The sequence below is a fragment of the Stegostoma tigrinum genome, unplaced genomic scaffold (assembly GCF_030684315.1).
Source record: "Stegostoma tigrinum isolate sSteTig4 unplaced genomic scaffold, sSteTig4.hap1 scaffold_53, whole genome shotgun sequence".
Classification (NCBI taxonomy): Eukaryota; Metazoa; Chordata; class Chondrichthyes; order Orectolobiformes; family Stegostomatidae; genus Stegostoma; species Stegostoma tigrinum.
Window position 1 is genome coordinate 2797434 of NW_026728461.1, and position 72089 is coordinate 2869522.

General features: G+C 42.0%; 1 protein-coding gene across 2 annotated transcripts; it reads left to right on the plus strand.

Annotated features, from left to right (window-relative positions):
• Positions 1-395: 395 nt before the first annotated feature.
• LOC132208752 (ral guanine nucleotide dissociation stimulator-like 1) lies at positions 396-27817 on the plus strand. Of its 2 annotated transcripts, XM_059644123.1 has the most exons (14): positions 396-1831; positions 4113-4190; positions 5023-5103; positions 6143-6235; positions 6893-6970; positions 12087-12280; positions 12907-13034; positions 15178-15393; positions 17390-17493; positions 18281-18359; positions 20814-20900; positions 21462-21494; positions 25222-25281; positions 27764-27817. In XM_059644123.1, exons 1-13 carry the CDS (start codon positions 1734-1736, stop codon positions 25228-25230), a joined length of 1278 nt encoding a protein of 425 aa, XP_059500106.1. In that variant the 5' UTR covers positions 396-1733; the 3' UTR covers positions 25231-25281; positions 27764-27817. The 2 variants fall into 2 exon arrangements, with proteins under 2 accessions (XP_059500106.1, XP_059500107.1); XM_059644124.1 differs by lacking the exon at positions 5023-5103 and having other exon boundaries at positions 397-1831.
• The last annotated feature ends 44272 nt before the right edge of the window (positions 27818-72089 follow it).

Genomic DNA, 72089 nt, shown 5'->3' on the forward strand with positions numbered 1-72089 from the left:
GCCTTTCTGTATTTGGGCCTGGAGCTCTTTGTTTGAGATATTTTTAGACTTTGCAACAAATATAAAATGTTGAAGAAATGGATTTGTTGCATCCTTCTCCCTCTCTCTCTCTCTCTCTTTACTTCCACACTCCAGTCTCATGGTCTTATCTTGCAAACTACCGTTGGGGGTTTCGGGGAGACCAATGACCATATTCTGTAGTTGCGTCTTGACCCGTTGGTAGAAAATAAGCTGTCAATGGCACAAAATGCCGACTCAATGTCTTTCAGGTGTATGGAGATAATTTTCTTGTGGATGTGGATGTTTCCTCAAATTTACTTGATAACACTTTTAGGACCATTTGCAGATCACCTGAAAGTGCAAACTACAAGGTAGATGGGAAACCTTGCACTCTAAAATCTGTCATGAAAGAGTAAGTTTGAATACAATAAGTGGTTAAGGTTTTGCTTTATTCAGAGTACAAGGAATACAAAGGAAACTGCCGATGAGCTAAGAATTACTGGGTGCAAGTATTTGTTTAAAATGACATTCTTCACAACTAATTTCAGCATCGGGAACAATGATAACATTCTGAGTTGTGAGGAGCTTGAAAATCCAATTCCTCCAAAGACAGTTGCTGAGATCAGAAAGTAAGTATTGATCCAATATGTGAGGAAATGATGCTTTAATCGGAATACAAAAATATGAAGGGCAGCTGCTGGAGGTCTGGCATTTTCAGGAGCATTACATAGAGGCTATCTCCCGAAACTTAGCAGCATCTGTGGAGAGAAAGCAGAGTGGGCGCTTTGAGTTAAGGTTCCCCTGTTTAGAACTTCACACCTCTGAAGAAATGTCACCTGGCTTCACTTGAACTCTGTTTTCTGTCTGTAGATGCTGCAAAACCTGTAGAGTTTCTCCAGAAACATCTGCCTTTCTTTCAGATTGCCGGTGTCCATAGTTTGTTTGTTTTTACATTAAAGAAACAGTTGGCTGTTGTTCTAATATTTGCTCTGTTCTTAGTGTTGTAAAAAGAAATTTTAGATGGAAGCTTGTGGTTCATGCTGCAGGCCTTCTGCTGGATCTGAAACCTGGAGGCCTTGGCCGATTCCAGCGGTGACCAATACAGAGATTGCTGCCGGCGTTACTCACCAGTTGACGGTTTGGATCAGTTTTGACAGCTGCTGGTCCAGTGAAAGGGATGGCAGATCAGCATCCTTCTCAGCCCAACTGTTAATGCTGATTGTCACTGAGGTTGTGTATGCACTGTCCCTGGAACGGGTTCAGAGGAGGTTCATGAGAATGGTCCAGGGAATGGAAAGCTTAAAATATGAGGAACGTTTGAGGACTCTGAGACTATACTCATTGGAGATTAGATGGATGAGGGGTGATCTAATTGAAACTTTTAGAATACTGAATGGCCTGGACAGAGTGGATGTTGGGAAGATGCTTTCATTGATAGGAGAGACTAGGACCCGAGGGCCCACTTTTAGAATAAAGAGGAGATCTTTTCAATTGGAGATTTGGAGAAACCTCTTCAGCCAGAGAGTGTTGAATCTGTGAAATTCACTGCCACAGAAGGCTGTAGGGGCCAGGTCATTGAGTACATTTAAAACTGAGACAGATTATCAAGGGGATTAAGGGTTATGGGGAGAAAGCAGGAGAATGGTGTTGAGGAACTTATCATCCTGACTGAATGGCAGAACTGACTCAATGGGCCGAATGGCCTAATTTCTGCTCCTCTGTCTTATGGTCTTATGGTCTTAATGAATTGCAGGTCTAAAACCTTTGACAGCCCAAACTCTGAGAAAGATGAAGAACCAAGTTCACCAAAAGCGACTGCAGACATTTCAAAGTAAGTTTCATCCTTCTGTGCTTCATTCATAATACATACCATGAAAAGAAATTGCTGTGAATATAGTAGCTCTTGAAAGATTATGTCACCATTCGAGACGATAAAAATCACATTAAAGAAACAGCTTTATTCCCTCCGAGGCCATTGCCAGTAATTAAATCAATGACACATTTCAGCCTTTGATCCATAGAAAACATTTTAAAATGTTCAGTGAAAATTTGATTGGCCCTCAACATCCAGACCTTGGTGGTCTAACTTGCAACAATGCTAAACTGCGAAACCTCCCACCTCCCCTCAAATGCACCAGCCGATGTAACTGGAGTGTCCTACATATTTTCTCTGAAAATTTGGAAAGCAAGCCATCTAGTGTAGTCATTCATGTGGACTTTGACCTAATGGGGACTTGAAATACAGAGCATTTTGGGATTCAGTATTTATTTTCAATGTTTACAAGTCAGTTGTAGATGCAAATCCTTTTCTTAATTTGTGCTTCATGTGCACTTAACAGCTGCAGATATTTTGGCTGTATAGATTGTCGGGTGGGTAGGAATCAAAGTTTGCCAGGCATCTGTGTAACCATGAGGAAGCAAGGTTGATCGGAAATAATTTTGATATGTTTTAATTCTGCTTCATTTGGAATGCAGCAGTGTGAAAAGGGAATGATGGGGAACCATTGATTTCTTCAAAATTTTTGTTGCAATGTAATGAGTGCCACTCCAGACTATAGCAGTCACATTAAAGTGTCTGCTGGGCTGCCTCCCTCAAAAATTTATAACAGAGACAGTTGTCTGAAATAATAGCATCACCATTGAAGCATCCAAAACACTTAGATGGGAAATTGTTCTCAGATCAATATTGAGGTTATATTTCTGGACAATGTGGCTCTGGTAAAATTGCTAAAGAAATGAGTTAATCTCCTCTACCCCACCTCAGCACTTCTCTGTGTTCCTCCTTCCTGCTCAGCTGCACCCTCCCTACAAACTTCCTCCAAGTTCATTGAAGTGTCCTCCAAATGTCCGTAACATTTGAAGAAATATGTTATCAATTAAGAATGTGACCTGCTCCCCATGTCCGAGCCTTGGTATTTCTCCTATACAATATTGCCATTGAATAATTTGCATTTTGAATTATCTAATTTGGTCATTTGCCATGTGTATTCATGGAGTCAGGCACTTTCACAAGTCAGAGACCTTGAATTAATCCTGAGCTTATTCTGTCCAGATCTTTAACGAAACTCAGAACTGTTAAAGGAGCAGGATAGAAAAATGATTTTTTTTTCAGCAAAACAGCCAATGGTGACTAATCTGACCTTAAGCTTCAGTGAATTTGAGCAAAGACAAATTCCTACATCAGTGCTCTGAATCAAACTTTGAGTTACAAGCTGTGCTTGTGAGGGTTGAATTGTCAATAGTCTGTAAAGAGCTTGAGTTTCTTTTTCAGATATGAGGAAGTTAAACTTAAATCCTCTCTTTTGGGATGTTTGTTGTCTGTCCCAGTGCAGAGGTTCTTTATTTGACATCTTTACACCTCATCTACCCACTGGCTCCCCCTCACAGCCACAAATCCCAATGTTGATAACAGTGCCAGAAATTAAAAATGTGATCATATGCACAAGTAAAATGATTTATTTGGTGTTTTGTGACCAGTTGCAGCTGTGAAAATATTGACATGTCACACTGTGTGGTGGGTGGAAACCTAAGTTTGTCAGAAACTGAAGGAGTAATTGACAAGTAAATTTGATGTGACGACAGATTAAACCTGTTGTATGGTATTTGGGATCTAATACTGTGAAAGGAAACTGTTGGGATTTGCTGTAGGATTATGTCAGGGTTGCCTCAGGAAGATACCCCAAATGGCAGTGCAGTGAGCACCAATCCAGACAATAGCAATCACATGAAGCAACTGCTTCACTGCTTCTGCAATGTTTGGCTTATTTTGAGAGATGGGATAATGTTGAATTAGCATAAAGCTTTCAAAGCTTTTCAGTGGTAGATTAAATTTTGCTTGTCTTTCAGTATCAAGTTATTGCATAGCCCAGAAACGGCTTTCAACAAGGGTGAAATACTGAAGAAATGGTTTTCTCTCCTTATTGCCCTGCTCTGTCTCTTCCAACCCACACCCCAGCACTGCCTCAATATGAAGGCCTGTGGGCATCCTGTGGAAGTCAAAACAATCCATCTCTCAAGGCTGTGATTTTTTGTTGTTGAATTGGGTTGGATTTAATTCTGGACGAGTTTGCCTGTTCTAAATGACTTAATTTGTCCTCTTTGATCAATTGCAGTTCTGGAAATGTTGACAGTGCAAATGGTGAGGAAAATGGAAGTTGTGTTTCTTCAGGATCCAGCGAAATAATTGCTGAGTAAGTTTAATTGCATGCATGACAAAATGAATCATTATTCAGAATATGACAAAGCGGTAGGATATAGCTGGGGAGCTAGCAGTTTGTGCAATGTTGTATAGCCATCGAATGGTAATAGCCCAGAGACAATGATTTAATAATGTTTGTACCAGCTCTCAAAGAGGGACTTGCCTACGTTCACTCCTAAGTCCTTTTACTGTGTAATACTGCGAAACCTCTCCTTTCGAAAATTGTAGTTCACTTTTGAAGACCGCAATTGAAGCTGCATCCACCACACTATTCGGCAGAGCTTTCCAGTTCCTGAATAGGCTATTGAAAAAAAAAATTCCTTGTCACCATTGGTTCTTTTTGCTGATCATCTTAAATCAGTGTCCTTTTCTCCTTAAGCCTTCTGTCACAAGGCACCGATTGTTCTTATCCATTCTAACCAAATCCCTTATGATTTTGAACACTTTTGAAATCACTTCTTAGTTTTCTCCAAGAGCAGCCTGAGCTTCTTCAGGCTCTCCGCAGGGCTGTCTAGTTTGTCATCTCTGGTAATATTTTTTGTGAATGTTTTGTGCACCCTGTCAAATCCCTTCCTGAAGTGTGGTTGGTAAATACCAGAGTTGAGGGCATATCAGGAGTTTTTTTTTATAATGATTTGTCAGAACATATTTGTTTTTCATACAATGCTCCAATTTTTAAAGTTCAGAATCCTGATGATATCTTCAACCTGCACTACCACTTCTATAATTATTGTGCACACACATACACACACACTATCGATCAAATATCAGGCATGGATCATTTCAGGAAGCACCATATCATAAGATATTTATTTTGGCTCCAGAAGAGAAGAAGGAACAATCCAGAATAATTTTGATTTGGAGGAGGTCCAACTTCAAAAGGAGCAAGAAGGCGTTTGCAGCAAGTAAGTTTGAACACAAGTTTAGGCAAAACTGCAATTAGTCTGTCTTACAGCAGGAGGTTGTTTAGTGACAGTGTCAGAATGTTCCCACAAGCGGGAGAGTGTGGCAAATGGTACAAATGATGAGGATTATTGATGACCCCAGTGTGTACCGAGTTAATTATAAGTAGTTCAGAAGGGAAGTGTTGAACTAAATGATGCTGGCAGCTAATGTTAAAAGGGAATCCGAATGTCATCCTCCATTGTGAGCAGTGAAAGGGTCGCAAAAGTGGGGCTAATGGTCATAAATCACTGTTTAATCTTCACAGAGGTAAGGGCCTGGCTGCGATACTATTCAGAAGAAGTTGATGTCCAATTCACGATGAAAAGTAAATAGTTGAGACAAGGATGAGCTGAGGTTGGGCAGCATTTTAGAAATGTGAACATTAAACAACTGCAGATGCTGGAAAACTGAAACGAAAATGGAAATTGCTGGAAAAGCTAAGCAGGTCTGGCAGCATCTGTGGCGAGAAAGCAGAGTTAATATTTTTGAGTAATTTGAGCCACTGAGCTTTTACAGCAATTTCTGCTTTGATTAGAACGGCTGGTTGTCCCTGGTGTTGGTAACTCAGAAGGAAGTGAATTGTAGACAACTGAGGATACTGAGATAGAGAAAAATAGCTTGAGGCTGCAGTGGCACTTTGCACAACAACCTAATGCTGTTTGAATGCAGGGGTGGTATCAGAGGAGTGGAGGATTACAACATGTACTATGTTTATATTCAAAAGTGTGTGGATAAATCCAGCAACTAGATTCATCTTATTGGTGGGACAGCATCACAGGAACTGTAATCCCAGTCTCAAGCAAGAATACTTGGGGAGCATATGGGCTAACATTTTATGCTGACTCAGAAATCTTCACCATCTGGTGTGTAACCTGTTTAATAAAACCATCTGATGGAGGCTTCTAATTCTGAATCTTTAATTTTCATGGGTATTTTAATGGATTTAACTGAAGATAAAAGGGTTTGCTTGAGGTGTTTTAAATTGTTCTTCATGTTCAGTTGCAGCTGTGAAAGCGTCGAGTCTGAACACGGTCCGAATTCTGATGAAATTCAGAATTTAAGTTCACCAGAAAAGGGAGCGACAGTCAAGAAGTGAGTTTGATCCAAAATGTGACCATGTTATGCTTCATTTGCAATACAGTAGTGTATAAAGGGAATGGCTGGAGAGCTGGTGGCCATAGGCTGGATAATCAGAAATCTCTTCATGAAGGCAGCGATGTTTCCATGCTGTATGACTCTGTAACACATACCACAGAAACAAATACACAGATATCATTCCAGATCATGGCACATTGATGAAGAAACAGCTTCTGAGTTTTTTTCCTATTCTCTCCCTAATTCTGAGGAACAAGCAATACAAAGTACAAGCAGCAGTTGCGTGTGAAGGTGTTGAGTTTATCTCAGACTGAAATTTCTGGACTAGTAGCAAATGTAAGCTATTGAAGAAGTGGCTTCACTCCTTGCACCTGCTCCTTTCCCCTGTTACCACCAGCCGCCACCACTGCTGGCGAGCTGCTTTGGCCCTCAAGGGCATTTCTGGTAAACTTCCTGAGGAAATTTAAAGAACGTATTCACTATTTTATGCAGTTTTACATTTAGAGTGTGACCTTGTTTCATAAAGTTAGCTGATCACAGCTTGGGATGCTGAATTTTGAGACTTCATTTTTTTATTTTACGGCTGGCAACCAATTGTAGACCTAAACACCATCTCAATTTGCTTTTTCTTTTGTGGTTTATGATAAATCGCAGAAGCATAGACTTCAACAGATCAAGCTTTCTAGAAGAATATAATTTCAGTCCTGCAGAAAAGGAAACACTAATGAAAATGTAAGTTTGATTTGACATGCAGTGAAATTGTATTTTCAATGTGAAATTTAAGAATGTGAGAAGAATTGCTGGAGAGCCAGAAAGACCTGTAAAATAATGTAGAGCCTTTGTCATGAATATATAAGGCACCCAAAACAGGATGGCAAACGGCACTCCAACCCATAACAATCACATTCAAGAAGCTAAATAATAACTGAAAGAATCACGGACACTGCAACTCAGGGACAAAAACAAAGTTGTTGGAAAAGCTCAGCATTTCTGGCAACATCTGTGACGGTAAGAACAGAGTTAATGTTTCAGGTCTGGGTGACCCTTCCAGTTCTGAGGGAGGGTCGCTGGACCCAAAATGTTAACTCTGTTTTTGCATTAAAGAAGCTGCTTGCCTTGCATGTCCAATGATTGCATTATTCCTAGAGATTGGCTTGTTAATATTTTTCAGTGTAAATCATCCAAAATTCTTTGTCTTTTGGAATTGTTTGTCCTACATGATCACGCTTTTGGGGTTGTTTATCTCAGATTGTCATTAATCTAGTTTGTGATAATGATGCATTATTGCAGGAATGGTTTTCCTCTTCACACCACTTTATTAGAAGTTATCCTGCAAACTTCCTGTGAATAGTTGAAACCGAATTATACCGCTATCTAGAGCAGTCAGATACTTGGCAAGTGGTTTGTTTGTGGTGTCCTGACTTTGGTAGCCCTCCGACTCCATGCTGCTGTTGTACGTTTTGCACATAATCGATCTTGAATTAATACTTCCTGAATCTATGAAATCCAAATAATCTCATGAAATCATTTTTCATGTTTGAAGTTTGCCAACGAAGTGCTTTCAAAGATATTTGACTGTAGAAAGCATCGCACAAATGCATCTCCAGCTGGAATTCTAGTTATTTTTGAGCTATACCAGATAGCTGAGGTTGTTTTACTGCTCTGAATAAGATTAGATTACCTACAGTGTGTAAACAGGCCCTTCGGCCCAACAGGTCCACACTGTTCCTTGAAGCATCCCACTCAGACCCATTCCCCGAACACGAAGGGCAATTTAGCACACGGCTGATCCACCCAGCCTGCACATCTTTGGACTGTGGGAGGAAACTGGATCACTTGGAGGAAACTCACTCAGACATGGGGAGAATGTGCAAACTCCTCACAGACAGTCGCCCAAGGCTGGAATCAAACCCGGGACCCTGGAGCTGTGAGGTGGCAGTGCTAACCACTGAGCCACCATGCTGCCCTGCATGTCACTTTGGCAGCATGGGGTTAAAGATGGGATTATTCTGGTTTGTCTGGCCGTTCGATTAAACTCTGTGTTTTTTGATTAAGACAAAAGAACACTTATCCAATAGATTTGAGTGCTGGACTGGACTTGGGGACTTTAAAGTTTGAAATTCTTATCTTTATATATACAGTGATTTATTTTCTTTTGTACATGGTTTGTTTATTCATTTATTTTGTTTTCTTGAGTTGATATTGTTTGTCATTTTTATAATCAAGAAAGCCAATGCCTGAAGGGCCCAGCACAGATAAATTACTTGTGAGCAAATACAAAGGCAAATTTTTGCAGTATTGCATTGAGAAAAATGGTCAATTTGAGGGAGTGAGGATTTTCAGGGAATATTTTTACTTCAGATGCAATAGCAAGCGTTCACAACTGGGCTGCACTGAAGTTTGAAAGAAAGCTCAAACAATTTATGAAAAATGCAGCAAAGGAAAAATCCCTCTTGTTAATCAAACAAATAGGACACAGTTGGCCAGGCAGCATCAGAGGAGCAGGAAAACTGATGTTTCGGGTCTGGGCCCTCCACCAGAAATTTTCTGAAGAATGGTCCAGACCTGAAATGCCAGCTTTCCTGAGCCCCTAGCCTGCTGTGTTCATCCAGTTCCACACCTTGTTATCTCAGACTCCAGCATCAGCAGTACCTACTAACTCAGAACACAGTTGGGATGCCTTGTGCATTGCTATTCACTCTAACCCACCCAGTTGGCTTTTTGGGTAAATGAAACAAAGTTTTAGAAATCTAAGCCACAGGGCTTGGTGGTTATCTGGACATTTTTCTCCAACACCTAGCTATTCATGTCTGGATGAACACAGCTAATTGTGGATACCAAATTGGTCCTGATTAATTTCACAATATTCCTGTACTAATGTCTCAAGAGACATATAGGGATGAAGTGTATGAAGGAACCTAAATTATCCTGATCCCCGATTGAGGACAGTGTAATCCTCATGAAAGTAATGTGCTGGTTTGGCATGTTATTTGGTATGTTAATCTCCTTTTGAATTCAAGTTTTTTGGGTTGAGTAATGTAGAAAAATATCATTTTTGTTTTCTACAGAATAGTAGCTTACAACCTGTCAGTTTGACATTGAAGAAAACACAGATATTTTGGGGGTTGAGTAAAAGCATGGTCAAAACATGGTTTTAAAGGAACATCTTGAGTGAGAGCAGAAGTGGCAGGAACATATCCAGTGAAGTTGTCATCGATGAAACAATTAATCTCAGATGCGCAAGTGGCCAGAATTGAAAAGAAAGACAAAAGTGCACCTGTACATAATTATTTCAATTCTGGAAGACTCTAATACTTTAAGAATACACTTCTCTCCAGTGCCATTGCAATCTAAGTTTATGTTGTGCTCGCTTTAGGAAATGATCCTTTTAGATGGTGGAAGGATGATAATGAGTAATTAAATGAAATGATGTTGTACACTGCAGCTGATTAGAGGCTTCAGATTACTCGGTAGGGATGTAGTAACTTGTTAATGAATCTATTGGAAACAGAGACTTTAATTCTAGTGGGACGACAGAAAAGTGTTTTGGGTCAAATTTTGGACTCTGCACAGTACTAATTAAGTTCTACCATATTGTCAGCAGGGTAGAGGCTCTTTAGCTCAGCAACCTATTTCCCAGCCACGAAGGCTTTCAGTAGGATATGGAATTTTTTGGTTTTGTGATCTTTTGAATTGATTTTTCTTTCTATATATTTTTGGAGGGTTACTGTTCGAGTGTTTGTAATGTGATCGAAGCATTTCTGAAAGATTCAGGACCAAATGAGCCCAGGCAACTTCCTTAAGTCACATTTCCAGTGTGTTTCAGTTAGTCACTGTTTCCGAGAGGTAACATAACAAATAACATTTCCACAGCCTTGTCCCTCCATCTCTGCAATTTCCTTGTGTCCACTTCAGACGTTTCTCTTTTTTCCTGTCCAGTTTCACTTTTTTGCCTCTCCCAGATTATGTTTGTCCTGTTGTTACCAGCCATGGCTTCAGCTGTTTAGACTCTAAAATCTGAAATGCACAGTATGCTTTTCTCCATTTTTTAAAAAGCTGATTAAAAACTTCACCTTTTATCAAGCTTTTCATAATTCTTCTGACCTCACTGAAAAACAATCTCTTGACATTTCCAAAAATGAGTCACTTCATTTCATAATTTGCCATGTTCACTAGTTAATATCATTCAGCATCTTAGCAGTGTGGGCCAGCTGTGTTTTTGAATCATTGCAAAAGAGTACGACCTATGCCAACTGACCTGAAAGCAGATGAAGTCAAAATAGTCCCTCCAGTGTAAACTATTTCTAAGTCGTATATCTTTCTCAAACAACAAGAGGCTATTGCTGCATATGGCACTATGGCTGCCTAGCACTTCCTACACCAACCACTGTTTAACAGGAATGGAGCTGTTAAAGTCTGAGTGAAGCCCCAATGTCTGTGTGTAATGTCTCACATCATATAATTTCTGTGCTGTAATGATCTATTATGAACGGACTCAAATAAGTGATCATCTGTTTCAGTGTAGGGCTGCAGATAAGGAAATTCCAAATTAAAAACTAGAACAGCACTTTCAGTGTAAAATATTCCATGTAAATTGGGGATGCCAATCAAACAAATGTTTACTTTTTGGAGTCTTTGGAACATCAAAGGTTTCTTCTGCCTATTGCATCATAGACCATAGCTGCAACTCAGTCCATGCTGGCCCACGTTGTCTCTCGGTTGACCAATGTCTGAACTTTAGATTTTTTTTCGAAAAAAACTTTCAATTCTTGTGTTCACATCCTTTCACGTTCTTATTTTGCTTTTGTCTGGAATTATTTTAAGTCCCAAACTTTGCTTGGTACATTTCTGTTCTGCCACGTCCAGTGTGCTGTGTACTTCTTATTTTTTTCATCAGCCCACCACCGTTAGTGCTTCTTCCTGCAGATGTATAGTTTCTTCCTCTAGACATCACCATCTCTCGCCTTTAAGAAACTCATGAAGAGTCACTATGACCAAATGTTTGGACACCTGTTTGAATATCTCCTCCTTTGTCAGTTTTTGAATGGTTAATCTGCTGTGAAGTGCCCTGGGGAGTTTTTCTGTGCAAAGGGTTCGATTTCAGTGGTGTGATGACTTCTCTGTGCCGCTGACGTCTTGTTGCAAAAAAGTAACCATTGATTTACCTGTGAAATAATGCTACGCGGCCTCTCAGTATTAGCCAGGCAGGCAGTTAAAATAAGTGAATTGAAAGCTGACTATGTTGGAGTATTTCATTATTCATCCTCAGCTGGACCCAATTTATCCATGTTACCGAGGTATCCAACTGCTGGCAATGCAACTCCCAGAACAAAGCCAAACAAATCATCATTATCCTTGTGTTTTTCTTTGTTCATCTGATTTGTCCCATTTGACTTTTATAAAGAAGATTTTTTGTTAAAGCTCACTTTCTCTTTACTAGCAAACTCTAAACACCAAGAGGTCCTGCTGGTGTAATAAGTAACCTCAGACACATGTGAAATCACTTTATACGTGAGCCTTAAGCTTACTTGTGCAATCTACCTAGAAGAAAACTTGGAAACATGGCCAACTTGCAGTTTCCATCCATGGCCAGCGTAATTCGAACTTGGACAGTCATTTCTTCATCATTGGGTCAAAGTGCCACACAGCCCCCCTCTGATGGCACAGCAGGATCACCATTGCCATGTGCACTGCAGCAGCCCAAGATGGCAGCTCATCTCCTGTGTGAGCACGATGACCCCATATTCCAACTTTAATCTATTGCATTTACATTTGTAGAATTAGAAGCTTTTTTCCCACACGTTTTGCTTCCCCGATAAACAGATATAAACTCTGACTTTATTTCCAGTGCTATACCTGAAATTCTTGAAATCTGGCTGGAGGAGTCTGCCGAAGACTTTCGTCAAGTTCCAACTTACTCTTGTCTCCGGAAGGTACTTTGCTACTTGAACCAGACAGTGCCGGGGTCAGATGCTGAACATCGGGCCCAGAAACTCCTGAGTCGGTTTTTGGCGGAGGAAACAGCGGAGAAAGAGATGTTCAGTAAGATTTATAATTATGTTGCAAAAATGTGGTTTTAATTCAGGGTGCCTCCCTACAAGTTTGTGTGCGGCTTGCCCCTCTGTCTCAGGATTTAGTTCATTTTGGTTTCCTTTGACAAGCTTCAAAATTACTTCCAAATTTTTGGGTAAACGAAGTTAATTAAAATTATTGCTGAATGATTACCCCTGTACTACATGATGTACGAGACCAAATTCTGCATAGATTTGATACTCTAATATGGTCCGCTAAGACCCAGCAGCATGTAATACGACTTTCTGGACAATTTCCTTTTGAACTGTTGCCGTCAATGACATTTTATTTTATAATCTGATGTAATAAGTTTGCAAGTTATTGTGAAACAATAGATTGTGATTCGGAAGATTTCCTAAAGCTAGAAATTGGGATGGGAATCTGTCATTAAATACAATTTCTTTTGCAATTGAGATGCTCCCAACAAGAGGATTTCAGTGCAATATCATATTAATTTCACCAAATCTAGATTTCGAAGTATGAATATTAGATAACTATTGTAAACCAATGCATGACTTCTATTCACAAGTTTGTGAGATATTTTAGAGCAATGTGAACTTTGGGCACAAAATAAATGTCTATCTTCACTTGCACAGAAGGCTACCGTAGAAGAGTTAGATTCTATATTGGAGAAGAACACGACCAAACCATCGAACAAGTTGACGAAAAGCTCCTGTCCTACCCATCACGCTTCATTGCAGAGCAGCTGACTTTTATGGATGCTGTGAGTAAACAGGAATCTGGGGCCCAGTCATTCTGAATAAGATATTTCAGTCAGCAGTAGGCATCTGAATCTCTCTGTGTTGTTTAATGCTATTACTGCTCCACCAGTCGTTATAACTGAATTCCCTTCAAAATGCAGTCTTCCAAGATGTTAAAATGTGTTGTTTGACGTGTAACTTCAGTATCTCGCTTGAAATACCTGCCAACTAATACTTCAGCACTTGTCATTTGTTTTGAATGAACGTCATGTGAAATAAGTGACCTGAGAGAGCACTGAAAATCCTTTGTAACTTAGTGTTGAACCTTTACAAAATGAATAGTATTTCAGGGTAAAAGTTTAATTGTTTCATCATAACAGTCACTGTTTCTTCAAGAGTCCAGTGATTTTGTTTGAAGTATCCAGGATGGCAATTTTGTTGTTTTCCCAGAATCTTCTGGAGTGGAATCAGCCACAGGGTATTCCAGTCTCGTCTGCAAGGTGGCTTGATGTCTACCTCTAAAAAATGAGACTCGTAGTTGCTGAATCAAAATTTGAGTTATGTCAAAGTCTGGTCATAGGCTTAGGCTTGAAGTGGAAGTTCAGTGGTCTGTATGTCAGCATTGGGTGTGACTCTAGAATGTAAGTAGTCCTCTAGGTCTCAAAAATCCCAAGCATATGTTAGTGTTCAGAACAGGGGTGCAGCGATCTCATCTGGAAGTGACCACTTTGTCAAAAGTTGGTTTTGGTTATGGGATAAGAGATAATGGGAACTGCAGATGCTGAAGAACCCGAGATAACAAAGTGCAGAGCTGGGTGAGCACAGTTGCTCCTAAGATGCTGCTTGGCCTGCTGTGTTCCTCCAACTCCACACTTTGTTATCTCAGTTTGTTAAGGGGCAGCTGCTTTTCTGCACAGAGTTCCAAAGGTAACTGTCTGTTTTCACTGCAGTTTCTGTTGCATATGTGTATGTATATACCGACTGGCATTTAGAGTCTAATCATGTGACATAATGATGACAGCAGCCATTTTTGGTGGGCAACAACCTCGTTGGGTGTCTGTCGAGGAATGTAGCTGCTTTTCTTTTGTTGAATCATAGAGATCTGCAGTGAGGGCTGAGAGTCTTTTTTCAAATCAGTGGTTTGACCTGATGAATCTCAAAGCGGTTTTTTTTGATCCTCATTGCCAGTTCTTTTTTTTTTCCTTTACTGCACAGGTGCAGGGGGCTGAAGCATTAAACAGCAGGAGTTTTATTATGTAGTTTGCTGTCGAGACAGCAGGGTTACCCTAAGCTATTCCTTGCCAGAAATGATCGATGACATCATTGTGACGTGATCAGACTGTTAAAAGTGAGAGCCCACCATGCTTGCATAAACATGCAACAGTTTCCCACTCGATGGTTTCTGAGCATTCCATTCTATTCCAACCTGTCACAGCCAACTCTGGCTTTGAAAGTGACGAGACTGACAAATTTCTCCATTCTGAATGAGTTTACGGGGATCTGAAGGAACTATTTGCCAGCTGTGTTAACTTTCACTGTTGGGGCATAATTGTTGATGGGAGTTGCTCATCTTGAAGACGGAGACAGAAGGACACAATGTAATCTGAATGGCCAGTTGACAAGCTTGGACGTTTGGCAATATTCGTGTTCAGCATGAAACCAACAGTGGGGAAGTGTTGACATTGAGATCTGTTGAACCAACAGAGGGCCAGGCTGCCATTGTGTTCTGTCAACCTGCCTTGGTGCGAGAAGTAGACATGATGCAGGGCTGCTATACTGATGCCCAGCCTGTCTAGCCTGTGGGCCACCAGGGCTGAGCATCTGTAGCAGTGACTATTGCCAGCAGAGCCATGCATGATGGTGTGCGTGGAGCCCAGTCGGAGTTGGGTGGAGATAACCAGTGATTTTAAATCTAACCTACAAATAGGAAGCAGATGACTGAAAATTCGAGGGTTTTGATCTGTCTGAATAGCCAATGTGCGCTTGTGCATCAATGTGAGTATTATGTAGCCAGTCGTTGACAATATAGCACGCAGTTTTAATGTACAATTGCAAACTAGCAGGACGAATGTACCCATGGACGGACAAATCTTGTTTGTTGTTCATTGCTAAAAACATGGCACGACTGATACCTTTACCCTTTGTTTCCTTTTTATTTTTGATCAGGATCTTTTTCGGAAACTTGTGCCCAGCCAATGTTTAGGGTCCATCTGGTCTCAACGAGGGAAGGAAGAAAAACAGCATCTGGTATCAACCGTCCAGGCCACCATTACACAGTTCAATAATGTTACAAAATGTGTCACCAGCACCATATTAAGACCTCAACAGCTGAAACCACGGCAGAGGGCTAAAATCATTGAGAAATGGATTGATGTTGCCCAGGTACACTATTCTTTATTGGTTTTTAGCCTTTGTGACATGTTAAAGTCCACAGTGCATGAAACAACCATGGTGGAAGAGAGCAAGCCATTAACACTATGTGTTGATATGTCCAAGGTTTGAAAGCCTCTTGAACTGGCAAGCAGAATACTTTTCTGAATAAGAGTTGAATGCTTCATGGAAAATCCTAGCATTCATAATTTCTGTCGTGCTGGCTGCTCATAGTTCTTGCCTCAGTTTACAGTTGCATTGAAGTATTAATGTATTTTTTTCTCATCAAAAATATTTATGTGGATAAAAAAGGCAAACTGATTTCAGATTTTTACTGGCCCTTCAAAAATGAAGTTAGTTATTGGGCATTACATAGTGTTATTTGCCTCCCTTCCAAGCTGTAATCAGTCTACGAAATAGTGTACATTTTATTCCCAATGTTCTGCATTCTGTATGCCTACATGACGGCACTTCAGTAACTTGCCTGGTTGTCTGTTTCTTATGTGTTTGCCAAAGGAATTTGTCTCAGCATGTTAGTCAGCAATCGGTAAAAGAGTGAGGAAGGGCTGTCAGATCTGATACCAGGTTTGTACTTGTCGCCAACATGTGGCATTCCCACTCGTACATTTGGAAAGGATCAGGATAGGAACCGAGTAATTAACTAATTAAGTAAAGGAAGTAATTGATTCTTACTGATTTTGTAATCCTAAATTGCACTGGATTTTGCAACAAAACTGTACTTTCAATGTATTTTCCCGTATACACGTGACAACAAAATATTCATTGATTACTAAGGTTTGGAATGAAAGTTCACAATAATTCTGTTGCCAGCTAATTTAGAGAAGTCTGGTTTGGGTCTTGGCAACACTGCCTGCATCAGTTTTGACTCGTTAACAGTCTTGAGGCATTAATGGGACCTTGATGGGGATTTGAAAGTCTGTCTCCAGTTTTACAATATGGAGCAGTTCAACCGAATGTAGGCTGACACCCAGTTGTAGACATGGATGAAAGGCTATTCTGAAGAGGAATCACCACCTTACTTTGATCACTTGGCTGACTTTTCTAGTTCTGATTTTGAGTTTTTACAACAGTTGACAAGGAGTGGCTTCCATGTTGAAGTGCCCTCCATTACTTCCATTTTACTGCAGCAGCTTTATTTCCCTGAAGCCAGAAGACTCTGGGCTTGAGAACCTACCTGCTGGCCTTAATCAGATAAGGCTCTTATGATTATGCCAATTGACGCACCTTCAAAGAAATCCCAAATGGTGTGATTACCCTGCACCTCCCTGGCCTTCCTCCCCAAGCAGAAGTGGCTTTGAGACCTGATAACAAACACTCGCAGGCTTCCTCCTCATCTCCACCACACCCCAAAGTACACATTTGGGAGGTTTGATTTGATCCAGTTTTGTCCCTACCTCCAACAGGTTGGGGGGGGGGGGTTGGTGGTGGAAACAGATGAAGGACATTCAGCTGCTAATCTAGGTAAGATTAGTTAACTCAGTATCAATAACGTAGTGACTCATAAAAGTAGACCCAATTTCCTGATTCGTCTGTTTTCCCTCGAATGAGTATCTCACGTGACTGGTCCTGCCCTCCTATTCTGTCAGATAATACAACCTATCATTCATTTATGAGCTAAATGTGATGGATATAACAAAGATGATTACCCCGCCTCCACCCCCCTACCTTTGCCACTTCTACCACTCAGATGTCCCTGTCTCAATCCTACTCATTTTAAGCTCTCCTTTGGTGTCAGTAATCATATCTAATCAGTCACAGGCTGGCAGCAAGTGAACTGAAAAGGTTGTCTCAGAGGGATACAAAACTAATATCAAGGTTTGAGTTGCCAAGAATCATGGAATTCTTTCCCTCAAAAAGTTTGTTTGTTAATGCTGTTATTTTCTCAGCTAACATTTTTCTGATAGAACCTTTTTAAAAAGTCTGAGGTGTTGGGTAATGGGGAGTCACTGATTTTTCCACAGAACTCACGGCTTTTTTTCTCTGACAGGAATGTATGATTTTGCAGAATTTCTCGTCAGTGCATGCAATTTCTACGGCATTGCAATTGAATAGTGTGTTCAATTTGAAGAAGACTTGGGCAGCCGTGTCAAAGTAAGTCATTGTTCAGAAAGAGCCATGTAATTTTTATTTAATAAATATGAGGTAGGAAATTGCAGGTTTGACCTCCAGGTTTACTTGCCCAAGTGATCTTCACACGCTCGGTGCATTCACAGGATTACCAGAGGCGCTACAGTGCAATCGTAACAATTGGCTAATTGGCAGAATCTTTCATTCTTTCACGAAGGAGCGAAGAGTTAATTTGTTTAAGTGGAAAAAGAAAACTGTTTGGCAACTCGAAATATTTAACTATCGTGTTCAAAAACTGATCTGCTGTTGGATGGAACGTAACACAGTTTCCTGTGGATATGCTGTGATGGGGTGATATAAGCCAGAGGTTTGTGTGGGATACGAAAATACAAAGACAACAATTATTTTAATCTCCCAAGAAAGCACTCTATAACACTTTGAAGTGCACACCTGTAGTTTATGTTCGTGTGCCTCAGACCATTTGATCATGGTTGTTTTTTGTAGGCAGCTTGGGAATGAAATCTCTCTTGCTACAATGAGATTCACCAAAACGACTGCACTCAAGAGCTTTTGCGGCACAATGGCAGTATCCCCATCCCTGGGTTTCAACAATCAGGGTTCAAGTTCTACCTGCCCCAGAGATTGCCAAAACATTTCTGAACAATTTGGCTAAAATAACTGTACTTATTGTAAAAATGCTTCACTGCCATTCACTGTCTGTATTACTTGCTTATTTGTCAGGTTCCTTATCAGCTGTTTGTTATCTTGACTCTATTCTGTCAAGAGTAATGTGTCTCATTCTCTTGACTAGGAGCAGTAAGACAACATTTGAAGACCTTTCAAATAATGAAGAAGATAACTTTATAGCAAGTAGAGAGCTGCTAATGGAGGTAAGGTGTTGCACTTGGCGCAGTGTGACTATATTCAGGGCATGATCAATAGTTTCCAGTAAAATATCTGCAATGAACTCAGTTGGTGACTGAATGCTTACAGATTCTGTCAATCAGTACTGCAACAGGAATATATGTATTGCGGTCCAGGTGGTCTGGCTTGGCTCAAGTCATCCAAGATTGTTTTGCCATGATTCTTACAATTGCTGATGATATTGCAGTTAACGTTTTAATCAACATCTAATGTGGTTATGCTGCAGTGATGCAGCCTTCATAGATTATCTTTCTCTGTGTTCATTATCTTGGAAATTTGAACTGAAGCAATGTCTAAAGTGCGATATCTGCCAATTTCTTTTTCATTTGCTTTGTACACTTCAAGGGCCTTGTAATTAATAAAAGCCAAGGCAAAACATTAAGAGATTTAACTGGTTCTCATAAGTGTTTTTACTCAATTACCATGTCTTCCTTTTATTGTTCTCCGCAGTAAGAACTATTTGCTGCGTAGGAATGGAGAGATATTCATATCTCTTTGTTCGTTCAGTATTTCAGACATCAACTATCTAGTTTTACTAGCGTGGACGAAAACTGACAAGTTTCTAGCCATTCCTCCTCACTCCTTTTATCATGCTCTTTGTCCACTCATTTTGCTCCTGAATTTGATAAAAGAACAAAATAATTGGTCAGATATAAATATTTTGGTGCCACCATACCAAACTAGTTGTCCAGTTCAGAAAATATTCAAAGTTTTCTTATTCTCTAAATCATTCTTAGATGGAATTGAAGCATTTTTAAGCTGGTATTTGAAGAGGGAGAAATGCAGTAATCATGCTCGCATGTTGTCAGTTTGACAGACACTCCATGTTTCAAACTGCTCAATGTTCCAGTTGCAGTGAACTATCTTTTTACATTGCTTTCCAGATTTTTGCCCCAGAATTTCTACTGCCCTGCTGTCACACTTTGTTTATTGTGTGTTGTGATTGGTGCACTGTGCAGAATTTCAACATATTTTTCTGATCTAGATTGAATCTAAAAGTAGGTTTGCTTTTGTAATCAAAAATGTGTGCTCTGTATGATGATTGTTTTTGTGGTGCAAAATTCTGTAGGTATACAGGGGAAAATGTGAGTTCATGATTGGACAGTTGTATAACTTCCATAAAGCTTTCTCCCAGATTATGCAGTGAATGACAGTGCATGGTTTGCTAATCTTGCAGCATCTTACACAAATGTGCTTTGGCAATGGTGCAGGGCACCGCAATAGTTCTTGCTGTGAGTACATTAATGTTCAAGACACAAAAGCTCCAAGTATGAACAGCAGGTTCACAGATGACACAAGAATTGGAGCGGTAGTCAGTAGCAAAATGCCTTAGTTTCTCTGCACACATTGTTCCAGCTGTGGCTCAACTAATGTTATTTACAGTTCCGTCATTACTTCTTTGCTCTTATATTCAGGCAAGTATCCAATGTTTTCTCAACTTATCCACAGGTCCTCCTGCCTTCAAGAATATGTTTATGCACACACCAAGGTCCTTCTGATCCTCTGTCATCCAGACCCAAAACATCAACTTTCCTGCTCCTCTGATGCTGCCTGGCCTGCTGTGTTCATCCAGCTCCACATCTTATTATCTCATTGAACATATATTGTCCTGACTTATTAGACTCCCAAAATGCTTCACCTCACACTTTTCTGGATTGAATTCTATTTGCCTCTGTACAAGCCTACTAACCAGCCCATATGTGTAACCCGAGAGACTAAGGCTTTTTGCTGTTTACAACCGTCCAATTCTTGTGTCATCTGTGAACCGGCTGTTCATACTTGGAGCTTTCGTGTTTTCAACATTAATGTACGCACAGTAAGAAATATTACTGTACCCTCTGGTATGCTGCTGGATGAAAGCATCAAGTTGCCGAAAAGCCCCTCAAAAATCGCATTTACTTCCTGCCACAAACCCAATATTGGTTCCAATTTGCCAATTCCGATAGATCTCCTAGGCTGTTAGGTTCTTAACCAACCCACCGTCTGAGACCATTAAATTATTTCTTTGGGTAAGAGAGGTGTCTATGAAAAGACATTGAGAAGAATTATATTCTTGAGTTTAGAAAAAAATGACGTTTAAACTTGTTGAGACAAAGTTTTGGAGATCTGGTGAGGTAAATTGTTTTTATCTTCAAGCGAAATTGCACATTACGTAGAAAATTTCCAATCTCCAAATGATGAGGTTACACAAGTTTGGTTTCCAGTTCACAGATCAGGGATCAAACGTTGAACTTGCCTGGCCTTTATAGATCTAACTATGCATTCCACTGTATAACTGTCTAAAATTTTGAGTCCTAAATTTTGATTCTAAATAGAGTTAGTTGTATGATCAAGGGAATAAATAAGACATGGAGTAGTAATTTTGAGAAATAGGACAATGAGTTCACAATGGATTAAACAAATTCACTCTCTTTTTCTAGGATATCGTTCAGGGAATTGTGCCGTACCTGGGAACTTTCTTAACAGAATTTTCAGCGCTGGATTCGGCTTTCCCGAATTGCCATTCAGTAAGTCTCTCTTACAAGATTTGGATTCCTTATTTGCTGATGAGTGCTATTATTATGGTTTCATTGCAAGCTGCTTGTAGATGAGAACCAAAGCAATAAAAAAACAAATGAGTTTGATTAATAATCCCAACCAGAATAATTTGATCCTTTGTACTGTGAATCAAACAATTTGTAAACAATGGAACATGCAAATCACTTTGCAGTTAATTGAATATGGGTTTAGTTTTCCAAAAGGTTGGATAAATTGCACATCATTTTTATTCTGTACAGGTAAATTGGTTACCTGGATGTCACTGCCTATTGAGCAGTTGAACAGCTGAGAATGTCTTCAGCTTGGTACTGATCTACTTGACTGGAGCAAAGGGCTCTATGTAGTGTCCAAGATATGACCTGGTGGTATGATAGATCATTTGTGATTGGCCTTTGACGATATACTAAAATGGAACCAAGTTTACAGAGCTTGTATTTCACTTCTGATCTTTTAAATTTCATGATCTTGTAGTACTGTTTGACCTTTGTACATTTGAACTAATTTTCTTTGTCCTTGTCTATCTCTTACAGAATGGCTTGATCAACTTTGACAAGAGACAAAAAGTTAGTACTGAAAATTGCACTGTGCAAAATGTTTGGAATTATATGAAAGGGGAGAAGCATGCCTTTCAATCTTGTGCTGCTTTATTTGCTTGATGGGGGTGTAGCGGGGGTCTACAACTGCATCCTAAATGTATATGGTCACTAATAAATCCAATAAAGAATTCAGGAGATGCTTTGTGGCTCAGAGCAGCCAGATTGCAGAAGCTGCTGCTACCAGGACTCGTTGAGAGGATGAGCACAGATGTATTTGAGAGAAAGTTAGATGTCAGAAAGGACACAACGGCATATTTAGAGTTTGAAGCAAGGTGGGAGAGGTGTAAAGATCAGCATGGAGCAGTTCAGCCAAATGGCCTGTTTTTGCGCTGCTAATGTGCTGCAATTTGCCTTTGAGCAGTCACAGCCACGTACAGGATATGCCAGGTGTTATGTGAATGAGGATGTTGTTCAATTAATCTCAGTGCCATGGAAGCTATTTCATTATTGAAGACACTGGGTAAACAATCTCTCCATATTAGTCAGTATTTTCCTTTAGATGAGAGGCATCATTTCGTCATGGGATGTCAGAAATTGAGGGAGTACAACTGTTTGGATTCTCACTGACTGGGCACTATTTTTTACTCCATATTTCTGAATTTGGTAATACCAAATTCTCAAACATCCCTGTTGTCACGGCTACTGTTGAGGGTGTCATCAAATCCCTGTAGCGTGGAAACAGGCCATGCGGCCCAACAAGTTCATAGGGCCACTCTGAAGAGGGTCCCACCCAGACCCATTCCCCATGTCTAACTCACTGAACCCCAAAATATCCCTGGGCACTACGGGCAATTTAGCATGGGCAATCCACCTATCTTGCACATCTTTGGACCTTGGGAGGAAACCAGAGCACCCAGAGGAAACCCACTCAGATTGTATTTTCATCTTGTACTGCAACATTCAGCAGGCAACCTGAGAATATTAATTTGAGTGGAATTTGACCTTATGGCAAACAATGAAATTTTGCTTACAGAGCTGTAACTTGAGGTCCCTATGAATAGAATAAGTTCCGATCAGAAGCAGCTGATGCTGAATTTGCCAAACTGGGCCATGTGATGTAAAATCAGCTGGGTGTTAAAATAGGCATCCAACGCTGTGTGACTCCAATTCACCAGCTCGGAATGTAATCTGTCAAATGGCCCGCCATTTGTAGTAGCTGATGTGGATGTAGTGAAGTGTTTCTTTTCACTGACCTGTTGACAACTGGCACGCACTTTACAAGTTGGCAGTAACATGTTGTCAGAGTTTGACTTAGAAAAGTCTGCCCCTTTTTACATGTGAAATTGTGACAAGATTCAACCAAGAAGCCACTGTGGTTGAAAGAAAATAGTCCAGTAACTTCGAGCTGCTCATGGTCCATTCAATTTCATGGTGGTGCAAATTTGAAAAATTAACTCAACATTTTCACCGTCTGTCTTGGTATCAGTTACTATAGATCAGCCACTTATTTTGTACTTGGCAGACTTCCTTTTGCTTGGATGAACGATCTTTCATAACATTTCTTGTCTTCACCCTAAATCAGCTTATGGTTCTTAAGTGAATCATTTTTTAAAAATAATCCATCTTTGAAGCGCTGTTTTGGAATTAGTGTCCTGAAACCATCCTGGATAATCTGTACAGAAATTTATCCTTGAAAAGTCACATTTGTGTCATTTATTTCCAAAGCAGAAATATTTTTGTGACATGATGTACTGTGCACTTTGAATAAAGTTATCGATGCTGTTCAAAATACCACGGACTCGGACTTAGCAGGAGCAATTATAGCAGTTTAAACTTGCCTTAACAGCTCATTATTTATTTGTGTTCTTTCAGGAATATGAAATAATTTTGAGTATCAAATCCCTGCAGTTTGCTTGCTCATCTTACACCCTTCGTCCAAACGAGAATTTTCTAGACTTGTTCTTTATGCAACAATACTTAAGTGAGGATAGCGAGTACGTAACTGGTATTGTAGGAGTGTGCAGGTAAAACAGTTAAGGGTTGTGTGTGAAATCTTCTCTAGTTATAATTGCTGTTTAATGCTAGTGAGCTGCCAGATTGTTTACTGTCTTCCTTTTCCTTGGTTTCAAAGTTTTGACAATGAATTCTGACCGATGAGGATAAAGCCAGTTGCTCAATGAATCAATTCTGTTGTGTTGCATCAAAATGCGTTTCATTGGTATATAATAGTGCAGAGTATACTATCACTAAGCCAATGATTGCAGGAAAATGCAAAAAACTTGATGAGTGACCAATTTTAGCAACATGTCCAAGAGCTCCTATTGTGGGTGCACCTACAAATCCAGATGTAAATTGTACCAGTTTTGAGAAATGTTTCTTTTCCTTCCAATTTCTTTTCAAACACATAATCCTATTACTAACATAAAATTAACAATAACCCTACACAATTGGTCAGCATTTTAAAGTATCTTTCAATGGTTGCCTAAAAACATCATTCCCTCATCTCGAAATAGCCACAGTATATTTTTAATAATGCAACCAAAAATAATCTCCAACTGATAAACAAAACACTTTGCCATTCCTGGACCAGAGTTGATTAAGGAACCAGATTATAGATCACTGAAACTATTTTTTAGTTTTGACAGAGCAGGCTTTGTAATAATTACATTGTTTGAAAACAGTTTGCTTCTTCATAAATTGATGGGCAGAAGTTCTTATTTAAAATGTACCTGATGTAGCAATTTACATTCCTGCTTTGAAAATCAAAGCTCACTATTAAGCCCATCCTCAGGCTATGGATGACCATGTGCAGCAAGCACCTGGCATTATCGTCAGTTCCATCAGTGGCACAGTCAGTATTGGGCCAACTTCAAACATGGTATTTATTTATAACAGTAATTACAAAATGTTACCGAAATTCACTTTGCATGGATCATAAGTTATATTTAAAGTTCTTTTGGACCTCTCGGATAGTTTGGTTGATTTTCGGACGGTTTGTCTGAAAATATCAGCAACAGAAAGTCTGGTCAAGAGATATACTCCTCATTTTACTACCTCCGAGATGTGGCATGTGGTGTTTTAGTCACCTGAAGTGACTGATTCATGACTACCTTTCATTGCTTGACATTGTCTGTACATTCACATGACAGTGTGGATGAGGCCCAGAGAAACTCCTGTATAACTTTACAACCTATTGTATCACCTTCGGCACTGGAAGTTTGATTCTCATGTTTTCCAGTTAACTTTTTTCAAGCCCAGTCCTTGTTAATTTTTTCTGTACCTGCTGTAGAAGTTCGAGCATTTTGTTCAATTCCACGTGTTCTGCAAAAAGACTGAGGGGGTTATCGTCTTGGTAAAAAATTAAGCAAAGGAACCGCAGATGCTGGGAATCAAAAACACAAAGAGAAATTGCTGAAAACATTCAGCAGGTCTGGCAGCATCTGTGGAAAGAAAGCAGAGTTATCCTTCGGGTCTGGTGACATTTCTTCAGAACTCTTATTGTCTTGATCTGCTGTTCATAAAGCAGAAAAGATCGATGTGCCTACAGTGAGAACTTTTGTCGCTCATTACTCAAAGTAATGTTCAGTGTTCTCCTGCCTGAAAACACGTGCCTTTTGCAAACAAAATTATCATTCTGCAATTTCAAATCGATGTAAATGATTGATTTTGCCATAAATAATAAGAATATTGAACAAAAGCATCTGATTCTTTTTAAATGAATCTTGTCTGAAAATGTTTATTTGCCACCCTGCAGCTCCTCTGAACTCGAGAAACCGCCAAAGCCCAAAAAGAGTGTGTTTAAACGCCTCAGCTGGTAAGTATCCCATGTTAAGCACCGCAAATATCTCATTATTTCCTTTATTATTGGGATGAATGGACAGAAAGGTAATTACATCTGTTCCTTGACAAATAGAGACATTTGATGTGTGGTCATTATTGCTTCATTGGAGTGAGATTTTTAGTAACTGTTTGAGTAATTTGAGATGATGCAAGGAGTGGTGCTGTTATTCTCACCTTGTGCATGTGTCTCGTGTAGACTGATTGATAGAGATTCTTTGCTATGACCATGAGTGTAGAATGTGGACCTGTGATGAGCTTGGTATTGCCTAGCGATTCTCATTTGTCCAGAGAAGTTTCTGCACCATGGCTAAATTTCACCGGAATAAATTTGTTTATGAGAGACAAGTAAGCAAAAAAAGTGTTACAGTGAATTAAATTTGCATATTTGTGGGCCTGTATAATGAAAACTAGCAATGTTTAACAATTTTGAGTGAAAAATCAGATTTGTGTTCTACTTTGTGGGTCAGCAGGCAGCAGAAATATCTTCTGTTGAAAAATTATCAGACATGCTTCTCACATTTGAAGCTCCACCTCAAAATTACTGTCTCAATGGAGTCAAGTTCGGTCAAGGAGAAGCACACGAGATCTAGGCGTTCTTGTACATCAGTCAATGAAAGCAAGCGTGCAGGTACAGCAGGTAGTGAAGAAAGCTAATAGCATGCTGGCCTTCATAACAAGAGGAATTGAGTATAGGAGCAAAGAGGTCCTTCTGCAGCTGTACAGGGTCCTGGTGAGACTGCATCTGGAGTATTGTGTGCAGTTTTGGTCTCCCAATTTGAGGAAGGACATCCTTGCTATTGAGGGAGTGCAGCGTAGGTTCTCAAGGTCAATTCCCAGAATGGCGGGACTATCATATGTTGAAAGATTGGAGCGACTGGACTTGGAGACTTGAGTTTAGAAGGATGAGAGGGGATCTGATTGAGACGTATAAGATTATTAAGGGATTGGACACTGTGGAGGCAGGAAGCATGTTTCCGCTGATGGGTGAGTCCAGGACCAGACGACACAGTTTAAAAATGAGGGGAAGGCCATTTAGAACAGAGTTGAGGAAAAATGTCTTCACCCAGAGAGTGGTGGATATATGGAATGCTCTTCCCCAGAAGGCAGTGGAGGCCAACTCTCTGGATGCTTTCAAGAAAGAGATAAACAGAGCTCTTAAAGATAGTGGAATCAAGGGTTATGGGGATAAGGCAGGAACAGGATACTGATTGTGGATGATCAGCCATGATCATAATGAATGGTGGTGCTGGCTCGAAGGGCCGAATGGCCTACTCCAGCACCTATTGTCTATTGTCTATAAAACTCAAATCTCTTTCCATGTAGGTGACATGAAAGTATGTGTTTGTGTTGTTGTGCATACATGTGTAAAGACTCCAAAGTTATTGTTTTTGATAATTTTCCTGAGTTGGGGATATTATTTTATATTTCTGTTCAATAGGTAAGGACTGACCGGAACTCAGCAAAGTCAGATTTTCCACCACCTACCCGTGTAGAGTTTCAGAGAAGCAAAACCATGCCTTGTTGCTGTGTTGTGCCTTGCAGTGATCTGGACTGTGACATGTGACTATTGTTATATAGAAACCAAGAAAGAGAAGGGAAACACTTATTCACTTCCTAGGATATCTTCTCTTTACATGAGTGTGGATGTTACATGGATGTGATTTAGGCTTCCGTGGCTTAATTGTGATTCTCGAAGTGCAGGCAATCAACGTTGCAGCATTAGTGTGCAATCTCACATTTCAGCAGCCATCTGCTCTTGCTCCCTGCACTATTTAATGCCTAATATACCAACAATCGGGATTTTCAGTGTAGGAATTTTTTTGTCATTGCATCTGCTGTACTTCTTTTGGGAGTTTTGGAAAATTTTCGATGTTAATTATGCAATATAAATGCAAATTGCTGAATAGAAATCCTAACGTTTGCAGTACCAATATACTGAAGGCCAAATTCAGAGTTCACTGTCCTACCTTACAAAGTGTTGTATACAGTTTTCTATCAATTATCAATGGTGTTACTTTGTTTTACGTTTTATTTTTAATAAACTGCAGCTTTCAGGATGAAATTACATACACATTAGCATGTGGCCAGGTTGGGGGAAATTTTCCACCCTGTGGGTATTCAAATCCACATTTTGCCTTTCATGAGATTGAAGTTGATAGCAGGTTGAACAAACACTGCAAAAAGCCCAGATTCTTGTGCCATTGGAATATGCAAACATTGTAACCTATTCATATACTCCCTAACTATTAGACAATGTAACGGTGTTCAATACTAGTAATGCGAGCTCTTGGTATGAGTGTGCCACTATTAATTTCTCACAGGTCAAATGTGGCGCGCATCAAACTCCTGGTACTCTCATCATCAATATACCTTCATTCTAGTTTAATTTTTTTAAACAGTTTCTCTAGAATGCAATGACATTTTCATGTTTGTTGTGTCCCCTTTCCCTTGTGCAGCCTGTTTTCAAAGAGAGGTGTTAAAATACACAACACTCAAACTAAAAGCTCTGAGCAGCGAGCATCCCTTCAGAATGAGGATTCAGACGACAGCATTACCGCAGCCAGCATTTTATCAGATTCCAGCCACTTGGAAATGGAAGAGCCGAGCACTTCGCAAAAAGCGCCGGAAAAGGTGAGACAGTGAGGCACTCATCACGTAAAATATGTTGTTCTTGGAGACTCTGGTTTGTCTAATAATGTCCAGACAGTTTTTTTCTTCTTTCTTTCCTTCCTTTCTTCTGCCTTCCTGCCGTCTTATTATCCTGACTACACTTTGGCAGTCAAGAGGATACAAGGGTACTCAGTGATACCGTCCCAGCCACTGGAGCTGGATGGCTGCCTAGCCAATCTCCTTCGCCTTTCTTTTAAGAGCTATTAGCCGAATAGCCATTTTGATGTTTCAGCCAGACTGAAATCCTTAAAGTGAATGCCGTTCCACCAAGCATCTTCATACCTGGCTGCTGCCAGCAATTTTCCGTCCCAAGTCCCACTTGCCAAAGTTGGGTTACTTGCTTTCAGAACGAAGGCAAGACAGCTGTGCAATTCCCAGCCAAATTCAACCTTTGTGCTGGTTACTGAAGCATTTGATTCCAGAAAAGGTGTTATTCGCTCACGAAGTGAGAGCTGATTTTATTTGTTTTTTTTGAGTTGTGCTGTTGGCTTTGTTTTGCTTAGATATTTTATATGATTTTATACTAATAGCCAAAATATTTCATCTTTAATTTTTCACAGCATGTTTAATTTCTACACAGTAAATTTTAGTGCATGGGGTACATCTGTCGCAGCTTGAAGCGCACTGCCCACAAAAACAGTATTTAGAGTATGTTGGATAGGTCTTGATCCAGCAATTGCAACAAAGTAATGCAGCTCTCTGCATGGAGTCCTCGTGACTGCACGTTTTCTTTTTCTTCAATATTTGGGCTTTGAGCTGTTGATTAGTGCGTTCTGTGCTGAAGACCATTGTATCTTGGGAGATTATCAAAGTTGTGTTATGGTTATTGTTTACAGAATATGTCTAGGACTTGTCCCAGGGATATTTTCATAATGTATTCCCCTAAGAATTGGGCTAAGTATTATTAGGTCACATTTAGGTGTTTTGGAGTGGTATTTCTTTGTTTCAAAATACCCTCTTCCTTTTTATGGATTCTCCTGTTTAGTGTTGTGACTCCCTGTATGTTAATCATAAACTGAGAGCTGCAGTGACTTGGATGATTTCATTCTGGTTTCTTTAGTTCTCTGCTGTATGTGGTTTGCTGCTGCTGTCTGTCTTTCTTTCTGCCAGTGGTGCTGTGCCGCACACATTCTGACCTGCACAATGCACTGGTTGGCCCATTCGCAGTCACCTGCAATTCATAAATGTGTTTTAACTTCAAACAGTATAGTTGTATTCAAGATTTCTGTGCGTAGCAGGGTGAAGTGGGCAAATAAATATTTATGTAAGCATGTTCACATACTGAGTGCAAACTGAAACCCCAAAGGTTTATCTGACAAACTTAGAATTGAAGCACCAGTTTACATGGTCAAGTGAAATGACCACAATGTTATTATGCTGAAGGAAACTAATTAGTAATTTATGGGCATGCTAAGTACTGAATTGTTGATGTTGACTGAACAGCTAGTAAACACAAGCGGGAGTATAATTCCTCAGAAGTGATCTTTACTGGTAGAGGAAAGAACTGCAAGTTAAATATTTCACAAGACAGCAACGACCAAGAATTCATGTACAACATAATGTTCTTGCAATTAAGCTGTCCTGAGCAGAATGCCTTCACCTTTATGGGCAGCAGGACAGCATATTTTGTGTAATAATAAATATAACTGGAAAGGGGGAAGTATCTAATATGCAACAATTGACAAACGTTTTCTTAAACAAAATAATTATTCCACAGCCATTAAGATCCGTGGATACTGCCTCCTCTGGAGGTTTATCCAACAGTGGTGCATCAGCAAAATCAAATTATGACAAAGCCAAGTCTCGTAGGCGTGCAGGTTTGGGCAGCTGCTGGTGTGCAACACGTCGGAGGGACAACCGCCAGAATGAGAAAAGCTGCCTCATCCGAGTCAGATTAGAGGAGGACAGAGCACAAGAATTCAAAACTATTTTGGTAAGTCCCTGGACTGGTTGCTCTCGTCATGCTCGGTCCAAATAATTGCCATTGCTCCCTGCCAGTATCGCAAGAGGAATTTTTATCCCAATTATTTGTTGCGATGCAGTCATATTCAGTGTGTATTTTCCACATTGCTGAAGCCTTTTTTGCTCTATGAGAGTGCTTTGACCATCATTTTGATCCTGTTTTGTAATGCAGTAGCAATGTTTAGGTTTTAGGCCTGAACACATTTTCCTTGCATTTCTCCTTTAAGTGTACATGGCAAGGTGCAGCGCTCTGTTGCCCCATTTTGGGGACTGGCTGATAACTATTGAAGAGGAAATATCACAAATTAACACGCACCATTAACTGTACAATAAATCAGCAAGGAGGTACCAGATCTTCAGTTAGCTGACCACAGGCACTTTGGTCCATCTGTAAGCCAATCGAGTAATACTAACAGAGATATTGAATATTTCTTTCCTGGCTTTGGCTCATGTGAAATTTAAAAGGCTGGTGCATGGAAGAAAGCACATCAAAAATGGGTTGGAGAAGAACATAGAACATTACAGCACAGTACAGGCACTTCGGCCTTCGATGTTGTGCCGACCTGTCATACCAATCTGAAGCCAATCTAACCTACACTATTCCATGTACGTCCATATGCTTGTCCAATGACGACTTAAATGTACCTAAAGTTGGTGAATCTACTACCGTTGCAGGCAAAGCGTTCCAATAGCAAGAGTGCAATCCAAAACAGAATAATTGCCTATTGGCTAGTTCAGGGAAGTCGAAGGAATATTGGCCAAATTAGAAGGCACATAGGTTGTTTTGTTTGATCATGCATTTTCCTTGACAGGATCAGTCGTACTCTGATTGTGCCTCCACAGAGGTCAGTGTGATGTGTGGAAATTGCTTCTAGTGTTTAAATATTGTTAACAAACAGCGCCTCTTTACTCTGGTGAAGAGAACATTTGTTAGCTTGTCAGTGAGTTGGAGATGGGGCAGAACCAGCCTAAGATCTGAGGCAGAATTTGGATAAGCAAATGGCAAACAGCTTGTTTAGATTGAACATCTATGAAACACAGAAAACAAAATTCTCAACCAAAATGACGAAAATGTCTCCTGATGAATGTGCAACAAATTGTTGCCAACTAATACAGTCATGAGAGGCCAACTAGAAAATCGTGGAATGTTATCACAAAGCAAAACAAAAACTTGAGTTATTGTGTCTGTGTTAAATCTCAGTGAGAAGTAGCCTAATTCGCCACCCATCTCCCCCACCACAACCACCATTGCCCTTTTTAGCCCTGCCCTGCAAATTTTGCTCCATGCAATTATTCAGTTGTCTTTAGAAAGTTATTTAATCTGCTTTAACCACCTATTCGTACATTGCGGTTTGGAAAAAGCAGGATTCTTTTTTGTTTTTGCTTTTTCTCCCCACCAATGACCTTAGATTTTGACCTTGGTACATAGTGTCAGAAGGACCAGTAAACAGTTTCCCTCATTTACTTTAGTTAGCCTGAGCAAATGACTGTTCTTCATGATTCTATGTTCTAATCCTTACCCAATTTTGAGTCTATACCGCCACTGCCCATTTCATTCCACAGGCTTCAATTTTGCTTGCACACTTGTGTGGCACTTCTTCGAACATAATTTAGAAAATCCAATTTATCACCAATGAATCACTAAAATTAGTGATTAATCATTTAAAGTCTGAGCATACAGAGTGGAAAAGGTATTGGTTATTCAAAAAAGATCACTTTTGGGGATGTTAGTTAATGTAAAATAACAAGGTGTCGAGCTGGATGAACAGAGCAGGCCAAGCAGCATCAGAGGAGCAGGAAGGCTGACGTTTCGGGCCTAGACCCTTCCTTAGAAAGATAATGTAGTTCATCTAATCTCTAGTTGTGTAATATTTGACTCTACCACTTATAGAATTGTCGAGACGTACCGAACAAAATATCCCCCCAAACCTTTCCTATTTATGTACTTATTCAAATGTCTTTTAAACATTGTAATTGTGTCTACATCTGCCACTTGCTCAGGAATTTAATTCCACTACATTTTTTGGATTTTTCAGATTTGCTATCCATTAATATATTTAATATGATCTTTGCTTTTGACTGGGTGGCAAAAGTAGTTTTTTTAGCCATGAACTATAGCAAAATTAAAGTAGAATTAAGTGTGAGTTTACTCAACCAGAAAACATTGCAGTTCTCCAGAAGAAACAGAAAATTTACTGGTGCATTTCATCTTCCAGGTCATTGCTCAAACTTGAGCTGAGAAAAGCATTCTCCAAATATAACAGAGAATTAAACAAAAGCAGACAATTGCCCAAAAAACTGGTCTTCTCAATATCCTGCCTATCAAATATTATTCCTGTACAGTCACATTATGATTAAATATTTGCACTGTCTTCAAATCACAAATTGCTAACTGTTTCAAACTGTTAAAGCAATTTTATGAATAATTTATATGAATAAGCATAACATTAGGAAATGTCAGACTTCACAAACAACATTGAGCCATTTGCTGTAATGACAATAAATGTTAAAAGCAGGCAAATTGTATGGGGGTAACAAAGTGGGAAGCTGGATGAACACAGCAGGCCAAGCAGCAGAGCATCTCAGGAGCACACAGTCTGGCCTTTCAGGCCTAGACCCTTTTCTGATGAAGGGTCTAGGCCTGAAACATCAGCTTTTGTGCTCCAAAGATGCTTCTTGACCTGCTGTGTTCATCCAGCTCCACACTTTGTTATCTTGGATTCTCCAGCATCTGCAGTTCCCATTATCTCTGATACAATTTTAAGCTCATTGTGAAGCCTCTTCCAGGGATACCTAACCTGAAGAAGTTACCCTCCTCTCTCCGGAAAAACCTCAGTGGATCTTTCTCCCACTGCAACTCTCTTGTAATCTCTTCAGCCTTGAAACAAAGCTTTTCTGTTGAAGGATCTGTGCCCGAAACATCAGCTTTTGTGCTCCTGAGATGCTGCTTGGCCTGCTGTGTTCATCCAGCTCCACATTTTGTTATCTTGGACTCTCCAGCATCTGCAGTTCCCATTATGTCAAATGGTATGGGGGTTTTGGGTGGGAGGGGATGGAAGTGGATTATTTAAATTATGAATTTCGTCATTAGTTACTTGTTTCAAACTGTGTGTATAGGTAAACTTGATCACTGGGCTCTGTTTCCATTCAAATTCCAACCTTTACTGTTCACAGTAACTGTGTTATGGAGCATCGAATGCAGATTTTACAATAACTGTCCTACCAGATATTATTTCATTAATGTAACTTTTACAGCTTACAGTGTAATGTCCCAATTAGTTTTCTGGGTGAAAGCAGCAATATTTATAAGCCCTTTGGAAATTGAGGCATTATATATTTCATTTGGTGTGTGTGTCTAATGCATTAATGAAAAGTGAATGTTGTTTTAATTAGGTGACTAATCAAGATCGTGTATCTGAAGTTCTCAACAAAGCCATCACCGCGCTCAAATTTGAACCCGAGCGTCCTCAGCAATTTGCTCTAGCACAGATCATTGAATCAAATAAAGGTGAGCAGTGGAAATTGCTTCAATTTAAGTTAAATCTATTTCTGAACAGCATAACAACTGCAAGGGAATTGATATTTTCTTTTGATTTCACCAAAAAGCTGCAGATATCTAAATTTGTATCATTGAACATACCCAAGCATGTTCAGCAGGATTCAACTCTGAGGAATGTAAAGCCAATAAACAACTAATACCTGCACCTAATAAAAGCAAATTATTTCATCAGATTGCCCTAAAGCCAAATCAGAACAAAGAACCACAAATGCTGGAAATCAGAAACTGCTGGAAAAGAACAGCAGCAGTAGCAGCACTTGTAGAGAGAAGTCAGGGGTAGTGTTTAGAGTCCAGTAGCCCTTTTGTAAAACTACCTAAAGCCATATTGAGTGAAGGATGTACATCGGGATTTGGGTGTGGCATTAAATCCTGAATTATTCGCATTGTTAGCACATTGTTCTGCTTTGTTCATTCTTATTTTAACTGGTTATTCCAAAATAAATGTTTCCTGTTGCTGAAATTAATCTGTTCTTCCCCTCTTTTTGGCCCGTGGCTGAGAGACCAGAAACATGGTTGGGGTCACTGCTGTCAAGTTGCAAATCTGTCGCAACCCTCCCCCAACCATTTCCTGGTGAAAAGTAGAAACGAGGTCTCATGGGTTTAATTCTGCTGTGGTGTAAAACTTGCCATCCAGGCTGTGTTAAGCAGAATGCCTTATGAAAATGAAAGGTCCCAATGCCTTTGCAGCATGCTATCCCTGTCAGATTTCACAGAAAAGAAAAATCAGTTCCCTGGACGTAAGTCTCACTGACAAAGCTGGAATTTATTCTGCATCCATCATAGCCCTCAGAAAATGGCCATTCACTGGATCACTAACTCGTGTTTGATTTAGGTGCCCTCAGTGGTGTTAGTTTCATGATTCCAACACAATGCTGAAGGAGAGGATAGCTTTTCTCAGTGTTTTCGCATTGATCACACTGCACCTTTTTGTGTTTGATGCTGGTATCAGCAGAAGTGACCATGTAGCTGCTGGGTCATTCGTGAATCAATTGGGGTTTTGCGTTGTTCTGTAGTAAGGAAAATCTGACATCTTTACCTGGGCTACTGTATGCTGACTCTTCACAGCCTCATATGTGGCCTAATAAAGCCACTCAATTGTACAAACTGTCATGAAGAAGGCATGTGCCATCGGACAGTGAGAGGTTTGAAATGGATTTTAGTCTTGACCAACAATGCTCATCCTGAGAATGGGTCTCAGATATAATGGTTTTCAGTTATTGAGTTTACCTAATTTGGTATAACTCCAAGATTTTCTCTTGTGTTTTGTAATACGTTCTGAATCCTTGCAGTACATTTGTTCTGTTCCTCCCAGCCATTGATATTTCCGTATCCAGGAAGCAGTTGGACCTGTGCACAATTAATATGATGAAAACACGTGTGAATAATAATGTGCTTTCCCTCTGCTTTTTCAGTGCTCATACTTCCGGCCGATGCCATCCTGTATTATGCAATGAACAAGAAAGTGAATCATGACTTCATCCTGAGATTCACTGAAAGAAGATCTTCATGTCTATGCAAGTTTTAGCTGTAAGGAACATAATGTTTCATGGGACTCTGTTGGATCTAAAATCTCTGCTCAGTACCAAAAACCCTGCAATATATGAATAAATTACTTTGGCAGTGTTCTACTTTAAATTATTGGACAATTTGGAGAGAGTGACTTGACTTCAGACAATTGCTTAACATTAACTTTTGAGTCCAGTGCTTGTTTGTCCTTTTCAAACATCTTGCACATCAGCTATTTTTTCTGGAATGCTGGAGAATTGAACCCTGCCACCGGTCTTCTATGAACATCACAGTCATGTATCAATTGGTTGGATGAGAAAAAGAATCGTTTACGTATCAATCTTGTTGACCAATTGTGATTGAATTTGCTTGGGTTCCTCAATGGTTGTTTGGTTAAAAAGCAAACCAGCCATTTGTTCAGCCAATGGCAGGATGATGAATACTTCAACTGAAGTGTTTGGTTTGGCCTTTAAACTCTTCAGCACTCCATTCCTGCCTTCAATATTTTTATTTCTCCAGTGGTTTAAACTAATTTGGACAGAATGCCATTGACATGCCTTCAACAAAGGGTAACTACCAGAAATAATAGAGTTGTTTATTACTGCCAGTCATATTGCACTTGTTTGAGACCTTAACTGTTTTTACTTAATGTTCAATTTTACAACAATTTAACATAAAATTATTGTGTCATAGTGGGACATATGAGTGAGACTGTGTGAGTGAGAGTCAGAGTAAGCGATGTGTGAGTGAGACTGTGAGTGTGTGTAAGAGTGAGACTGTGAAGTTAGAGTAAGACTGTACGTGTGAGTGAGACTGAATGACAGTCAGTGTGAGACTGTGTGAGTGATACTGAGAGTTTCTGTGTGAGTGGGTGTGAGAGAGTGGGACTGTATGAAGTCAGAGTGAGACTGTGAGTGAGAGCATGTGTGCGAGTGAGACTGTGAGAGAGAGAGTCAGAGTTAGATTGAGAGAGAGAGAGAGAGACTAGGGATTTGTATGTGAATGAAACCGTGCATTTGTGAGAGTGAGACCATATGTGTGACTAAGAACATGTGTGAGTGAGAGAGTCTGAGTGGGACTGTGTGTGAGTGGGTCTGTGGGTGAGTGAGTGAGTCTGTGTGTCAGTGAGTCAGAGTGAGACTGAGAGAGAGAGAGTAGGAATTTGTATGTGAATGAGACCATGCATTTGTGAGAGTGAAAACATGTGTGTGACTAAGAACATGTGTGTGAGTGAAAGAGTCTGAGTGGGCCCGTGTGTGAGTGGGCCCGTGTGTGAGTGGGCCCGTGTGTGAGTGAGTCAGAGTGAGACTGAGAGAGAAAGAGTAGGAATTTGTATGTGAATGAGACCGTGCATTTGTGAGAGTGAGGCCATGTGTGTGAATAAGAATGTGTGTGTGAGAGAGTCTGAGAGAGACTGTGTGTGAGTGAGACTGTGTTAGTGAGACTGCGAGTGATCCGATGTGAGTGTGACTGTGAGTGAGAGTTTGAGTGACACAGTGAGATTAATTGAGAATGTATGATTGAGTGTGAGACTGAATATTAGTCAGACTGAATAAGATTGTGTGAGAATGTATGAGTGAGAGAGCATGTGTAATTGAGTGAGTTTGAACAAGACCATGTGTGATTGAGACTGTGAACTCAGAGTGAGATTGTGTATGAGTGAGACTGTGTGAGTGTGAGAGGCAAGGTGTGTGAGAGTGAAATCGTGGGAAGTCAGAGTGATACTGTGTGTTTGAACCTCCAAGTAAGACCGTGTGAGGGTGAGACTGTGTGCGAGTGAGTCTATGTACGGGTGAGACTGCATGCGAGTGAGACAGCGTTATGAGTGAGACTGTGTGTGTGAGACTATGTACGGGTGAGACTGCGTGCGAGTGAGACTGTGCGCAGGTGAGACTCTGTGTGAGTGAGTCTCTGTGTGGGTGAGACTGTGCACTCAAATGAGACTGGCTAAGAGTGTCAGAGACAGCCTGTGTGAGTGAGACTGAGTTGGTGCGTGAGAGTCAAAATTGGGCATGTGTGTTATTGAGCCTGAGTTTGTGCATGTGACACAATGTGAGTGTCTGTGTGGGAGGGAGTCAAATTACATGTGTGAGACTGTGTGAAGTGAGAATGAGACTGTATGTGTGAGACTGAGACCATGTGTGTGAGTGAAAAAGTCAGAGTGAGACTGTGTATGCGTGTGACTGAAGCTGCAAAGTCAGCGTGATACTGTATGAGTGAGAGCGTGTGAGATTAGATTGGATTCCCTACAGTGTGGAAACAGGACCTTTGACCCCACAAGTCCACACTGCCCCTTGAAGCATCCCACCCAGACCCATCCCCCTACAACCCACACACTCCCAAACACTACGGGCAATTTAGCGTGGCCGATCCACCTCACCTGCACATCTTTGGACTGTGGGAGGAAACCGGAGCACCCAGAGGAAACCCACGCAGACACGGGAAGAATGTACAAACTCCACACAGACACTCACCGGAGGCTGGAATCGAACCCGGGTCCCTGGCGCTGTGAGGCTGCAGTGCTAAACACTGAGACACCATGCCACCCTTGAGATTGTGCTTGTGATACTGTGTGAGACTGAGTGTGAATGAGACTGTTTGAGAGTGTGAGGGAAGGGAGTCAGTCCATGTGTGTGAATGAGTCCATACTTGTGAGTGAAACTGAGTGTGAGTGAGGCTGCGTGAAGTGTGAGTCAGACTGACTGAGTGTGTGTGTGAGCGACTATAACAGGCTGAGTGAGAAATTGTGTGTGTAAGTGTGAGACTGCGAATGAAACTGTCAGAGTGTAAGAGTGAGGGAGTGTGTGTATGAGAGGATATATGAGAGTAAAGTGCAAGCCATCTCAGGGGAAAAAAAAACTAACAAACTAACCATTTATCCAGACCATTAGGTGGGATGATGAGTACTTCAGCTGGTTTGTTTGGCTCGGCCTTTAAAGTCTCCAGCCAACCTTTTGTTTCCAGAGGCTTTAACTAATTCTGCATTAAAAACCCATTGATGTTTTTTAACTCACTGCAACTGCAAGAAATAACAGCACTGTTTATTATTGCCAGTGGTATTGCACTTGTTTGAGACTTTAATTAATGCTCAGCTTTATAATGAATTTATTTTGAATGGTTATATTGTGAGATGTGCGTGCGTGTGTAAGAGAATATATATTTGTAAAGTGCAAACCATTTTGGGGATAAAAGGTATTTAAAAGATGTACAGGGGACCAGATCACCTCAGACATGAATACTGTAAGACACTTGTTGTTCCTAGTTTATCTGCTCATGTTCCATTACTCAGACCTGTCATTGTTTCAAGTGGGTCTCATTGGTTAACAGCCAATTTGAAACTCATTCATTGACCTTTTCATCTTCATGCAATCACATCTCACGTGCAGGACAGCGTTGGTTATGTATATTCACTTTTCAAATGGATCCAAAACAAAAATCCATTCAAAGTAGCAAAATATCAGGAATTTTTAACAGTATTTGAGTCTCTGTCAAATTCACATTTGCACGATGTATAAATTAACACCAGGAACAACAAGCACTTTAACATTTCTGGTATTCCTTTCTTCCACAGGCAATGTTCGAGCCTCCTTCCCAATGTGAATCAATGAGCTCTGGTGAGGAAGGGCTTTAGAGAGCTCACCGCCCTGATTTTTGAGAGGTCATATGTATTTTATTTCCTTCTCCTCCTGTAAATCGCTTGGTGCTCGACATAGGATTCACTAATTAGACATTTACACATAACCACTTTAAAATTAAAATGGTTCACCATCGAGGCTATGCCAACAATACCAGCCACAGGTAGAAGAGAAAATCATCTGAGTTCTTTGTCTAAGTTTGTTTCTAAAAATAGTGTTCAGTAAATGTTTTCAATGTTCTTACATTTGTTTTAAATTAAAAAACTTAAATTGCAATCTTTTGTTTCATTCTTTTGAAGTAGAAGACAAATTCTAGGCTGAGGGAGTATACTTCATCTCTAATTAGTGCTGCTTCACTAAATATAACCTCCTATCAGCAATTTGTGTTGAGAGCTCACCTCCACGAACCATGTATCTGGGGCAATTGATAGTCATAATCCTAGAGAGCAAGGCAGGTACCTTGGCATCACACAGGAAATCTCTATTGGGGGGGCAGCTGATGGACAAACTGGTTGAACAAATAATGGCTCTGCCAGGATTGGAACAGTTTGTTTGCAATACGTGGGAAAGGTGCCTCCATTAAAAATGGCCTCTGACATCCGTCTACTCACTTGCATCACTGACCCCATGCCATTTGTAAAATGCAAGCCTCAGTGCAAAGGCCACATTGGTCTTGATGCACTTTCAAAGAATTTCTGTGCAAGACTGTTGAATAATGGTGTTTGCAGTGACTGTCACATCAGCGCTGTGGGGCAACTCGTGCTGGCACAAGCATTGGTGGGACAGATAAAAGAGTTAGCTCCAGGAATAGTGGCTGTACTGTTGTAGTTTTCCTCATCTTTGGATTCTGGGGAAGTATCTGGAAAACTGCCAATGTGACACCCCTATTCAAAAAGAGAGGGAGGCAAAAGGCAGGTAACTTTAGGCCAAACATTTAATGTTGAAAAGGTGTTGGGATCAATCATTAAGGAAATAATAACAGTGCATTTGGAAAGCAATAATCTAATTAAACAGAGTCATCATGACTCCATGAAAGAGAAATCATGTCTGACTATTAGTTTTTTGAAGAATGCTGAACCAGAGCAGTTAGGGGGGAACCAGTACATGTGTTATATTTGGAATTCGAGCAGGCGTTCATCAAGGTACCTCACAAAAGGTTAAGCCTTACAGTAAAAACCATGGTGTTGGAGGTGATAAGTTGACATGGATGGAGAATTGGCTAACAGCCAGGAAGCAGTGAGCAGGGATTAGAGGTTCTTTTCCAACTTGGTGACCTGCGACCAGTGGAGTTTCACAGGGATCAGTACTGGGACGGCAACTGTTTACAACAAATATAAATAACTTGGGGTAATGAAGTGTAAGTACCTGGGCCGAATTTGCAGAAAATGTAAAAAAAAAAGTAGAAAAGTGGGTTGTGAGAGATGTACACACATTTCACATTGAAATATTGATATCTGAATAGACAAAAAGCAAATGCAGTATAATGTGGGAAAATGCAAAGTTGTTAATTTTGGAAGGAAGAACAAAAGAGTTGTTTTATTCAAATGGAGAAAAAAAAGCAGAAATCTGCAATAAAGGCAGTTGAGGTCCTTGTGCACAAAACACAGGAAGTTGGCACACAGATGCAGCAGATAAACACGAAGACGAATCGAATATTGGCCCTTGTCTTACATTCCAACCACTTAAAATGAGGGAGTTGTGCTGGTGGGATACATTTGGACTATGTCAGCAGTTTTTCCTCCCTTATTTAAAAGATATCATTTTACTGGAGGCAGCTCAAAGAAGGTTCACTAGATGATCTCCAATGTGTTGGGATGACCTTATGAGTAAAGGCTAATCAGATTGGGACTCTACTGTCCGGAACTTTTTAAAAAATGAGGATGTGATTTCAGTGAATCGTACAGGATTCTTAAGAGGCCTGACAGGGTAAATGTGGAAAGGATGTTTCCTTCATGGGAGACTATATGTCCAGAAGGTATAGTCCCCAAATAAAAGGTGCCACGTTAGAATTGAATCTGAGAAGTAGCTTTATTGTCACATATACTCAAATGTCACAGATCGGGCCATTTCAGGTACAGAGGTACCCAGGTTAAGATTCTTAAGTACAAATTCTTGGTCAGATTGACAATTAGAAAAATAAAGAAAGAAAAGTTTCAGGATTATTGATCAGAGTAATAAGGGAGAACAATAAGCAAGAAATTCACCATGATAGTTCACAGGAATAAATTTTAAAATATCAGTAAGAAGTTCAGAATGTCAGTCCTTTTAACCCAGTTCACGCTGGCACCGAGCCTCCAGTCTGAGCCTAAACTCCTGACCATGCCAGGCTTCACTTTGAGCCTCTCGAGGCCGGGAGACTGCTCTGGAATCACCTCAAGGCCAGAAGTCCATGCTAAGGCATGTCAGCCAATGGATCACCTTGCTGGGCCTACACTGAGGCTGGACATTCAGGGCATCACCGAGAAGAAAGAAGCCAAAATAGGGAAAACAAAACAGAAAAGAAATGGCCAGAGTTGACAGGTCCTACTCCTCAGCCTAAGACTGAGGCGAGGAGGAATTTGTTCTGAGACTTAAGAGTCTCTGGTACTCATGGAGTCATTGAGCTCTATAGCACAGAAACAGACCGTCTGGTCCAATTGTCCCTGCCAACCAAATATCCTAAACTGATCTAGTCCGATTTGTCAGCATTTGGCCCATATCCCTCCAAACCCTTCCTATTTATATACCCATCCGCATTCCTTTTAACTGTCATTGTACCCACTTCCACCACTGGAGTCAGGCTCACCGGTCTATAGTTCCCTGGCTTTTTCTTACCACCTGTCTGAAATAATGGCACTGCGTTAGCCAACCTCCAGTCTGCTGGCAACTCGCACATGGTTTTTGATGATATGAATACCTCAGCAAAGGGCCCAGTAATTTACCCGAGCTTCCCACAATGCTCTGGGTTACACTTGATAGGTCCCAGGGACTTATCCACCTTTATACATTTTAAAACCTCCGGCACTTCCTCTGTAATATGGACTGTTTTCAGGACATCACTGTTTATTTCCCCAGGTTCCCTAGCTTCCACGTCCTTCTCCAGGGGAAATACTGATGTGAAATATTCATTTAGTATCTCACCCACCTCCTGCGGTTTCACACACAGACGGCCTTTTTGATCTTTAAAGGGCTCTACTATCTCCCTTGTTACTGTTTTGCCCTTATTATTGTTATAGAATCTCTTTGGATGCTCTTTAACTGCACTTGCCAAAGCCATTCCATGTCCCTTTTTTGCACTCGTGGTTTCCCTCCTAAATATATACTTATTGCCCCTATACTTGTTCAGGGAGTCACTCAATCCCAGCTGTCCAAACCCAATATATGGCTCATTTTTCTTAACCGGACCCTCAATTTCTCTATTCATCCGGCATTCCTGGCACCTCCCAGCCCTACCCTTCACATTATCGTCAACAAACTGTCTCTGGACTCTCCTTAACTATTTTTTAAAGGAGTCCTGATTCCCAATCTTTACCTGCAAATAATCTCTCCCAGTCAAATTTTGAAAGTAAAAACCCTGAAGAAACTGCGGATGCTTAAATTGGAAACAAAAGCTGAAATTGCTGGAAAAGTCTGACAGAATCTGTGGAGAGAAATCAGTGTTTGCGTTTCGGATCGAGTGACACTCCTTCAGAATCTAGGAAGGGTCACTCGACCTGAAACGTTAACTCTGATTTCTCTCAACAGATGCTGCAACACCTGCTGAACTTTACCAGCGATTTCTGTTTTCATAACTTTTGAAAGTTCCTGCCTAATTCCATCAAGATAGGGCTTTTTCCAATTTAATTTTTTGATCAATCTGTCCTTTTCCAGAACTATTTTAAAACTATAGAATTATGATCACTTTCCCAAAGTACTCCCTTACTGTGACCTCAATCATTTCACCTGCCTTATTCCCAATAGGTCAAGTTTTTCTCCTTCTCTTGTACATACATCCACATACTGAATAAGAAAGTTTTCTTTCACACATGCAATAAATTCCTTCCCATCCCACCTCTTAACACTGTGCCAGGCCCAGTCTATGTTTGGAAAGTTAAAATCCCCAACCATTAGAAACCTATTATTCTCACAGATATCTGAGAATTCCTTCGATATTTTCTTCTCAATTTCCCGTTGACGACTGGGGGTGACTTTTGTACAATCCCAACAAGATGGTCACCCCTTTCTTATTTCATAGTTCAACCCAAATAATTTCCTTGGGCAAACTCCCAGAAATCCTCCCTAAGTACTCGCTAAGTACAGCCATAATGTTATCCCAAACCAAAATCACCATTCCCCCTCCTCTCTTTCCTCCCCTTAAGTCCCTCGTATTGTCCACTAACAAAACTGTTTAATCCTGCTGTCAAATTTAAGCCCTTTAATAAATTCCCAATATGTGCCAATATTTAACCCCAATCCGGAGGTCTAATTTTGAGTATTAACCTATTTAATCCTTTTTATAAAATCTTACTGATGCTTTCTGAAAGTCTAAACATATTACTTGCATGAGGGAAGCAGCAGGGACCTGAGGGGCAATATTTTCACACAGAGGGTGGATTGCATGTGGAATGAACTGCCAGAGGAAGTGGTACAGACAACTACAGCTGAATTCTGCTTCTACATTTATAAGACATTTGGACAGTTACCCAAAGAGGAAAGCTTCAGAGGGGGATAAAGGCAAATGAGGTTAGTACAGTTTGGGAAACTTGGTCGGCACGGACAAGTTGGACTGAAGGGTCTATTTCTGTGCTGTATAACTCTGTGACTCTAATAAATGCTCTAAGTTGAATGTTTATATTACTACGTTTCATTATTGGAACTAGTAGATTTTCGTGCAATCCTGAAGTGAAAATATTAAAAGCAAACTTGCTTTCAGTAATGTATGTTTCCCATGGCCTGATGTAGATGTTTGCAAAAATCTGAGCTCAGACATGCCCACCAAAAGATTTAACTTGGCTGCAGTGGCAAATGTGATGTGTCCTGTTCTGCAGGGAAACCAGGTAATGGCTTACGTTGTGAAGGTGACCCATGGCAGCTGATATGGGGGATTTTCTCAATAGTTCCAACATGAGGGTATTGATATAATCTCAGCTGCATCACGCTTGGCAGTCATCAGCATAGTTTCAGAACACAAATGGCAGTTTCATTAACGTAAATTGTGGTATTTATCAAATCAGATGATCACAATATGTTTGATAATGCTACTCAACCAGTTTCTGCTCATTACTGAATTGCTCAGCAAGGCTCCCTGTCCGTACCACTTTAATATTTTATATAAAGTGGAAATTATTCTTCAAGGTTAGTGGTGGAATTCCGCATCTTATAACTTCTGCATACTGACCTCTGTTTAGAGCATTAGCTAAATCCCTGGTCATGATGCTTTGCTCACAAGATTTTTATCAAAATGTTGTTTGATGCTCATTGCTTTTTCCCTTTTCTAAAAAGGAAAGCTGCATGTTTATTTTTGCAGTGACTGAGCTCTGAGGTGGTGAGGCTGTTTTATCGGAAAATGCATCTAGGACCAAAGCAGGGCGAAGGAAATGTTAGCTGAAATGTTTGCTGAAATGTTAGTTTTGTCGCTTCACAGATGTTGCCTGAGTATTTCCAGCACTTTCTGTTTTCCCCAATTTCCCCACATTCTGATTTCCTGCTTCTGTAGTATTTTGCTTTAATTTCATTTAGGTTGAGTTAGCCTGTGAAATACATGATTAACTGTTACATATTAACAAAAATACTGTCCCAGTAGGATCAAACAGGTTGGAAAACATGAGTCTTTCAACAGCAGACCCTTAACTATTGAAACAGCCATTCTTCATCCCTGTTAAATTTCTGTTGGAATATGCAATTCACAACAAGCAGAATATTCAGTTCTTCACACAGGGTTGGTTTGGCCCCTACAGTGATTATGTGTAGTGAATGAAGAATTGAAAACCAAAAGTAATTTGGAAGAGGATTGCATTGTAGCAGCACATATTGTACATTTCCGCAGAGATAGCTAAAACAGTTGGAGCAGCAAACAACATATTTTCTGATGAAGGCTTGAAACGTAAATAGGATTAAATGCAGCTAAGTCAGGCTCCACATGGTTTACATAGAACATGGAACATTACAGCACAGTACAGGCCCTTCGGCCCTCGATGTTTGTCTCTGTCCTGTCCACAGTTAGTTGCTATTGAAATATACTGCATGGAAAAAAAGACTAATAGTCCAGGAGTCTGCAGCATGTTCTAAACAGTTTAGTTTCCTGGATGACCTCCTGATGTTTACCTTTAGAATCCCAAATTGGTCCTGTGGGAATTGTGGTACTGTCAACTAGACTGAGAACTGGAAAATACATCTTTTCAGTTTCTAACAGAATGTAGGAACACGAGTGAGCTAGTCAGACCCCTCAGCCTGCTCTGTCATTCAATTAGAACATGTTTCATCATCTACAATAAAGCTCCATTATCCCTTGATGCCATCAGTGTACAAACATCTTTCCATTTTTGTCTTGAGTGTGCTTAATGTCTGAGCTTCCGTAACACACTGTGGTATAGAATTCTAAAAATTCAGCAAGCTTTGAGTGAAGAAATTCTTCATACCTTGGTCTTAAATGGCCCATCTCTTATTCTGAGATTATATCCTCTGCCTTTAGCCTTGCCAGCTGGAAGAAACATTTTATCTGCATGCATGCTGACAATCTCCATGAGATTTGTATTCGTTTCAATAAGATCTCCAAGCATTCATCGAAACACGAGAGAATATTTATTTTGAGTCATTCATGGGATGAGGGCATCGCTGGTGAGACCAGCATTTATTGCCCATCCCAAATTGCCCAGAGGACAATAAAGAGTCAACCACATTGCTGTGGGTCTGGAGTCACGTGAAGGCCAGACCAGGTAAGGATGGCAGTTTCCTTCCCCAAAGAACATTAGTGAGCCAGAATCATTTTCCCAACAATTAACAATGGATTCGTAGACATCATTAGATCCTCAATTCAAGATTTTTATCGAAATCAAGTTCCACCATCTGCCATGCGCATGGTAGGATTTGAACTGGGCTCCCCAGAACATTACCTGGGACTGTTGGTTAATAGTTCAGCAATAATACCCACTAGGCCTTCACCTCCCCCAGGGAGGTCAGCTTCCTCAATCTATCCTCATAAGACACACACACCATCACGAGAATTAGTCTGCTGATCCTTCATTGCACTGTCTCTACTTATCTTTTGTTGGAGAAGGAGCCCAAAACTGTGCACAGTACAGTCTCACCAATGCCCAAAACAGTTGCAGCAAGATGCCTCAAGTCCTGTGCTTAAATCCCATTGTGATAAGGGCCAATGGTTTATCTTCCCAACAGCTTGCTGTACCTGCTGCTCACTGGAAGGCTCAAGATAGCCAGGTCCTTACAGACAGCAACACTTCTCAACCTTTCACTATTTAAGAAAGGCTCTGTCTTTCATTTTCCCTCATTCTAAAGTGGAAAATTTCACATTACATTCCAATTGCCGTGTCCTTACCAAGTCACATAAACTGTCCAAATCCCATTCAGATTCCCTTCTCAACTTCACTTAGAAGCATTAATATAAAAGTAATCCAACTTCAAATGGCTGTGTGGATATACTACACTGTGGCTCTTTGTGACAGATGTAAGTAAATCTGTGTTGGTTTTATGCAACCTTTCGATGCCATATACCAGAGCCAGTCCTAAGAAGATCAGTGTTCTGCCTATTTGATGCTGATACAAATGGAATCACACTTACAGCCACTAGGAAAGCCACAACTCTCCAACTTTCCAGTTCAACAACCCCAGCCTGTTTCAATCCCTTTGGGAATGGCACCACCTCATAAAAATTGACATCAGACTATTAAAATATTGTACGGGTAAAGTCTTGCAATGAAAATTTGGCAGAATGAAACAGTTAATGGTCTGTAGTGTTGGCTGGTCAGAGAAAGCTTCAAGTGAACCAGGTAACTCAATACAGTATGGAAGTAGGCTATTCGGCCCATCGACTGTACACCGACATTCTGAAGATCCCTGAACCACCTGCATTGCCCATGTCCACACCACCTAACTTGCATATCTTTGGAGGAAACTGGAGCACCCAGAGGAAACCCACACAGACAGGAGAAGAATGTGCAAACTTCACACAGTCACCTGAGGCCGGAATCAAACCTCAGTCCTTTTCCGACACCATATTGATATCCACTTACTTCTTGATAAACCTAACTAAAATGTTCAGGGAAATCATAACACAGTTCTGGAGCAGGTGGAGTTTGAACGCAGCACTCCAGGCTCAGAATTAAGGACACTACCACCATGGTTTCACTTTCTGATCGACAATGTAAGTAGCTAAAGGCACAACAATAAAACAAATCATCTTAAACTTGAAGGGATTGTGCACTTTGGGATTAATCACGAACTTGTGAAAATGTAAAGTTTCTCAGTGACTTTGTGTACAATGCAACTAGTTAATCCTTGGAAATTGACCTACGGTCGTATGTCAGAGCTAGTTTAATGCCTGCATTTCGAAGTTGCAATGCAGTTCAAACTGTTTTTTGCCTGTCAATGTTCCAAAGCCGGAATTGATGTAATCACAGGAGGGGAACTCTTGCAGTTTGTAAGAGAGGGGAAACTGGAAATAGGAAATTTTCAAAATCAATATGATCAGTTCTTTAAAAATACATTTAAACCTAATTTGAATGGGAAGCCAAAAATTCCAGCTGTAAATTTAATGCAAGCACTAAGAAGTCGCAGGCAGCAATATTAGACAGTTATGAAATGAAAATTACAATTGATGAGCTTTCCATTTCAAACTGTTTGAAGATATTTCTCTGATAGGCATAGGTAATGGAGAACTAGTGGATGTGGTACATATGGATATTCAGAAGGATTTTCCAAGAGATCGCACAGTGAGTTAGGAAATTGAAGCAAAGGGTGTAGGGAGGAACATATGCAAACTGAAAAGTGAAAGTTAGGTTTCCCTTCATTTGCAGGGTATTGGAATACAGCAATAATGATGTCTTGCAGCAGTTCCATAGAATGTCGGTGAGACGGTACTTGAAGTATTGTGTCCAGTTTGCTGAGAAAGAATATACTGAACAATGAGGAAATGCAGTGGGTATTCTCGAGATTACTCCCACAGATGGCAAAATTGTCTGATCAGAAAACTCATTCTGTGTTCTCCAAGTTTAAAAGAGTGAGAGTGATCACAGTGAAACTGAGAAAATTCACACAGACGGGACTGACTAACACAGGGACATGGAGAACAGCAAGCAGGTGAGATGAGGGAGAATCCGAAAATATTCCACATGTACATCAAGTGGAATGGAATAATCAGGGAACAAATAGGGCCCACCAGAAACAAAGGGACAATGTGTGTGTGAAGCTGGAGAACCATGATAGATGAGTATTTCATGCCTGTTTTAATTGGGAGAAGGAGGATTCGGGGACAGAATTCAAGAAGATGAACTGTGAAGCCCTTTAGCAGATGGATATATGATGCAAGCAGTGATTGATGGTTTTGGCAGGTATAAAATTGTACAAATCCCCGAACCTGGCTGATTTGCAACAGAGGAAGCTGTCGGAGACAGGAGAGGGAAACCCCGATCCAGATTTATAAGAATCGCCGCAGGGAGGCATCAGAGGATTGGAGAACAGTTAGTGTAGTACCTCTTTACAGGAAGGTGTGCAGAGATAGACTGGGCAATAATAGACCAGTGAGTATCAGATCAGTGTTAGGGAAACAGTGGGAGAAAATAGGAAAGCAAAAAAAAAATGTTCTGCATTTAGAGAGACAAGGTTTGATCAGGGATAGTCAGGACGACTTTATTAGCGGGAAGTCATGCCTAACAAATTTCATTGATTTCTTTCAAGATGATCACTTATATGGTTTTTCAGCAAGGCCTTTTGACAAAGCCCCACATGGGAAACTGATAAAGAAAGTAAAACGCAATGGTATCAATGGTAATTTGGCAAGTCACATTCAAAATTGTCTTAATGGCAGGAGTCAGGGGATGGTGTGAGAAGGCTATTTATATTACTAGAGACCAGGTCCTTGATGAGCCATATCTTGAACATTGTGCAGTATTGTATGCAGTTTTGGTCTCCTTGCCTCATTAAGGATAAACCTTATATTGAGGGAGCACAGCGAAGGATGACCAGACTGATGGTGTTTTGGCTTTCATTAACAGGGGGATTGAGTTTAAGAGTCGTGAGATCTTGTTGCAGCTCTATAAAACTTTGGTTAGACCGCACTTGGAATACTGCGTCCAGTTCTGGGCGCCCTATTATAGGAAAGATGTGGATGCTTTGGAGAGGGTTCAGAGGAGGTTTACCAGGATGCTGCCTGGACTGGAGGGCTTATCTTATGAGGAGAGGTTGACTGAGCTCGGTCTCTTTTCATTGGAGAAAAGGAGGAGGAGAGGGGACCTAATTGAGGTATACAAGAAAATGAGAGGCATAGATAGAGTTGATAGCCAGAGACTATTTCCCAGGGCAGAAATGGCTAGCACGAGGGGTCATAGTTTTAAGCTGGTTGGTGGAAAGTATAGAGGGGATGTCAGAGGCATGTTCTTTACGCAGAGAGTTGTGAGAGCATGGAATGCGTTGCCAGCAGCAGTTGTGGAAGCAAGGTCATTGGGGTCATTTAAGAGACTGCTGGACATGTATATGGTCACAGAAATTTGAGGGTGCATACATGAGGATCAATGGTCGGCACAACATTGTGGGCTGAAGGGCCTGTTCTGTGCTGTACTGTTCTATGTTCTATGTTCTATGATCAATGGGATGACAGGCTCATTGTTTGAGCTGAGTTCGAGTCAAATCAGCCGAAATTCCATGAGGTTTAGGGAAATGACTGAAGATCTCAGTGTAATGCATTAAGTTCTCTCAGAGTGAGACAGTTTGGAAGCAGGGAGAATAATGCCCTTGGCTAGGACGTCTAACATAAGGGGCCACAGTATTAGGTACAGGCAGGCCACTGTACAACAAGATAAGCATTAATGTCTACATAAAGAGACTGGTGAACTTTGGGAACACTCTGCCACACAAGGCTGTAGAAGCCAGGCACTGAATATAAATATGGATTTCTAGACACTAAATGGCAGAGAACAGAAGTATGAGAAAGAGTATCAGCGTCATTATGTTGAGTGGTGGAGGAAAATCAATCGACCGAAGGAATTACTACAGTTCCTAATTAATATTGTTTCCCCAATGATTAATCACTGTAAGGGCTATGTGCACTATGTGAGAGAAGTGCATTGAAGAGATGTTCAGCCATGAAGTGGATTGGGGGACACTAAATGGGTTGAATGGCCTTCTCCTTTCCTGATATTTCTGTACCGCCCGTGGGAAAGCTCTTTCAATGTTCCCACAAGCTCTCAGATATCAGGAAGGAGGCCTGTGTATGTTCAGCCATGAACTAGATTGGGGGACACTAAATGGGTTGAATGGCCTTCTCCTTTCCTGATATTTCTGTACCGCCCATGGGAAAGCTCTTTAAATGTTCCCACAAGCTCTCAGATATCAGGAAGGAGGCCTGTGTATGTTCAGCCATGAACTAGATTGGGGGTCACTAAATGGGTTGAATGGCCTTCTCCTTTCCTGATATTTCTGTGCCGCCCGTGGGAAAGCTCTTTAAATGTTCTCACAAGCTCTCAGAGATCAGGAAGGAGGCCTGTGTATGTTCAGCCATGAACTAGATTGGGGAACACTAAATGGGTTGAATGGCCTTCTCCTTTCCTGATATTTCTGTACCGCCCATGGGAAAGCTCTTTAAATGTTCCCACAAGCTCTCAGATATCAGGAAGGAGGCCTGTGTATGTTCAGCCATGAACTAGATTGGGGGTCACTAAATGGGTTGAATGGCCTTCTCCTTTCCTGATATTTCTGTGCCGCCCGTGGGAAAGCTCTTTAAATGTTCTCACAAGCTCTCAGAGATCAGGAAGGAGGCCTGTGTATGTTCAGCCATGAACTAGATTGGGGAACACTAAATGGTTTGAATGGCCTTCTCCTTTCCTGATATTTCTGTACCGCCCGTGGGAAAGCTCTTTGAATGTTCTCACAAGCTCTCAGATATCAGGAAGGAGGCCTGTGTATGTTCAGCCATGAACTAGATTGGGGAACACTAAATGGGTTGAATGGCCTTCTCCTTTCCTGATATTTCTGTGCCGCCCGTGGGAAAGCTCTTTCAATGTTCCCACAAGCTCTCAGATATCAGGAAGGAGGCCTGTGTATGTTCAGCCATGAACTAGATTGGGGGACACTAAATGGGTTGAATGGCCTTCTCCTTTCCTGATATTTCTGTACCGCCCGTGGGAAAGCTCTTTAAATGTTCTCACAAGCTCTCAGATATCAGGAAGGAGGCCTGTGTATGTTCAGCCATGAACTAGATTGGGGGACACTAAATGGGTTGAATGGCCTTCTCCTTTCCTGATATTTCTGTACCGCCCGTGGGAAAGCTCTTTAAATGTTCCCACAAGCTCTCAGATATCAGGAAGGAGGCCTGTGTATGTTCAACACAACAGTGTTTCTTTGTCCCTTTTCCGATACCACGGCTGGGTGTTCCATCCGATTTTATCCTTGAAGGCATCAGAGCAGTTTGATACAATTGAGTCCCTTGCTTGGCTGTTCCAGAGAACATTGAAGTGTTCATCACATGTCTGTGTATCTGGAGAGGCTTTTCGGCCAGATTAGGACAGCGCGGTAGATTTGCATCCTGAAAGTGTGTTGGTGAAGCACATTGATGTTTCCAATCGATATTGGCTTCAAGGTCACTTTTACTGACACCAGATTTGAGACTTCGATGTTTTATTAATTATTCTTAACATCCCCCAGCTACCAAAGCATTAGCCTGGTCTGGATTAGAAACCCAATGATATTTCCACAACAGCACCATCTCCACATGGGGACCCATCAAAAACCACACTGAGCAGGTTATTTCTGTGCTGCTTGGCAGCTCTGTCAAAAACAACTTCCAACAATCCGACCGCCCTGATGAGACTGAGGGTGTGGCAGTTGGTCAGATTGTAACTATTCTCCTCTTAGGGGACTGGGCTCAGCTGAGTGATTGTCCACATTGCCAGGTAGGTGTCAGAGTTGGGGCTGGAATGAAACAGCTTCCCCAGGGGCACGGCTTGTTGTGCAGCACAAGCCTTCAGTCCCATTGTAGGAATGGCATCAGGGCCAGTTATCTTTATCGTATCTTTACTTTATCATTATCTTTTCTCTTGGTATCATGTGCCGCGAATCTAATTGTTTGAAGACTGGCTTCTGTGATTTTGTGGACGTCATGGTGACGGTGAGGTGAATCATCAACTCGATACTTCTGGCTGAGGAAAGTGGGGATACTACATCCTTGAAGTTGCACTGATGTGCAGGGCTGTTCCATTATTTAGGATGGGGATATTTCTGGAACCCTCTCCTCCAGGGAGTTGTGTAACTGACCATGCAGATGGGCTAAAAGCCCTCCGCTTCATCCTCTCCCACTGGCCCAACCAGTCCCCCACCACCGATACCCTTATCTACCTAACCAAACTCGTCCTTACCCTAAACAAATTCTCCTTCAACTCCTCACAATTCCTACAGGCGAAAGGGGTGGCCATAGGTACCCGTATGGACCCAAGCTATGCCTGCGACTTTGTGGGATACATGGAACAGTCCCTCTTCCACAGCTACACTGGCCCCATCCCCACCAATCCCTCCATTACATCGATGCCTATATTAGCGCTGCCTCGTGCTCCCACAAGGAGATTGAAATGTTCATCCACTTTACTAACACCTCTCACCCAACATTAAGCTCGCCTGAACCATCTCTGATACCTCTCTCTCCTTCCTGGGCCTCTCTGTCTCCATCTGGTAAGTGCCTGGAAAATGATATCTATTTTCAGCCCACTGACTCCCACAGCTCCCTATAATATTCTGTTTTTCACCTGCCTTCCTGCAAGAATGCTATCCCCTATTCCCAATTCCTTCACTTCCACCACATCTGCTCCCAAGATGAGGCGTTCCACTCCCAGGCATCCCGGATGCCTTTGTTTCTCAAGGAGTGCAATTTCACCCCCACAGTGGTTGAAAATGACCTCAACCACATCTCTTGTGTTTCCCACACCTCAGCCCTCACACCCCCTCCCTGCAATAAACACAAAGACAGAATTCCCCTTGTCCTCATGTATCACCCCATCAAATTCCAGATCCGATGCATCATTCTCCACCACTTCCACCATCTACAATCTGACCACACTGCCAAGGATGTATTTCCCTCCCTGTCCTTTACTGCCTTCCGGAGGGGCCGCGCTCTCCACGATTCCCTTGTCTGCTCCACACTCCCCACTTGCCCCACCAGGCCTGGTACTTTCCCTGCAGCCACAGGAAGTGCTTCACCTGCCCTTACACCTCCCCCATCACCTCCATCCCAGACCCAAGAAAACCTTCCACATTAAACAGATATTCACCTGTACATCCGCTAATGTGGTCTATTGTATCCGCTGTTCCCGGTGTGGCCTCCTCTACATCGGGAAAACCGAAAGGATGCTTGGAGACTGCTTTGTGAAGCACCTACGCTTCCCCCTCATTGACCAACCCTGACCCCCACTTCCTATCTACACTCACCTCACCTCTACTAGCCTCATCCCTGCCTCCCCGACCTGTCCACGTTCCCTCCCACCTACCCGCCCCCTCCTCCTCACTGACCAACCCCCGTCACACCTCCCTACCTACCCTCACCTTTACTGGCTTCATCCCCACCTCCTTGACCTGCCCATCCTCTCTCCACCTATCTCCTCCACTGATTCCATTCTGTCGCCACCTCCCCCTCTCTTTATTTATTTCAGAGCTCTCTTCCCCTCCTTTCTGAAGAAGGATCCAGACCCAAAATGTCAGCTTTCCTGCTCCTCCGATGCTGCCTGGCCTGCTGTGTTCATCCAACTCCACAGCTTGTTATCTCAGCTTTCAGCATCGGCAGTTCCTGCTGCCCCCATCACCATTCATGACTGGCTCCAGCAGGATAGTTGGTCTGTTGATCTTGCAATCATTCCACCCTGTCTGTAATGTGTCAGTTCTGCTGTCTGTAATGCAAGCAGTTGAATGCAGTATCTATAACAGTTGCCATCAGTTTCAGGTACACATGCTTCTGACCCCGGCGTGTTTGCCTGCACTCGTCACTGAGCTATTGACCAGCTTCATGGGAATCATAGACTGAAGGATTATCTGGGACAAAGAGTCACAGATTCTGGTGGAATACAATTCTGCTGCTGCTGCTGCTGCTGTGGTTTCTATCACCACATGGATGCCCAGTTTTGAGCTGCAATAAGTGCAATGTAATGTTCCCCAGTTCAGACCGAGTCCCCATTGTACACAGTGACCTATTTTGTTTTCTGGTGTGGTAACACTTGCATTTTAATATTCTAATTCTTCTCTTCATGATAACACACCACCAATTTGTCACATTCCTCAAAACCCTTTAACATATTCATCTGAACGTTTACCCACCAGTAGAGGCATCTTTGGGTGGCATGGTGGCTCAGTGGTTCGCACTGCTGCTTCACAGCGCCCAGGATGCAGGCTGAATTCCACCTGCAGGTGTCTGTCTGTGTGGAGTTTGCATATTCTCCCAGTGTCTGTGTGTGGGTTTCCTCCAGGTGGCCCGGTTTCCACCCACAGTCCTAAGATGTGCAGACGAGTTGAATCGGCCTTGATAAATTGCCCATTGTGTTGAGCCATGTGTAAATTAGGTAGGTAATAGGGGGGTGGGTCTGGATGGGATGCCCTGAGGGTCGGTGTGGGCTTGTTAGGCTGGGGGGCTTGTTACCAAACCATAGGAAGGTTTTTTTTTAAAGTGAATGTTTCTGTCCCTGACCATGATTAAGAGCTCTGCAATGTCAGTGATGCAAGAGTTATGTAGTTTCAGAACCAATTAATTTGTTCACCTTGTGCTGTCATTCACTTCTCAGTATACGGTGATCCATGTTGGGCAGGGTTTTTGAGAAACTTTGACGTATGTTTTGGAATTTATTCAAAAACACAAATTGCTGAAGAAACTCAGCAGGTCTGTCAGCATCTGCAGAGTGAAAGCAAAGTTAAGCTGTTGGATCCAGTGATGTCTTTTCAAGGCTCCCAGTTTCTCCAGCAATTTTGCTTGTTTCAGATTTCCAGCATGCACGGTTCTTTGTTTTGTTGAAAATTCAGTGAGTTCTCATTCATTTCTGGAGAAATTCAGCAGGCCTAGAGCATCTGTGGAGATGGAGAAACAGAGTTAAAGTTTCAAGTCCAGCGAGACCCTTCTTCAGACTGAAAAGGGTTTGAAAACAAACTTTTTATAACTTGACAGAGGTGGAGGAGGGGTGATAGAAAACAGAGGGTGTGGGGGAGCAGTGCAATATACAAATGGGCTTTTAATTCCGGTGAAAGAGAAGCAGATGTACAATGGGAATAAATAAAGGTGTGAATGGGGGAGATGGGTTCTCTCTATTGAGTGCAATGTTAACAAGACACAAACAAGACAAAGTCACATCGTCTGCATCACAGACAACAGGAACTGCAGATGCTGGAGAATCTGAGATAACAAGGTGTAGAGCTGGATGAACACAGCAGGCCAAGCAGCATCAGAGGAGCAGGAAGGCTGATGTTTCGGGCTTTGACTCTTCATCAGAAATGGGGGAGGGGAAGGGAGTTCTGAAATAGATGGGGAGAGAGGGAGAGGTGGATTGAAGATGGATCGAGGAGAAGATAGGTGGAGAGGAGACAGACAGGTCAAAGAGGTGGGAAAGAAGCCAGTGTAGGTGGGGAGGCAGGGAGGAGATAGTTTAGTCCAGGGACAACGGACAGGTCAAGGAGGCGGGATGAGATTAGGAGGTAGGAAATGGGGGTGTGGCTAGAGGTGGGAGGACGGTATAGGTGAGAGAGGAGCAGCTTAGAGATGCGGGTATGAGCTGGGCTGGTTTTGCGATGTGGTGGGGGGGGATCGATTTTGAAGCTTGTGAAATCTACATTGATATTATTGGGCTGCAGTGTTCACAAGCGAAATATGAGATGCTGTTCCTGCAGCCTTTGGGTAGCATTGTTCTGGCACTGCAGGAGGCCCAGGATGGACATGTCGTCTGCGGAATGGGAGGGGGGGGTGTTGAAATGATTTGCAACTGGGAGGTGCAGTTGTTTATTGCAAACTGAGCATAGGTGTTCTGCAAAGCAGTCCCCAAGCCTCCGCTTGGTTTCCCCAATGTAGAGGAAGCCACAATGGTTCCAGCGGATGTAGTATCCCACATTGGCAGATGTGCAGCTGAACGTCTGCTTGATGTGGAAAGTCCTCTCGGGGCCTGGGATGGCAGTGAGGGCGGTGGCGTGGAGGCAACTCCGCCCACAGCTGACGCCGATGCAACTCCGCCCACCACCACCGACGCAAATTTGCCCACAGCCGAAGCCAACGTCGCTCCGCCCACAACCGCGACAGACAGCAGCTCCAGAGGAGACAACAACCCAAAGCCCTGTTGAGTCTTCACCATCCCTGCAGACCTTCCCCGTACGGAGGATGAACGTTCAATCCTCAGTACAGGGCTCAACTATGTCCCCCTCCACCCACACATCAATGAATACCGGTTACGTTTGGGCATTGAGGGGATATTCCGCCGCCTCCACCTCCACACTTTCTTCTTTAACTGTGAACCTAACCCTTCCTCTACTGACCCCTTCTCCCACCTCCACATCAAGCCCCTATCCTGGGCACCACTACAAGGTTTCCTCCCCTCCCTTGACCTCTTCATCTCCAGTTGCCATCAAGATATCAATTGCCTCAACCTCTCCACCCCTCTCACCCACTCCAACCTCTTCCCTGCAGAACAGGCAGCCCTCCGCTCCCTCCACTTCAACCCCAACCTCACCATCAAACCCGCGGACAAAGGAGGTGCGGTTTTAGTATGGCTCACTGACCTCAACATCACAGAGGCCAGACACCGACTCCCTGACACCTCCTCCTACCGCTCCCTGGATCATGATCCCACCCCAGAGCACCAAAACATCATCTCCAAAACCATGCACAACCTCCCACACACAGCCTCCAACCTCATTGTTCACCAACCCCGAGCTGCCTGCTTCTATCTCCTTCCCACATCCACAAACCTGACTGCCCTGGTGGACATATTGTCTCCAATTGCCCCTGCCCCACCAAACGTATCTCCACCTACCTGGACTCCATTTTCTCTCCTTTGGTCCAGGAACTCCCCACCAACATCCATGATACCACACACACCCTCCACCTCCTCCAGAACTTCCAATTCCCCAGCCCCCAACACCTCATTTTCACCATGGATATCCAGTCCCCATACTCCTGCATTCCCCATGCAGATGGCCTAAAGGCCCTCCGCTTCATCCTGTCCCACAGGCCTGACCAGTCCCCCTCCACCAACACCCTCATCCGCCTCGCCAAATTCGTCCTCACCCTAAACAACTTCTCTTTCAATTCCTCTCACTTCCGACAGACAAAGTGGGTGACCATGGGTACCCGCACGGGTCCAAGCTATGCCTGTCTCTTTGTAGGTTATGTGGAACAATGCCTTTTACGTACCTACACTGGCCCTCAACCCCACGTCTTTCTCTGTTACATTGATGCCTGTATCAGAGCTGCCTCATGCTCCTAAGAGGAGCTCGAACAGCTCATCCACTTCACCAACACCTTCCACCCCAACCTTAAGTTAACCTGGACCATTTCTAACACCTCGCTCACCCTCCTGCACCTCTCTGTCTCCATCTCCAGCAACCACCTAGAAACCAATATCCATCTCAAGCCCGCTGACTCCCACAGCTAGTTAGAATACACCTCCTCTCACCCACCTTCTGCAAAAATTCCATCCCCTTTTCCCAATTCCTTCGCCTCTGCCTCATCTGCTCCCAGGATGATGCATTCCACTCCTGCACATCTCAGATGCCCCTCGTTTTTCAAGAACCGCAACATCCCCCTGCAGTGGTCGGGAACACCCTCAACCACGCCGCCCGCATTTCCTGCAACTCATCCCTCACACCCCGTCCCAACAATAGCAACAAAAAAGAATCCCCCTCATCCTCACATACCACCCCGCCAATCTCTGGATCCAATGCATCATCTTCTTACACTTCTGTCATCTGCCATACGACCCCACCACCAAAGACAATTTTCCCTCCCCACCTTTGTATGCTTTTGTAGGGACCACTCTCTCTGCCACTCCCTTTCCCGCTCCATATTCCCCTCCGGCACAATCACACCCGGCACTTTTCCCTGTAACCGCAGGAAGTGCTACAACTGCTCCCAAACCTTCTCCCTCACCCCCACACCAGGGCTCAAGAAGACTTTCCGCATCAAGAGATGTTCACCTGCACATCTGCTAATGTGGTATACTGCATCCCCTGCAGCTGTTGTGGCCTCCTTGACATCAGGGAAATCAAGCGGAGGCTTGGGGACCGCTTTGCAGAACACCTACACTTGGTTCACAATAAACAACTGCACCTCCCAGTCGTGAACCATTTCACCACTCCCCCCCCCACCCCCCGCCGCATTCCACAGATGACATGTCCATCCTGGTCCTCCTGCAGTGCCACAATGATGCCACCTGAAGGTTGCAGGAACAGCAACTCATATTCCGCTTGGGAATGCTGCAGCCCAATGATATCAATGTGGACTTCACAAGCTTCAAAATCTCCCCTCCCCCCACTGCATCCCAAAACCAGCCCAGCTCATCCCCGCCTCCCTAACCTGTTCTTCCTCTCTCCTATCCCCTCCTCCCACCTCAAGCCGCACCCCCATTCCCTCCCTACTAACCTCATCCCGCCCCCTTGTCCTGTCTGTCCGACCTGGGCGGACCTATCTCCTCCCTACCCCCCTATCTACATTCATCTTTACTAGCCCCATCCCCACCTCTTTGACCTGTCTGTCTCCTCTCCACCTATCTTCTCCTCTATCCATCTTTGATCAGCCTCCCCCCTCTCCCTAATTATTTCAGAGACACCTTCCCCTCCCCCATTTCTGATTAAATGTCTCGGCCCAAAACATCAGCTTCCCTGCAACTCTGATGCTGTTTGGCCTGCTGTGTTCATCCAGCTCTACACCTTGTTATCTTATCTACATCATATTGTATTAACCACGTCTCCATGAATAACTCTGAATTTCATGCACAAATGTGAACATTTATCTATGCATGTTATCTATCTGCACACACGCACACTGATTAAACAGTGTATATAAAATCACTTCTCCTCCATTCCATTTCAACCTACCGTGTTTTGTTTACATTGCCACTCACCATTCCTTCAGCCAAATTTATTCTGTTTCTTTCACTGTGTTTTATTTTATTCCGTCTATGAAGAAGAAATTGGCTACTGGGCGATATCACGTTAGTCCTGTCTAGTCTGCACACACACTGTCTCCTCTTCCTTACTGTTCCTTAATCACTCACATAGATATTGTCTCTGACCCTTTACTCCCAATAAGCAAAGCAATTGGAAATGTAATGTTTACTTTTGGGCGAAAGCCAAAAAATCGGTAAAGTAAAGCTGTATAAACTGCAAAAAAAAGTTCTTTGTAACGTTAGAAGCAAATTGTTGAAAGTATTGTGTTAAAGATAAAATGTTGCCTTCTCAGAGCTGTGAGAGCAAAGTTCAGCAAAATCCTGTCCTTCTCCAGGCAGTTGTGGCCAGAGACAGTGTTTAGTTTGGCAGTTGTTGTGGTGGAGGAGACTTCAGTGCAGTAACAACCTCTCGATGGGCTCTTAGGAAAGCAGTTACGTGTGATATCGCATGTGGATGACACGGCAGCATCATCGAGCTTGTGTAGAGAAAGCATCACCTTTCTCCTTTACTTCTCTCACTGTGAGAGTAATTGGAGATGGACACTAAGACCAATAGCAGGCACTGTCAGCATCCCACCCAGACCAGGTATTGTTGTTCCATTAAAAGTGTCAGAGTGAAGGGGGTTAACTGGAACTGTTTGTTCTGTGACTCAAATTAATGTCAGTCTCCATAGATCCGAACTGTGTCGCTGGAGGGTTTCCCTCTTCTGTTAATAAGGGGTTTCTTCCAATGCGTTATCCCGTGGTATCAGTGGCTGTGTCATCCTCAACACGATTGGGATCAACAGCTCCAGAGAGAGGGAGAGATCAGAATCTGTGAAGAGCAGGCAGAAATGTTCCAATTATGGATCAGAATCTCAGAACCATAGACGGGAATGTTACGACAATGTACCAGAATCTGACAGGAATAGATTGGAATGTTCCAACAATGGACAGGAGTTCATCCTTAGGCCTTTACTGGCTTTCGATCGATTGGCTACCATTAACATGGCGGATAGAAGCTGTACTGATAGTTATTCAAGCAGGTTACTATCCCATCCTTGGGATTGTTGGTGTTCCTGGTAAGTCTCTCTATCTCTGTCCATTTATTAATTCTGTAAGCCCTTGTGAACAGCATCTCAATTTCTAAGTTCTGTATTTGGCAAAGAAGGAAACTATTGTATTCACTTTCAGTACAAACTCAATTCTTATTCTGTGGCTTTTTTTCATCTTCAATTAACAAACATCTGAGGAGGAATAAAAGTGTTCATAACTTTCCTAAACAGTGGAAAATAACTGTTATGACCCAAATAAAAGCTGGAGTGGGAGGGAAAACAAACAAATTGGCCCATTTTGTCCTGAGCTGATTTATATCACAATATTCCCTTCATCAACAATAATATTCCCAGTTTTCACTTCTGCCTCAGTGCTCTTTCTGAATAAACCATAACATTCTCCTTTCCAGTTGCAGTTCGCTTCTGGCCACACTTGCAGTTACTAATATTTTGATTGTATACTTATTCTTATCTCTACATGGGCCTAAGCCAGTTGCAAAGTGTGAAGCCAGTTTGATTCTAAAATGAGGTGGCCACAGCTTTGTGCCACTGGTTACAGCATAATCCATCGTTGGCCGTAAAATGACAGTTACATTGAACTGTTTAGATTCTAGAACTCTCCTTGTAGGAGTGGGTGTCATGTCCATCATCTCCTAAGTGCAGTGCTCCGATGTATTCACTTGGTGACAGAGGCCATGTCTCTCCATCTCAACCCCACTGACCTCCTGCTGGGTGGGATACAGTACTCTGTCTCCACTGAGGAAGATGCAGAAAATCTTCCAGAAATTCCACAGGGCAGAGTGAATGTGAAAATGAGAAACTGTGGGAGATTTAAATAAATAAAGTGGAATTACATAAAGCTAATTGAACTGAAGCTTGGTACGTTTCTCTGCTATGTTCCAGAATATACATGGAGGTGGCAATAGAACTAGTGAAAGAGCTACCGGGTCATAATGCTCTTCAGTCCAACCAGTCCATGTCAAACATAATCCCAAACTATCCTAGTCCCACCTGCCTGGGTTTGGCCCATATCTCTCCAACTGTCTCCTGTTCATTTCCTTGTCCAAATGTCATTTAAAACTTGTAACTACGAGAAAGAATTATTGGCAACCATTCACAATTCTTAAGATTGTGGATTTTCTGTTTCCTGCAGAATGGAAAATAGCTCTTGTCACCCAGATAAAATCTGGAATGGGAGGGAAACAAAACAAAACTAAAATTTGGACGACTTGATGCCAGTTATTAGGAAAATATCGGAATCTTTTATGGGGATTGTGAAAACTAGACACTTGGGGAATCATAAGATGACTTGGCAGAATCAACTTAGATTCAGAAAAAGGAAATCATCTTTGGTAAACCTGTGTTAATTAAAGTATCCACAAATTTTGGATCTGCGTCCAAATTATCCGCAGAAATATCTTCCATTGCTGCTTCACAGTGTTCCCTGCTAAGATTGTATTCCTGTTAACTTTGGTTAGTTCCTCCCTCATGTCTTTGTAGTTTTAGTTCTCAATTATAATTGTGTCACATCCAAACGTGAGCAATATATTTAAACTGAAAGATGGAGGTTTAAGAGCTAATATATGGAGAAAGATTGGAGTATTTACTAACTCAATATCTGTAATACATTTATGAGCGAGGGAAAAAGTGAGAGAGCACATGGATGATGAGATGTAAAAGTAGAGAAAACAATATTATCAACAGAAGTAAATATACTTTCCTATTTGTTTTGGCAATTCCTGTGTGTTCTGATCCTTTGCCAAGTACATGTACGACTGAGTAATATGTATATAACAGTTGAAGCATCCACACATGAGAACCAGTGGGAGTGGAGTATTTGAATTTACAGAACACTTTTGACATGGTTGCACATAGGTGTGTGACAAAAGTTGGAGTCGAGGGGTAGGTGGAAATACACTACATGGATTGAGAATTGTTTCGTTGAGACCATACAGAGAGTCAAGCCCGTTTCCAGGCTGAACGCTGCTACTTTTGGTATATAACATGTACCAGTGTTTGGATCACAGGAATTTGAAAGGCATTCAAACAACTTGGATGTGGCCAGCAATAGCGTACATCTCATTTTGTGTTGATTAAATGGTGCAAGGTTGGGAAGTGTTGTTGTCCCAAAAGACCTGCCTGTCCTTCATCATAAGTTGCCAAAAATAGTACATATCAGAGTATCAGGAACAAGGGAAGTAAATGGTATGTTGTCCTTCATTGTAAATGATTCAAGTACATAAATAAAGCCATCTCTCTGCACTTGTAGAGCCTTGATCAGAGAGTATTTAGGGGCATCGTGTACACATTTGGTCTCTTTTGGAAGGAAAGATCTTCTTGCCACAGGCTCAGTGCAAACGAGTATCACCAGTCTCATCACTGAGATGATGGTCCCATGAGGAAACTGACTGTTTAATCTGTAAAGCCGTGAAAGAGTAACAGATAATTCCATTAGAACTTGGAGTTCGTGTTGAATGCTTATGTCCAAAAAAAACGCACTGATAAGATGAGAAATTCCATAATTTGCCTATTTCAATACACGTAGATTTTACATGTAGAATTATATAGAGCCCCATGTCAATTGTGGCAGAAATGCAGACTCTTAATGAAATCTTGCCACATTGATGTGTGACTCTCCACTTAATGTCATGTTGTTCACAATCCCGACATTTTCCGTATTACCCTACTTCTGAAACAGAAGCCATTCCAACCAGATTCTGGGGTCCATAGAGAACACAAGTCTGTCGTGTTGGAGGATGCCACCTTGAGATTTTGCACAAAACATTAAGCTTCCACCTCACTGCTGGAAAACCGTTTTAAAGTATTACATATGTACCACGAGCAATGGACACATGAGGAACAGCGTGAAGCAGACTGTCTGTGCAGCCCCTGCCCCATTTGCTTGTCATGTTGCAGCATCAGTTACCTCACTCTGTTTCCATGTAAGTGACTGTAGGGGCTGAATGGCCTCCTCCTGTTCATATGTCAGTGACTCAAGGGAGTGTACAGCAGGGCCAAGTGCCTAACTGGGCTTCCCCGGGATCCTGTGTAACAGCTCGATGTGAGAACTATTGTGGCAATGCCGGAACTGTAAGAAATTGTTTTGTCCTGGTTTCTTTCAAGAGCGAGATCCAACGAGATGCACAAAGCTGACTACTTAATAAAACTTGAGGAAACAGCTTGAGAGGCTTCAGTTTTTTTTTTGCAAAATCTGTCAACTATTTTACTAATGTAGCTCTGAATAAATGTAAACAGAAAGGCACCACAGATTTCTGGGGAAGAGAATTCCCAGTCAAAATGCCCTTTTCGAATTTCTTCTCATCCATCTTATAGAATCGGAAACTCACACAGCGCAGAAACAAACACTTTGGTCCAACCTGTCCACACTGACCAGATATGTAATACGATCTATTCCCATTTTCCAGTATTTGGCCGATATCCATCTAAACCCTTCCTATGCATTTACCAATCCAGGTTCCCTTTAACTGTGTAAATGCACCCGTCCCCACCACTTCTGGCTGCACTTTCTGTACACACACCACTCTCTGCATGAAAATGTTGCCCCACGTTCCCTTCTATATCTTTCCCCTCTCACCTCCAACATAGGCACTTTACTTTTTCACTCCTGGGAAACAGATCCGGGCTATTCAGACTATTCATGCTCCTCGTGATTTTATAAACCTCTGTAATGTCACCCCTCAATCTCCATCACTGCAGAGGAAAAAACTTCAACCTATTCAGCATCTCCCTCTTGCTCAAACCCTCCAATCCAGGAGCATGCTTGTCAATCTTTTCTGCTCCTCTCAAGGTTAACAACATCCTTCCTTTAGCAGAGCCAACCGAAATGTGTGCAGTATTATTAAAGTGGCCTCATCAATGTCCTGTACAGGAGCAACATGCCATCCCAGCCCCTATACCCAATGCTCTGACTGATTAGGGTAACCGTGACAAATGTGTCCTTCCCTACCCTGTTTCACATGCTACTCCACTTTCAAGGAACTATGTGCGTGCCCCCAATGTCTCTTTATTCAGCAACAGTCCCCAGGGCTGTGTAAGTCCTGCCCAGCTTCACCTTACCAAATGCAAAACCTCTCATTTATCTAAATTAAACTCCATCAGCCACACCTTGGCCCATTGGCCCATCTGATCAATGTCCCATTGCACTCTGAGATAATCTTCACCACTGTCCACGGCACCACTTTTTGATGTCATCTGGAAACCTACTAACCATGCCTCTGATATTCACATCAAAACACTTTATATTAATGATGGAAAGCAGTGAACTCAGCACTGATACTTGCGGCACACCGCTGGTCAATGGTCTCCAGTCTGAAAAACAATCATCTGCCTTCAAGCCAGATTTGAATTCAATTGGCTATCTCCCCTGGATCCCATGTGTCCCACCATTATTAACCTGTCAACCATTTGGAAAATTACCAAACATCATTTTAAAGTCCATATCGACGTCTGCCACACTGCCTTCATCAACTTTCTTTATCACCTCTTCAAAATAATCGAGCCAGTGAGACATGTTTTCCACCACACAAAGCCATGTTTACTATCGCTAATAAATGCTTGCCTTTCCAATTGCATGGAAATCCTATCCCTCAGAATCCCCTCCAACAACTTACCCAGCTCTCATGTCAGGCTCACTGGCCTATGGTTCCCTGGCTTGGCTGCTCATTGTTTCCTTTTCCAGTCCCACTCCTCCACTGGTCACAGCAAATTTTAAATGTAACCGGGTTGGTGATGTGGCCGATGATATATGTATCAGGCTGTGTCAGCGTCAGTGTAAGGAGCAAGTCAGGCAGTTTACTTTGATCTGCTAAAAAGCACGTTTATGACCAACATAAAGTTACTCACGCTATGATGGAACGAAGAAAGTAAAACAGTCTGGATCTGCAAGTAGGTATATCACACACACACGCACACACACACATTAACATACAAATGTTAATTTGATATAACTTTGTTCACATAATAGTTGAACTCATGATAAAAGGAAAAATGTGAGATTTCCCCAGATGTTATTCTGCTTCCAAATGTGTTCTGTTCGCACATGTTGTTGGCAATGGGATTACTTCCTGGAACAGTTAGATTTGGCTGAATTCCCTTTGCTTCACACAGTGGGAGATTCCAGTGAATCCGAGTCATGAATCCTCCACAAGCGGTAAAGATGACTGGCCGGTGTTTAGTTTTCACTTTGCTGTCATGAGGAGGAAGAAAAGACAGTGGGAGCAATAGCCTGTTGCAAAACAGAGACACTGCAATATGTATCCCGCTCTGAGTTGAATCGCACAGTAATGTTATTCGACCCCCAAACTGGAGCATGTGAGGTCTCCTTGAACTTTGTCCGAACTATATGTTTCCGCCACATTCCCTGCTCCATGTCGGTGCATCATTGCTGCTGCCGTACACAGCCATTTCCTCAGCAACAAGTGGGCCTATTTGATTTAAATATATGTTTATATGTGCCTGCGTAATTAAAAAAAAATGTTTACTGTCTTCACAGTATCTTTGTTAAGATGAATGTGTCTTATTCCGAAATTAACACAGAAATTACTAGAAAAGCTCACCAGGCCGAGAGCATCTATGAAGAGAAATTAGAGTTAATGTTTCAGGCCCAGTGAACCTTCCTCGGAACCTGTTTTTTTTAAATTACTTCCTCAGTTTTATTCTCCCATACACGAGGAAATATTCATCAGGCATTCACCAGGTACACTCCCTTCAATGTCTTATAATGTCTAAGAAGAACATTTCTTGTTCTCAGGTCTGAGCTGTGAATCTTCCATAACAGAATGCCTTCATCCCAGGGCAGTGTATAGAGAACCATCTTTGAAAATTTTCAAGCACAGTTTTTTTTTCCCGTTTAGGGCATCATCACTACACACAGAGCATCAAATGTGGTCTCAGCAATGCCCTGTACAGATGCAGGGAAACATGCCTGAGATCATACCCAGCACCCTTTGCAAGAAACAACATCATTCAATTCACTTTCCAAATCACTTGCAACATCTTCAGAATAATATTACGTGATTTATGTACCAGGACACACAAATCACTCTGGAGCACCAACCTCTGTGTTCCTTCTCCAGTCGTAAAATTCATTGTTGTTTTATCCTTTCCCCAAAACACAAACTTCCCATAACCCACACTGTACTGTTTTATTTGCAATGCCGGAAGTTTGCTCATTCTCATCCCCTGTCTACAGCCCGTTGTAGATGCTCTGCCTTCACTTGACATCTTATTGGATCATTATACTGGCATACTAGCAATTGGAGCTTCAATCCTATCAGCCCTTGATCCAAACTGGTAATCTAGTTTGTAAACTGTTGACGACCTCACACTGATCCCTGAGGAATTCCATGAATTCCAGCTTTCCAAACTGAAAATAAATAAAAATCTCTACTCTGCATTTCGTGTTAGCTAACTAAGTCTCGCTGTGTAGCAGCCCAGAAAGGTTGCAGGGCCTCTCCTGTGGTGTGTCGCTGGTTGTACAGGTGTTTCTGAGCTCAGCAACATACCATTAGGGCTAGTTGTTGTCAGATCATCAGGTAGAGGTTGTACTGTCAATGATTCTGATCCTTGAGTGTTTAAAAAACAAGCACAGAATATAGACTGACATGTGGGTAGAATGCTGTACAGTCAAAAATGCTGTCTTTTAGATGCAGCAATAAATCTAGTCTGCCCTCTCAATCAGGTGCCCAATTTTTTCCCGGACAAATATAGAGCAGCAGGGGAGATTTCCTTTCAGCTTAGTTAACATTTGTCCCTTTAACAACACTACGTGTACAGATAATCTTAATGATTCATTTCATTGTTGGCTGTGGGTGCTGTGTGGAAAAATGCCACAATTGGTACACAATAAAATAAAATAAAATGTCTTTGACAAGTGACCTTACAGACGTTTGCAAAGTCATAAGGGACACGGGAGTGTAAACAGCCAAGGTCTTTTCCCCGGGTTGGGGGAGTCCAAAACGAGAGGGCACAGCTTTAAGGAGAGAGGGGAAAGATTTAAAAGGGTATGTCCTTTAAAAGGGCAACATTTTCATGCAGAGGGTGATGTGTTTATGGAATGAGCTGCCAGAGGAAGTGGTGGAGGCTGGTACAATTACAGCATTTAAAAGGCATCAGGATGGGTATATGTTTCAGAAGTGTTTAGAGAGGAATGGACCAAATGCTGGCAAATGGGCTTAGATTTATTTAGGATATCTGGGCGGCATGGACGAGATGAAATGAAGGGTCTGTTTGCATGCTGTATATCTCTGTGTCTCTTTGACTCTATGTCTGAGTACTTCATTCTCGTCCTGTGTGACTCCTGAGAGAGGAAGAATGATCTCCTATCTCAATGTAAAAACCACAGCTAGTTGAATGGTGATTTCGTTTCCCTCTGTAGTAGCTTTGAGGGTTGGAGTGAGAGAACAACACACAGGATACGAGCTGCAGTTGGCCATTCACACCCTCGAGCCTGCTGCTTAATTTAGAAAGATCGTGGCTGATCTGTTTGTGGCTGAACACCCCTTTCCTGTTTATTCCCAATAATGGACTCTCCTGTCCATTAAAGGTCAGTTGAGCCCTGCCTTGAATATCTTCACTGACCCAGTCTTCACTGTTCCCTGGGGATGAGAACACCACAGACAGCATAATATTAAAGAGAAAGAAATATTCTTATCACAATCTTAATTGCGAGACTCGTTAAAGTGTGTTAACCTCACAGCAAGTTACCTCCTCTTTAAAGAGCACAACAAATAGGAGCAGATGTAGGCCATTCATTCCCTCAAACCTATTCCATATTCCAGTAGACTCTGTTCAGTAAAGTATCAGTCAATCTCTGTCATCACTGCCCTCTTGGAAATATATTCCTGACAACTTCAGGCCAGACAGTTTAAGAAATTGGAGCAGAATTAACTATTTGGCCCATCAAGTCTGGTCTACTGTTCGATGATGCTTGACATGTTTCTCAAAACAATTCTCTTGTCTTCTCACCGTTACCCGCCATCTGCTTATTAATCAAAACGTATCTATCTCTGTCTTAAAGACATGACTATGTCTGTGTCTCTATATGCTTGTGTGTGTGTGTGTGTGTGTGTGTGTGTGTGTTGGAGGATTGTCCATCAGACTGGAAGTCTGTGACCAGTGGTGATCCACAGGGATCGGTGCTGGATTTACTTTTGTTTGTCATTTAATAAATGATTTAATGAAAATTATAGAAGGCATAGTTAGCAAGTTTACAGAGGACACAGATTATTTGAACATAGACAAGGAAACGTATCTTAGATTACAAAGTGGTTTTGAACAATTGAATGAATGAATGAATCATAAAGCTGTACAGTCTGGGAACAAAACCTTTGGTGCATCATGTCCATGCTGACCAGGTATCCGAAATTAATCTCATCCCATTTACTAGCATTTGGCCTATATTCCTCTGGACCCTTCCAATTCATATACCCGTCCAGTTACCTTTAAAATGTTGTTTTCACAAGCTTCCAGCACTTCGTCTGGCAGTTCATTCCATATGATTCTTTTTAAATCTTTTCCCTCACACCTTAAACCTGTGCCGTCTAACCTTTGACTCCCCATACACTGGGAAAAAGACCCTGACTATTCACACTATCCATGCTCTTCATGATTTTATAAACATATACAAAGTGCAAATTTGACTCCAATCAACACAAATGGCTGTGCTTTCTGTTATCCCGGGCCTAAATTCTGAAATTCAACATTAATACCGCTTCCTTCTCAATCAAGTCACAATTTTGGAAAAATTTCAACCAACTTGTTCAAACATATTATGAATTTGAATCTCGACCTTCATGCCCAGAGGTAAGGATATTACCACTGCACTGCAATAGTCCCTGATTCTGCAACATTATTCTTCTGTAAATTTGCTCATCAACCTGTTCTGACAGACTGTGACACACCTCTGCGACTGGCAGGACTTGAATCCAGAACTTCTGGTCCAGAGCTAGTGACATTACCACAGTTTCAGCGATGGGAATGGAAATCCAGAGCTCTGGCACAGAGGCATTAGCGTTACCATTACACAAGACCCAAATCATGCCCAGATTCTGAGTCACATTTTGCGCTCCAGCTATCAACTGAGTTTGGATTTATCAAATTCTGGTTAAATTTACTGAATTACACAGGGAAGATTTTTCAGTGTTGAGCAAATGCAAGGTACTTGCCTCAACTACAGGATGTTGAGGGCATGTGCTCTGCCATTGAGATAAACTATTAACATCTTTAATAGCTTGGCCATGATTTTCAGCTTAAGTGACGATTATCTGTAGACTGCATCATTATGGAAATAAATCCTGCAGGCATACTCTGCACTATGAAAAGTCTCAAATAGATATTATTACTGAACACCAGAGATGACAAAAGACCATAAGTTCAGGCCCCGAAAGACCGTACTGAAGGTCACTATTTCCCACCTCAAACGTGCGACTGCCCTCCTCCTAAAACAATTAACTGTTACAAAGCAACAAATCATATTCCAGCATCTCCTGACCACTGGCTGGTCTGCAATCTACCCCCACCCCTCCTCCTGCCCACACAAGGCAAAGCAAGCACGGGGTCTTTGGGAAAGTAAAGGCCAGAGTTTGTAGGCCTTCTGGGGATGGAAGGGTCTTTCAAAACATGTCAGGGTTGTGTGGGGGGTGGGAATATCACTCACTGGGCTGTGGTGGGGCAGATTGTGTTTAATTTGCATGAATGTGAAACACTGTTTTTGGAAAACCAAACAAAGCAGGACTTATACAATTTAAATTAGTAGTGTTGCAGAACAGAGACTAGACTGTCAGGTACAGTTCTGTGAAGTCTGTGCCACATATGGACAGGGTGGTTTAGAAGGTGTTTAGTTCACGGCCTTCATCGCTCAGACCTGTGAGTTCAGGAGTTGGGATGTCATTTTCAAATTGTACAGGACGTTGGTGAGGCATTTTCTGAAATACTGTGTCCAGTTCTGGTCGCACTGTTATAGGAAGGATAATATTAATCTGGAGAGGGATCAGCAGAGATTTACCAGGATGTCGGTGGGAATGGATGGTTTGAGTTATAAGGAGAGGCTGGATAAGGTGGGCCTTTCCCCACTTTGCGAAGGAGTTTGAGGGATGACCTGATCGAGGCTTATTAATCATGAATGGTACAGATAACTTGAATATTAGGTACATTTTTCCAAAGGGGGAGAATTTCAAGACAATGGGGATATTTCAAAATTTTAGGAGCATCTTTTAAATAAAAGAGGGGCAATTACTTTACAGAGAATTGATCGTGTACTCAATGAACTTCCGACAAAATGGTGAAAGTAAGTATAGTAACAAAGTTTAAAAAACATTTCAATAAGTACGTGAAGAAGAAATCAGTTTGGATGGTGTTGTGAGCCGCTTCCCTCCCAGGCCCTCTCTGAATAAAATCCCTGATGGTTCCCATCCTCTTCTGCTGCCTGTGCAGTGGCGTGTGGAGACCAGCAGAGGGTGGCATTGCATCACATCAAACAGCACAGAGACTGTCAGACCTGCCCCACACAGAAACACACAGATACACACACAAATACACCGATACTTACACAAATAAGGGGAGCCTATCAGAATTTCCCTGGCTCTGTGGTTTGTCAATATTTCATTCATTCCATCTGGTGTGTGTCAGGATTTCTGTTATTCCGTGGACAGCATTTCATTATTGAGTCACTCCATGAGAGTACATCAGTATTTGCTCACTCAAGTGAGTGTGACAGTATTTCGGTTGTTCCATGGGGTCTATGACTCTGTGAGATTTTCAATGCTTGATTATTGAAGATATAAGTACAAGTTGGGAGACTAGTAAATATTACAGGTTAGTTTCAGTATCTGAGCTGTCTGAAGGAGGAGGTGCAGGAGCGAGACTCTGTGCTCCCTTCCTGGGAGCTGGTGGAGACGATGTTTTGTGAGCCCACCCTCCTGCCCACCGAGACCGTGGGGATTCCATTTGTACCGGCTCGATATAAAAGGGAAATGGCATCGGGGCACAGTTTCTAAGCTGTGCCAGGTGGGAATGGAACTGACAGTGGGGTTAAAGTGAGAATTACCCTTCACTGAACATTGCTCCTTACTCAGTCGGTGGGACGTGTATATTTTGAAATCTCCACACGGGTCGTCCTGGTTCTCTCTGGCTCATTCCAGGGTCCACCCCATGCGGTGGGGGAAGGTGGGTGAGGGAACTGATGTGGGGAACACCACCGTCCTGCTTGGCCTTTTCTGTCCTATTCCAGGCTGTTTCTCCTGGAATGAGGGAAAGGGAGGGAGGGAATGAAGGTGAATGTGCATGGCCCTCCCGTTAGTGATGGTGTAGGTGAGGGGTAAGTGGTGAGGTGTCCGGATTGAATCAGTCGACAATGTTGGATCCATGCAGTGTTTTCAGTGTCGGGGAGTAGCGGAGGTGGTGTGTGTGAGGGAGAGAGAGAGAGAGAGAGAGAGAGAGTGAGAGAGAGACAGAGGCAGAGAGGGAGTGAGAGAGAGAGAGAGAGATGGAGCAGAGAGAATACGGTGATACTTACCCTGACAGAGCGGGGAAGGTTATTGTTGCTTGTCCTGTGTTGCTGGACATTTCTTCAGACTGCAGGCACTGCACTGAGCTGGGTGGTGAGCTCAGGCCATGCTCGGTGGGTCTGGTGGTGTGGTTTCCTCTGCTAAAAGAATGGTCCTCCTTTGTACTCGCCCATGCACCAGCATCTCCGTGTCCCTTTCGATAAATCTCAGTGCAATTGCCCCGTATCTGCCAGGCTCGGGGTAAACTGTGCAGGCTGGCTCCAAACTAAGAAAGTTCAAATGTGTGCCCATCGGCCTTTTAAAGATGGCACCTGCGCCAGGGATGGAATATGCGGGCCATCCAGGCGATGGGAACTATTACAGGCCATGATGGGTGGGAGAGTCAGGCTGGCATTGAATGAGAGGAATGGCATGTGCTGGGTGAGGGAGAAAATGAGGGGAGTTTGATAATATAGCATCAGAAACTAGCTCGGCCTCCTGCAGACTATCCCTCTGTCACACTCAATTGAAATGTCACTGAGACAAATTATTGTTAGATTCAGCCCAATGAGTCAAAGACTGTGCTCACCACACTCTCAGTCACAAATG

What these genes read in the sequence shown, in the direction of transcription:
- LOC132208752 (XM_059644123.1), top strand. Translation starts at nt 1,734, where the DNA reads ATGGTCTTAATGAATTGCAGGTCTAAAACCTTTGACAGCCCAAACTCT. An exon ending in AAGGGAGCGACAGTCAAGAA is followed by an intron (nt 6,236 to 6,892) that starts GTGAGTTTGATC and finishes GATAAATCGCAG; the next exon opens with AAGCATAGACTTCAACAGAT. An exon ending in AAGGAAACACTAATGAAAAT is followed by an intron (nt 6,971 to 12,086) that starts GTAAGTTTGATT and finishes CTTTATTTCCAG; the next exon opens with TGCTATACCTGAAATTCTTG.